The sequence below is a fragment of the Salmo trutta genome, chromosome 7 (genome assembly GCF_901001165.1).
Source record: "Salmo trutta chromosome 7, fSalTru1.1, whole genome shotgun sequence".
Lineage (NCBI taxonomy): Eukaryota > Metazoa > Chordata > Actinopteri > Salmoniformes > Salmonidae > Salmo > Salmo trutta.
In genome coordinates, this window is record NC_042963.1 from 48,393,064 (window position 1) to 48,454,011 (window position 60,948).

General features: G+C 42.2%; 1 protein-coding gene and 1 long non-coding RNA gene across 2 annotated transcripts in view; both read left to right on the top strand.

Moving 5' to 3' along the window:
• The window catches only part of rassf9 (Ras association domain family member 9), an 8,627-nt gene extending 1,143 nt beyond the window's left edge, over positions 1 to 7,484 (top strand). The window contains exon 2 of the mRNA XM_029759216.1: positions 5,512 to 7,484. Within this exon, the coding sequence (XP_029615076.1) occupies positions 5,512 to 6,856 (1,345 nt within the window). The 3' untranslated portion in view covers positions 6,857 to 7,484. The remainder of the gene's footprint in view (positions 1 to 5,511) is intronic.
• A 20,109-nt stretch (positions 7,485 to 27,593) lies between these two features.
• LOC115197572 (uncharacterized) lies at positions 27,594 to 41,644 on the top strand. The gene is made up of 2 exons (XR_003879032.1): positions 27,594 to 27,803; positions 41,557 to 41,644. It is a non-coding gene; the product is annotated as an uncharacterized LOC115197572 (long non-coding RNA).
• Positions 41,645 to 60,948: the final 19,304 nt, after the last annotated feature.

The following is a 60,948-nucleotide window of genomic DNA, read 5'->3' on the forward strand; positions in this document are numbered from 1 at the left end:
GAAAGATGGATAATATGGAATCTAATAAGAGTTGACCTGCTCTTAAGATGCAGATTAATCTGTAATTAAACCTAAGATAGTTTTTCATAAAGTGTTTCTACCTGAGAGACTGTTTAGTGGGAGAGAGCATTCCTGGTTCAAGTTTAGAGGTATCCTGTCATCGACACTTGTATAATTTGCTTGAGCAATTTCCTTAAGTGGCTCAGTTCCCTTTTGATGTTTCATGGTCCCAGATAAGCTAGACCACTGTACATTGAAAGGTATTAAAAAATGTATTTGTTGTTTAGCCGCAAGCGATGCTGTGTCAAATAAATAATTGTTTTGTTGTTAAGATACCTAAATGCAAGCATTTGATGTGGTTAATCTAAAACCACCATCTAATGCCTGCTTGCTTAATGGACATGTTGCATGTGGTCATGCTTTAGGCTAGTCCACATCTAGGATGCAGGAAAGATGCTTGTTGTTGGAACAGCTCCAATCTACTCCAGTATCTTAAAACATTTTTATAGAGAAAAATAAATAAATAGCTTTTGTTTGGCTGAATGAACTTTGTTATGGCTGACACTCTTAAGTTTGAGAAAAAATAGATGCAGTTTTATGTCGGTCGAAGTGAAGAAAAGTATGTTTTACACATTTCTTCAGGCATTCATCGCTAACCCTGATTGTGGCAGTGGCACCAGTCTGACACTAATGTATTTTCATTGCACACACAGCTGACGACAAGTGAAGTATTTATCTGTCTAGTCCGACTGTCTTTCATGACTTCAAACAGTCTCAGCTCAAGTTGCCTCAGTAGATATGTAATTTTTTCATGTTGTGTAGTAATTACCCAGCAGCTTGGCCAACTATAATTATCTCACCTTTTCAGATCTCTGTCAATTTAAGTTGTGTAGCAAGGAGATACACCAAGTTGGATTCATTCCTAAAGATTGGCTTAGATATATCCTAAAGGGGAGAAGATATTCAGCATGATATACTGTAGTTGTATTCGATGTCAGAATATGTAGATAGACAGGAAGCTTGGTTATATTCAGCTGGATCAAATGAATTTACCCTGAAGGTCAGACAATTACAATTTGACCCATTGAAACATGTTAGAATATGTAGATCACATGTCAAACTCATTCCACGGAGGAACGAATGTCTGCAGGTTTTTGCTCCTGCCTTGAAAATGTATTGATGAATTAAGGTCACTGATTGGTAAGGAACTCCCCTAACCTGGTTGTCTAGGTCTTAATTGGTCACAAATTTAAAGAAGAAACCAAAAAGGAGCAGACAATCGGCCCTCCATGGAATGAGTTTGACACCCCTGATGTAGATAGACAGGAATCATGGTTATGTTCAGCTGGATCAAAACAATTTACCCTGAGAGTCAGACAATTCAGATTTGACCCATTGAAACAGTCAGAAAACAACCATATGATACAGTAAGGACTCTTCTCCAGTGCTGCACCGGCCCGGGAGAGACGAGAATAGGGTAAGGGCGTAGATTATTTTGTCTTTTCTCCCAGATGCCTATCTAACTGGGAGTCATCCTGGAGATCAACGAACCCAGATAGAGAAGTGATGTTATTTCCTTCCAAATCCCTCATCCTCTTAAGATAAGAGCCGAGAACTGTGTGCCTCTCCAGTCTGCATCCCAAATGGAAACCTATTCCCTATTTAGTGCATTACTTTTGACCAGGGCCAATAGGGTAGGCTGCCATTTGGAAGGCAGCCCCTAGGGTGCTATTTGGAACACAGAAGACCTAGTCTCCTCCTGTTTCGTCCCATGATAGTAGCCCTCCACATAGTTAGTTGTGTTCGGAAACCGCCTCTGGGACATGGCTTTACACAAACAGTATTAACCCTACTTACTGTACAGTACAGTATTCGCTCCCATTTTCTTTGGGCCTTATTTTATTGAATGGATGGGCTTGGATTACATATGAAAGATGATGATGGTTTCTAGTATCTTTAGAAGGATTTAGATGTGAAACTGTCTGGTGCATTCACTCTACGACAACTCTTTCAAGAACCGTTCCTGTCTTGCACTTCAGGCTCTGTTACTTTTTCTACGTTCTTTGAATATGGATGTAAAGCAACATAATCGTTCCGTTTATTCCATTCCAGCGATTAATATTAGCCCTTCCTCCAATATAGCTCCTTCCAACAGTCTCCACCGATATATTGTAATCTAGTGTAGTCACTTCCCACTCAAACTAGTCTTGATAACAACAGCTCAAAAAATGTTTACGTTCGTAGTATCACAGATGGGCAACTGTCACAGAATATCAATGTATCCATGTTTCCCTGTTTGTCTAGGTGATAGTGTCACTCAGTCAACACGCTGTGACATAGAGTAGCGCTAATAATTTGGTCTCACTTGTTGGGACTTGTTCAAACTTGAAAGAAAATGCATTTGATTCTTCATTGTAAATTTGCCAAGGGTGGTTTTTAAATTGATGAGATCGTTTTTACTGTATTAAATTACTTTTTATGATATGTCTTAGGGAACAAGAAGTGCTTTAGCAATGTGAACTATGAATGCTGTGGTGTTCCAATGTAGATCACAAAAACACACAAACTGCATATCACCTGGTAGTTTAATAGAATAGAGTTTCTCCTCCACCACAGGCCTTTATGTACTTCCAACATCTACTCAGGGGTTACTGTAGATTACTCAGCATTTAGCTCCCTATTAAATTAGGAATTATTGCACGATAAAGATTTATTTGACCTTAGCAATGACATAAAGTAGTATATAAAACCTACATGTATGTAGACTTTGACTGTGTGTAGTTTGTATTTTGTTTTGTTTTTTTACGATTGGCATGCTCAAGTTCATCAGCACATTCATGTACATTTCTGTCATAAAGTACTGTATATCATTAAGTTTATCAATGTAGACCTGTAAGGGCGCCCACATACGTTCCTGCCCCAAACCATAATATATTCCCCAGCTATGCATATGAAGTGGCACACCAGTTCACAGCCCTCATGAATGTATTGGCTTTGATTGAATCAGCCCATTGGCCCATGCAGACTTTGTATTTGTCCAGGCAGGGAGCTGGCTCGAGAGGAGAGGAGACAAACAGTTCCCAGTGTTACACAGTGTGTATGTCTACTGTTTTGGCACCGACTTCACTGTTATCTTATCACCAGTTAAGTGTAAACATGGTTGTCCTCAGAGTGAGAGAGAGCAAGTTGTACCCTCCTCTTCTCCTCACTGAGACAGAACACGTTTTGACACAGGTCTCTGCTTCGGCTGCTGCCTCAAACGTAAGAAAAAGGCCAGTTAACTATGCCACTAACCATGATGTGAATATGTACCAGTACCGGATGGGAACTATTCCCAGCACAGATCACTGTTAATATGACATCCATGGAGACATACTCACACAATATACCCATATTCCTTGCTCACGTTACATTAGGTGTGCACCTCATGTTCCATATTTACACAGCTCTAGTTATGGAATTCATGTTTTCCCCCTGTCCATAGACTAGCATTCTGTCAGGAAGTAGCAGGATGTTGCCGTTGTTCCACTGATTGTGGCCCTGCAGGACAAACACAGGTGCTTCCCTTCCTCTAGTGTTCTGCCTTCCTGTGACTTCCTGCACAGCTGAGGGTTTAGGTCAGCTGGCCCACCATAACACTAATTGTATGTGTGTATGCGTGAGTGCATGCTTGTTTTCACATGTGTCTATGCAACTTTTCTGTGTTTTTTTAAATGTATTTTTCAGTTAATTTTTGGGGAAAAGGCTCCATGGGAGTGTACAGTACTATATCTACCATACTCTACTGTTCTCCTCACTGAGAAAGGAGAAGGCAGTCTTTACATTTCGAGAGAGAAGAGAGTCTCCAATTTCTCAAGTTACTGAGTGCTCCTTGGGTTTCCAAGGGAAGAGGTGGAGGAATGGTTAGGTCAAAGTCGTCATGGTGATTGTCTGTGAATGCTGGAGGCGTGTCGAGGAGATTGTTTTCCCTCTCTCTGCATAGCTCAGGTATTTGCATTCCCTTTTCATCTCCAAGGGTCTCCATAACCATTAACTAGCCTGTTGCATTGTTGCATACATATCGCATTCCTCAGGCCTCGTTCAGCTCAGAGTTTACACAATGCTCCACCTGTGTGTTTTTACGCCCGTTGGAAACCGTAACACTACGTGGTGATATCGCACTGTATATCAGCTAAACAGTTCACGGGGAGCTAAGCTGGCGCGGATTGGTTTTTCCATTGAACTCTTTTTGAATGAGGTTGTTTATTGTATATTTCTCCCATCACTGACTGTACAGTAGACATGCGCGTCAGATCGTTCTGAACAGGTAACTACTGTGGGCTATGTCATCCAGGGGCCACTCTGAAGCTTTGTTCGTGCCTGGTAGAAGGATGATTGACGTTGCCTCCAGGATGCCTGAAGAGCTTGATGTTAGCCCAACCTGGATTTTGTGGTCAGAGAAGGTTATCTCTTCACCGACAGACAGAACAGATATAGACTTAGATACCCTTTTATCCAACAGTCAGACAATGGAGTCAGTACCAGATACCAAGACTAGGACCAGGCTCACCATATCAGACCCTAACCAAAACCATGTCTGGTATGATCTATGATCTCATGGAATGAAAGAATGAAAGCCACTGTACATACAATGAGAACGATATGGATACTTTGGTACTGGAATGTTGCAGTATCTGGCCTTTGGACATATGATGCAGTTACAGGACTTATCGGACATATTAGATGTTCTTATATGAGATATTAGATTTGATTCTAAGGACATTATCCTGAAACATATTAGTCAGTCAACTACTGTTGAGCTACTGAAGACATCCAATGTTAACTGCCATGTATTAAACATTACAAAGTTCAGTGCCTTGTACTGCAACAAAATTGCCATGTCACAAAATGCTATCTGGACATTACGTTTGATTATTGCTTAACGTGATTAATTGTGTTGGTATCTGCGCTGCACTGCCTCGTTTGATCTAAACTGCCCATGGCTCTGGGGTTTTCCCATCATGGAAAGGAGACAAAGGAATGAAACATTGAGTTAAATAAAGGACATCATCAAAAGCCTATTTTGGAGGCGATTTTTTTATCAGGTTTTTATGATCCAGACAAAAAGATAATGAGGGCTTTGGAGTTAAATAGCTCAGAACGGAATCATAAAGTGATCATGTCTGATGAGTAAGAGGATGAGTAACTATTTCATAGAATCAGAATCGGAGTGCTGAGCAAATTGAGTGACTACGTTTTCTGCTCATCGACTGCCTTGATGACCACCAACCAACCATAGGATGTGCTTTTTCCCAAAGCTATTAGGCTAATGAAATGACACGTCAAAAACGAGGTTTATCCATAATTGCACATCATTACATTCTGGGACATTTCATGCTGTTCAATGGTTATTTCAATTATACCCATTGATGTCTAACACATACAATATAACCAAGTCTTACCATATCAGAACCTGTTGACTATTCAAACGCTTACCAAAATTCTTACATTTTGTATTTGTCTTTTTCCTAGAGCGAAGGACAAAGATGACAAGGAAACTGTGCCAGGAAAGGAGATCCAGGTGTCTGTGTGTGATGAGGAGAAGGTGGTGTGCGGTGTCACCAAACACACTACGTGTGCTGACATAGTGCAGGCCTTGCTGGACGACCACAAGACCATTCCTGAGAGCAAGAGAAATCTGCACGGCGACCCTAAAGACTTCTGCCTGCTGGAGCGCTGGAAAGGCTTTGAGAGGGCTTTGCCCCCATTAACCCGCATCCTCAGGCTATGGAACGCCTGGGGAGACCAGCGACCGTTCATCCAGTTCACCCTGGTCAAGGCCAGCGATTTTGTACCCCAAGCAGGATGCAAGAAGGGAGCCAAATCGAAGGGGGCTAAGGGTGCTAAGAGATGGGAGCAAGGCCCGGCCCAGTACTCCCAGTCACTGCCAGTGGAGAGGCAGAAACGGATGGTGAAGAAGGCCTTCAGGAAGCTGGAGAAGATCCATAAGGAGAAGAGGGTAGTGGGATCTTCTCCGGGCAGCGAGGAGATAGACAGGATGGTTCAGCTGCTTATCCAACAGGACCACACCATCCGGCATCAGATCCAGAGGATGAGGGAGCTGGACTGTGAGATGGAACGCTTCGAGATGGAGCTGCAGGGAGGACAACAGGATACAGAGCTTCTCCATGAGGGATTCTCCTCACTCTCTCCGATCTCCTTCCCCCACAGCCACAGCCACAACCAGAACCTGGACAGCCAGCCAGGGGTTTCAGAGCAGGAGCTGCTGCAGGAGTGCGTGTATACTAGTGACGGTGTGGCCCAGTTGGAGATGCAGCTGCTCAGGCACGAGGAGCTTATAGCCCAGCTGTCCCAGGACATCGACGTAGAACTGACGAGGGCCATGTTAGTGTTGCCGGAGGTCCCCGACAAGGATACTCAGTTACAGGGGGCAACGGCAGGGGTAACTTCTGACCCAGACCTGTCCTGGGAAGCGGCAGAACTGGAGAGACTGCAGGCCGAACTGAGGCTTAGTCTGCGCACCGGTGTGTCCCTTCACATCCAAACGGCCCAGCTGGAGAAGGAGCTGAAGGGCTATGAATCCACACTGCTCTTCAAGGACCAGAATTGCTGGCAGCTGGCTTCCCAGCTGAGCACACTGCAGGTGGTGGACAGCGTGCAGGAAACACCCAGGCTTGGGACCATGAAATGCCCGGCCCCATGCACTGTTCCACAGGCAGTGAGACTGAAACACAGCCTGTCCCCTACAGATGTTACAGACACAGACTCAGACACAGGGATCAGCTCCACACACAGTCAGGACTCACTGTCTCCCTGTCTGGACATGATCCTGCCACCGCTGGACACTGATGTCTGAGATGTCTGCCTCTCTGGATTCACCTCAGAAGGCAATAGACAATCCAGCTATACGCACTACTTGCCTGGCGCACTAATTTGATACTGTATTAATCATTGAGTTACACTGACACATTTGCTACTTCAAATGATAATAGTATTTTCTTACTATTCCTACTTTTGACATGCCCATTGCATGACACTTCATTAAGTATTAATAGATTGACCAAAACACAAAACATAAAATGATTGTTTTATATTAAAACATTCAGCAGACCTTTGTAGATGTAGAATTTTACCAGTCTGCCTTTGTTATAAACTGTAAAGCATTATCTATTCATATTTTCTTCATAACCTATAAGATATAATGTCACACAGAGATTCATCAAAATGACAAAAGAACAATGAGATGTAATGGAAAACTATATTTATTTGTGTTCTTGTTTTGGAGCATTAGGCTATTTGTTACTGTATGTTTATATACATTCCAAAAGCATATGAAGCCAAACTCTACATTTCTCAATATGTGTGCAGGTAGTCACTGTCATTCATGTAAAATGAAAGCCATTTAAGCTAAAAAAAAATATATATATATATAAATGTACATTCTTTACTGCAACAATAAAGGCAAGTTTCTTAACAATTCTTAACATTTCTCTAAAACTCCATTAGTGATTCCATCGATTCCACTGGAGATGCTCGCTAGGTAAGCACAAACTAAAGCGAGCAGTCTTCTCTTGTCAAGCTATTGCTGACAGAGGTAACATAGTGTATTCTGGGCAAACCAGGGCTGGTGGTGGAAAAGCAGGGGATATCTATTTCACACACTAATTGCCTGCTTCTCCCCCCTCTCTAAGCCTCTAAGTAGCTCTGGCAATCATGAAAGAGACTGAACATTACAATGTGGAAGGCCCTGTCACTGGTGCCTTGCCCGACTCGTTGGATGAACAAGGGGTGTAGTGCTTTAAGCAGGCAGTTTAGCCCAAATTGGAGGAAAATCAGATACCTCTGATTGTATTTTCTGATGTCTATAGAAATCCCACATCTTAAAGATGTTGGTTATGATATTGCACAACAGAATATGAGAGGAAACATTGTTAGCTACGGTATCTATTGTTCTTATGAACGACTAGTTAATGTAATGTAGGTGCACTCCGTTTCTGTGATTTGGTAACAAGCTGTGTGCTGATTACTTTCCCCGACCCTCTGTATTAACCATTAAAGGGATAGTTCACAACAAACACAACATTTACATGATTTTCCAATTATAGTACCCTGGCTGTTGTTGGCAGACAGTACATTAGTACATATTTTGCTTATTTTGGAAATTTCAGATGCCTTTGGCAAGCACAAGGACCAATGATGAAAAGAAGCCAACAGGGCACATCATAGCTTGTTCTTAAAAGAATGAAAAGGTTCTCAAAGTGTATTTTTTGCTGCACATTACTGGCCAATATCCCAGAGGGGAGAAGCAAAGAGTCAGGAGTTAGACTGGGTCCAATGAGTTTACCTGTCTACATCAGATCAGCAGGAGATAAAAGCCTCGCAAAATGACAATTACAGTACTGCTGTATTTTTTTCTTCCTGTTGTGGCAACCTCAGCGTTAGCAATTACTACAGGCCAGTTTGGACAAACAGTTATTTGTGGATTAGGATGGTCTTGGGTTGGGAACGATGCTAAAGACAGCAATGACTGAGTTACAAACTAAACATACTGAGATGTATAGTATGTTCAATATTAGAGTGCAGGTCCTTGAAATAGCTGTGGTTTAGAATGCCATGCATGTATGTGCATTCTTTAAAGCTTCTGGTGCCCTGTTTGTGAGAGAGCTGTCTGTAATGACTCGATTGCTCTTTATTCATTTCCAAATATTGATTTTATAGCTTGAAAAGTTTTAAGAACGACTACATCTGCGCTGTGGAACACTAATGTTTTTGATAAAGCCTAGCACATATTCTCTATTCACAGAGGGTGAAACACCACACAACCTAATTTACAATTAGCACCTTCTACTGCACCACAGTCCATTTAACACCACTGAGAATGGTTTCATTTAATTATCAGTGTATTATGACTAGTAATGACTAGTAAGTAGCAAACAATCAAATGTCTATGTAATATTTGTATCTCAAAAGAAGGAATATAATATTGAGATAAGTGCTCAAATTACATTGAATACATAATGCGACATGACACATGACACATTAATTGACTAAAATGTGTTAATTTTCTCATGCTGTCAGTGCTAAGTTGTTTTAAAAGAACTGAACTATTTTCAGTGGTCCTTGAACGTTCTGATCACAGGGATCAAACAATGAACTCAACTCTGTCATTGACAAAAACAGAAATAACAAGATCATAGAAAGTTTAATATTAATTATTTGATTCCAGCATTAGTCAGAGGCATTAAAGCAGAGGCTTTTGAAAAACCCCAAACCTAAACCCCAAACGATTTGTCAGTCGTCCAATTTTCTTCTCATTTTGAAGTTGATAATTGCTTGTTAATTGAACTGCTTTATGCCTCTCAGAGTTCTGTGATTTTAAAATGTTTAATTTCATGGTAAAAAGGATTATGTTGATCCATTGCTGTCTGCAATGGGGTTGATGTCTGGATAAACAGCAGTATTCAGGTTTTGTTTTGTGAGATACTGAATGTGAGATCATGTGAGATACTGAATGTGAGATCATGTGAGATACTGAACGTGAGATTATGTGAGATACTGAAGCCATTAGCGTAGTTACACAACTGGCCCTTGTATGGCATATGACATTTGTAAGACGGTATGCAAGGGATTGTAAAATCACCCTTAGGGTACAAACACACTAATCAGACGCCAAAAATATGTACACATTTTAAGTGTGTGAAAGTGACAAAATGGCACTTTACCAATGACTTGACAGGCTGTCAGACTAGAACTGTGCACACTACACCATTAATCAACCAGGTTTGATGTGATCATGAACACATACGTCCTGTCACGGAATTACCTTCATCTTAAATCAAATCAAATAGTATGTGTCACATGCGCCGAATACAACAGGTGTTGACCTTACCGTGAAATGCTTACTTACAAGCCCCTAACCAACAGTTCAAGAAATAGAGTTTAGAAAATATTTACTAAATAAACGAAAGAAAAAAAGTAAATTAAAGTAACACAATTAAATAACAATAACGAGGCTTCACACAGGGGGTACCAGTACCGAGTCAATGTGCGGGGGTACAAGTTAGTCAAGGTAATTTGTACATGTAGGTAGGGGGTAAAGTGACTATGTATAGATAATAAACAGCGAGTAGCAGCAGTGTAAAAACAAAGCGGGGTGGGAGGGGGTGTCAATGTAAATATTCTGGGTGGCTATTTGATTAATTGTTCAGCAGTCTTATGGCTTGGGGGTAGAAGCTGTTACGGATCCTTTTGGACCGAGACTTGGCGCTCCGGTACCGCTTGCCGTGTGGTAGCAGAGAGAACAGTCTATGACTAGGGTGACTGGAGTCTTTGACAATTTTTTGTGCCTTTCTTTGACACCGCCTAGTATATAGGTCCTGGATGGCAGGAAGCTTGGCCCCAGTGATGTACTGGGCCGTACACACTACCCTCTGTAGAGCCTTATGGTTGGATGGTGAGCAGTTGCCATACCAGGCGGTGATGCAATGGGTCAGGATGCTCTCGATGGTGCAGCTGTAGAACTTTTTGAGGATCTGAGGACCTCCTGAAGGGGAAAAGGCGTTGTCGTGCCCTCTTCATTACTGTCTTGGTGTGTTTAGACCATGATAGTTTGTTGGGGATGTGGACACTCTCAACCCACTCCACTACAGCCCCGTCGATGTAAATGGGGTTGGGTTCGGCCCTCCTTTTCCTGTAGTCCACAATCATCTCCTTTGTCTTGATCACATTGAGGGAGAGGTTGTTGTCCTGGCACCACACTGCCAGGTCTCTGACCTCCTCCTTATAGGCTGTCTCATCGGTCAGGCCGATCAGGCCTACCACTGTTGTGTTGTCAGCAAACTTAATGATGGTGTTGGAGTCATGTTTGGCCACGCAGTTGTGGGTGAACAGGGAGTACAGGAGGGGACTAAGCACGCACCCCTGTGGGGCCCCAGTGTTGAAGATCAGCATGGCAGATGTGCTGTTACCTACCCTCACCACCTGGGGGCGGCCTGTCAGGAAGTCCAGGATCCAGTTGCAGAGGGAGGTGTTTAGTCTCAGGGTCTCTAGCTTAGAGATAAGATTTGTGGGTACTATGGTGTTGAACACTGAGCTGTAGTCAATGAACAGCATTCTCAAATAGTTGTTCCTTTTATCCAGGTGGGAAAGGGCAGTGTGGAGTGCGATTGAGATTGCATCATCTGTGGATCTGTTGGGACGGTATGAGAATTGGAGTGGGTCTAGGGATTCTGGGATGATGGTGTTGATGTGAGCCATGACCAGCCTGAGGTTATTTACTACTTTACTCACATAATCCCACCCAAATGAACATGTGAGACTGCAGTCAATGCATCAAGAAGAGCAAGAAAACTGCCTTTCTTGCGTTTAAATCAATCCATCAAAATGTAAATTGATGAAGTGTAAACAGAGGCACGAGAACAGAAATGACCATCGCGTTATCTTAATGGCTGTGATATCACAAACCCCTCTACTAGTCCCTTATTGAGGCACTGCAGAGCTAGGTCACTCCAGTCATAGACTCTTTAGCAGTGGGCATGTCAGAACACAGCAGATCTATGTCCTGGATGCACACTGTACTAGCTAGATATAATTGCCTAAATAATCAAAGCAGAACCAAGGTACCATCCACAACAATTGTAAATCATATGATAATCAGATCAAAGAGTCAACTAACAGCCATTGTAAATCAGGTAGGAGCAAGGCATCCAGAGAAACTGATGAAGAGAAATGCAACTGAATTATCTGAGTAAATTGTGAATCTCTCATATTAGAGGTACTGTACAGCATGTGCCTGTGTGTTGGTCTGGCTGCTTGGGGAGGGGGGTGGGGGGGCCTGACTGGGAAAGGAGTTCTCTGAGGTATCCAGTGCATGAGACAGTACATGATTAACTTTGGCAGTAGATTTAAATGTTTTGATTAATTTTAGTTTAGACTTCAGTCTAATTTGGGTTTTGGAATTTATTGCTTTCATGTTACTTAGTAAAAATGGTGTCCTGATCAAGTCATTGGCATGCTGCCATGCTAACAGAGCCCGGACGCGCACACGCACGCACACACACACACACACACACACACTTCAAGTAGACTGTTTTATCTTTGCTGCCTCCTGCCTTTAATCACTCTGTAAATAAACAGGGCCACATTCTAGGGCAGACATGAATTATTTTCCTCCTTATTAGTGTTGCTGTTCAATCAGAGGCTGTTTGCTGAGCCACAGGTGTTTCTCTGATACTGCTCTCTCCTCCATCCATTACCCTTTCATTAAGGAAAAGAGGAAGAGAGACTGTGACTCCCTTCAGTAAGAAAGAGGAAAATATTGAAAAAAGAAAGAAAAAAAGAGGGAGAAGAAAATAGAGGGTAAAATAGCATATTGAAGAGAGAGGAATGGAGGAAACGAGAGAGGCAGACAGAGGGATAAAAACATGGACAAAGAGGTGTAAAGAGAGAGAAGCAGCAAGAGAAAGTGGTGAAGAGTATGGCAGTCATTTTTTAACTTCAAGCATGACCCAAGCATTAACAACTGGAGTATTTTTCTCTGGTAGGACTATGTCTGAGCATCTGGTGAAATCTACAAACATCATATAGAAATCATGTGATTCCTTTTCCACCCCCCCCCCCCCCCCCCCCCCCACACACACACACACACTGCCTTAACAACCCGCTTGACAATCACTATTAAAACCTATTAGTGCAGCAGAAGGATGACTGGTTTTTGTAGCTAGGTTTCACATTTATTCAAATGTTTCCTTTCATTTGAAAGTTTGTTTCTTATGTCCTTTGTTGTTGTTGTAATGAATTCTTTACAGTCATGTTTTTTTTCTCATCATAATTTCAATAACTTGCAAAAAATACACATTATGACACTGTCATGAAGCATTATGACCATCCTGTTTGACTTTACTTTTATTACTCTCATCTTATCGACGAACATAGACAGGGCTCTAACTCCCCTAGCTCCACAATGAGACAGGGTGCAGGCCAGGCAGCAGGCTGTTAGCCAGCCTGCCAGCTTAGTGGAGTCTGCCACTAGCACAGTCAATGTAATCAGCTCAGCTATCCCCATTGAGACTGTGGCTGTGCCTCGACCTAGGTTGGGCAAAACTAAACATGGCGGTGTTCGCCTTAGCAATCTCACTGGAATAAAGACCTCCTCCATTCCTGCCATTATTTTAAGAGATTGTGATACTTCACATCTCAAAATAGGGCTACTTAATGTTAGATCCCTCACTTCCAAGGCAGTTATAGTCAATGAACTAATCACTGATCATAATCTTGATGTGATTGGCCTGATTGAAACATGGCTTAAGCCTGATGAATTTACTGTGTTAAATAAGGCCTCACCTCTTGGTTACACTAGTGACCATATCCCCCGTGCATCCCGCAAAGGCGGAGGTGTTGCTAACGTTTATGATAGCAAATTTCAATCTTTTGAGCTTCTAGTCAAGCAATCTATGTAGCCTACTCAATCACTTTTTATAGCTGCTGTTTACAGGCCTCCTGGGCTATATACAGCGTTCCTCACTGAGTTCCCTGAATTCCTATAGGACCTTGTAGTCATGGCAGATAATATTCTAATTTTTGGTGACTTTAATATTCACATGGAAAAGTCCACAGACCCACACCAAAAGGGTTTCGGAGCCATCATTGACTCAGTGGGTTTTGTCCAACATGTCTCAGGACCTACTCACTGCCACAGTCATACTCTGGACCTAGTTTTGTCCCGTGGAATAAATGTTGTGGATCTTAATGTTTTTCCTCATAATCCTGGACTATCGGACCACCATTTTATTACGTATGCAATCGCAACAAATAATCTGCACAGACCCCAGCCAAGGATCATCAAAGGTCGTGCTATAAATTCTCGGACAACCCAAAGATTCCTAGATGCCCTTCCAGACTCCCTCCGCCTACCCAAGGACGTCAGAGTACAAAAATCAGTTAACCACCTAACTGAGGAACTCAATTTAACCTTGCGCAATACCCTAGATGCAGTCGCACCCCTAAAAACAAAAAACATTTGTCATAAGAAACTAGCTCCCTGGTATACAGAAAATACCCGAGCTCTGAAGCAAGCTTCCAGAAAATTGGAACGGAAATGGCGCCACACCAAACTGGAAGTCTTCCGACTAGCTTGGAAAGACAGTACCGTGCAGTATCGAAGAGCCCTCACTGCTGCTCGATCATCCTATTTTTCCAACTTAATTTAGGAAAATAAGACCAATCCAAAATGTATTTTTGATACTGTCGCAAAGCTAACTAAAAAGCAGCATTCCCCAAGAGAGGATGGCTTTCACTTCAGCAGTGATAAATTCATGGACTTCTTTGAGGAAAAGATCATGATCATTAGAAAGCAAATTACGGACTCCTCTTTAAATCTGCGTATTCCTCCAAAGCTCAGTTGTCCTGAGTCTGCACAACTCTGTCAGGACCTAGGATCAAGGGAGACACTCAAGTGTTTTAGTACTATGTCTCTTGACATAATGATGAAAATAATCATGGCCTCTAAACCTTCAAGCTGCATACTGGACCCTATTCCAACTAAACTACTGAAAGAGCTGCTTCCTGTGCTTGGCCCTCCTATGTTGAACATAATAAACGGCTCTCTATCCACCGGATGTGTAAAAAAACTCACTAAAAGTGGCAGTAATAAAGCCTCTCTTGAAAAAGCCAAACCTTGACCCAGAAAATATAAAAACTATCAGCCTATATCGAATCTCCCATTCATCTCAAAAATGTGAGAAAAAGCTGTTGCGCGACAACTCACTGCCTTCCTGAAGACAAACAATGTATACGAAACGCTTCAGTCTGGTTTTAGACCCCATCATAGCACTGAGACTGCACTTGTGAAGGTGGTAAATTACCTTTTAATGGCGTCAGACCGAGGCTCTGCATCTGTCCTCATGCTCCTAGACCTTAGTGCTGCTTTTGATACCATCGATCACCACATTCTTTTGGAGAGATTGGAAATCCAAATTGGTCTACACGGACAAGTTCTGGCCTGGTTTAGATCTTATCTGTCGGAATGATATCAGTTTGTCTCTGTGGATGGTTTGACCTCTGACAAATCAACTGTAAATTTCGGTGTTCCTCAAGGTTCCGTTTTGGGACCACTATTGTTTTCACAATATATTTTACCTTTTGGTGATGTCATTCGGAAACATAATGTTAACTTTCACTGATGACACACAGCTGTACATTTCGATGAAACATGGTGAAGCCCCAAAATTTCCCTTGCTGGAAGCCTGTGTTTCAGACATAAGGAAGGCTGCAAATGTTATACTTTTAAACTCGGACAAAACAGAGATGCTTGTTCTAGGTCCCAAGAAACAAAGAGATCTTCTGTTATATCTGACAATCAATCTTGATGGTTGTACAATCGTCTGTGAAGGACCTCGGCGTTACTCTGGACCCTAATCTCTCTTTTGACGAACATATCAAGACCGTTTCAAGGACAGCTTTTTTCCATCTACGTAACATTGCAAAAATCAGAAACTTTCTGTCCAAAAATGATGCAGAAAAATGTATCTATGCTTTTGCCACTTCTAGGTTAGACTACTGCAATGCTCTACTTTCTGGCTACCCGGGTAAAGCACTAAATAAATCTTCAGTTAGTGCTAAACACGACTGCTAGAATCTTGACTAGAACCAAAAAATTGGATCATATTACTCCAGTGCTAGCCTCTCTACACTGGCTTCCTGTTAAGGCAAGGGCTGATTTCAAGGTTCTACTGCTAACCTACAAAGCATTACATGGGCTTGCTCCTACCTATCTTTCTGATTTGGCCCTGCCGTACATACCTACACGTACTCTACGGTCACAAGATGCAGGCCTCCTTATTGTCAAACAGCGGGAGGCAGACTCATCTCTTCAGTAGGTCATATGATTGAGTGTAGTCTGGCCCAGGAGTGTGAAGGTGAACGGAAAGGCACTGGAGCAACAAACCACCCTTGCTGTCTCTGCCTGGCCGGTTCCCCTCTCTCCACTGGGATTCTCTGCCTCTAACCCTATTACGGGGGCTGAGTCACTGGCTTACTGGTGTTCTTCCATGCCGTCCCTAGGAGGGGTGCGTCACTTGAGTGGGTTGAGTCACTGACGTGATCTTCCTGTCTGGGTTGGCGGCCCCCCTTGGGTTGTGCCGTGGTGGCGATTTTTGTGGGTTATACTCGGCCTTGTCTCAGGATGGTAAGTTGGTGTTTGAAGATACCCCTCTAGTGGTGTGGGGGCTGTGCTTTGGCAAAGTGGGTGGGGTTATATCCTGCCTGTTTGGCCCTGTCCGGGGGTATCGTCGGATGGGGCCACAGTGTCTCCCGACCCCTCCTGTCTCAGCCTCCAGTATTATGCTGCAGTAGTTTATGTGTCGGGGGGCTAGGGTCAGTCTGTTATATCTAAACTATTTCTCCTGTCTTATCCGGCGTCCTGTGTGAATTTAAGTATGCTCTCTCTAATTCTCTCTCTCTTTTTCTCCTTTCTTTCTTTCTTTCTTTCTTTCTTTCTCTCTCTCGGAGGACCTGAGCCCTAGGACCATGCCTCAGGACTACCTTGCCTGATGACTCCTTGCTGTCCCCAGTCCACCTGGCCGTGCTGCTGCTCCAGTTTCAACTGTTCTGCCTGCGGCTATGGAACCCTGACTTGTTCACCGGATGTGCTACCTGTCCCAGACCTGCTGTTTTCAACTCTCTAGAGACAGCAGGAGCGGTAGAGATACTCTGAAAGTGATCGGCTACGAAAAACCAACTGACATTTACTCCTGAGGTGCTGACCTGTTGCACCCTTGACAACCATTGTGATTATTATTATTTGACCCTGTTAGTCATCTATGAACATTTGAACATCTTGGCCATGTTCTGTTATAATCTCCACCCGGCACAGCCAGAAGAGGACTGGCCACCCCTCATAGCCTGGTTCCTCTCTAGGTTTCTTCCTAGGTTCTGGCCTTTCTAAGTAATTTTTCCTAGCCACTGTGCTTCTACACCTGCATTGCTTGCTGTTTGGGGTTTTAGGCTGGGTTTCTGTACAGCACTTTGAGATATCAGCTGATGTAAGAAGGGCTTTATAAATACATTTGATTTGATTAAGAAAATACACTTTATAAACACTGTCAATAAGCATTATGACCATCATAATCATATATGCCAGATAGGCCTATCACGTACATGCTCTTAATTGAGTCATCAGTCAAAAAATGGTGTTTTGTCCTCCTGCTCATGAAATCTGCTCCTGCATTCATCCCAGTCATCTTCAACAGTGCATTGGGGTAGTTCGGGGGCTCCCGAGTGGCGCGGCGGTCTAAGGCACTGCATCTCAGTGCTAAAGGCATCACTACAGACCCTGGTTTGATTCCAGGCTGTATCACATCCGGCCGTGATTGGGAGTCCCATATGGTGGCGCACATTTGGCCCAGCGTCATCCGGGTTAGGGTTTGGCCGGGGTAGGCATTCATTGTAAATAAGATACGGTGCCTGGAGTCTTTGACAATTTGTAGGGCCTTCCTCTGACAGCGCCTTTCTCTGATAGCACCTGATATATTTTTACATTTACATTTTAGTCATTTAGCAGACGCTCTTATCCAGAGCAACTTACAGTAGTGAATGCATACATTTCATACATTTTTTCTCCGTACTGGTGATACATGTTGTGATACATGTCACAACAGGTCTAAATATATGTGTCATGACAGTGTTATGACCATTTTATGACAGGTTATGACAAGTTATATCAGCTGTTATGACATATTAAGACATAGTTATGATTGTGTCATATGACTGTGTCATAATGTGTTATGACGCATACAAAAATATGCACATTTTCTCACCAAAGGTGTTTCCATCAAACTGACTTGTGCAAACTGTGCGTGATGATGTAGTCCACATAAAAATCACTTATGTGGTTAAGTTCCCATGTACCAAATAAAAAACTAAAGTGAAATGGGTTTCCATCGCATTTTCAACTCTAACGATGGTTTTGTCACAAAAACTGATGCGATAAATAGAAAACTGCCCAATCTGGTTTGGCGTATGCTCTCTAGACAATCATTTGCTGATAAAGTGGACCGGGGATTATATGATGAGACGGATAAGATCATTTTATTTCATAATTGGCAGCCAAGCACCGATCATCATGTCCCCATCCTACCCTCGATATTTAGCCTATTGGAAACGTGCATGACCAGCATGTAAAATTCATCTTAACTTGTTTCATCTGCCTATGAACTGTTAATGCTTTTACACATGGTGGTGGTAGGCCTACAACGAAATATATCATTGCGTACCTTCAGGTTTATGTCCATATGATGGCTATTACATGTATATCAATATAAGACATTTCAACTGCCATTTCTTACATAATTCAATTTACAGACACAAAAAGATCCCACCATGTCAAATTAACAAATTCTCTGTCGACATTTATGAAATTGTACCGACATTTCCTGTTTCCATCAGCCCTGTCCTGACCTTTTTTTATTTATGCATCAGATAATTTATCTGCATGAAATGGTTGGATGGAAACCTGGTTGGTCTGTCTCTAAGGAGGTAGAAGGCACCAGTTACGAGCTACTCCTCGCATATCCTCTGATCCTCTGCTTCGACGTGTCGTCCTGATGAGCTACTTATGTAAACATGGAACTAGTAGCTTTGCCACCGCTCCACACATCATAGGGGCCAACAACCTCCACCCTTCTCCTCTCTTCAGGCAGATCTTCTGGGGATCCCTCCATCCCCACTCTAATTTTATGGTAGACAGGTTCTGATTAGGCGTGTTTTTACAGAAGCAGCTGTGTGTTTTTCTATTACAGCTAATCAGTGCCTGAGCCATGACCCCTATTATGTGAAAGGGTGGTTTGGGTGGTTTGTCACAAAGGGAAGGAAGTTACCACAAGAGTAGACACTCTTCAGAATGGAAGATATATTACTAAAGTATGATGACGCATGTGTGTTAGTGTGTTTCAATAGCGCGTTTGCTTGCATTTCAGTGACGGTCCCGTTTTTTTTAACTTCATTTTTCAATGACGTTAGCATCTATAAGTGTGAGATTGTCTCCATTTCAGTGACGCGCACAGCTGTGTCTTTCAGTGACATGTACTGTACCTTGAGACATTCTCAATCTTTCCTTATAAACAGTGATATATACAGTTGAAGTCGGAAGTTTACATACACTTAGGTTGGAATCATTAAAACTCGTTTTTCAACCACTCCACACATTTCTTCTTAACAAACTATAGTTTTGGCAAGTCGGTTAGGACATCTACTTTGTGCATGACACAAGTAATTTTTCCAACAATTGTTTACAGACAGATTATTTCACTTATAATTCACTGTATCACAATTCCAGTGGGTCAGAAGTGTACATAAACTAAGTTGACTGTGCCTTTAAACAGCTTGGAAAATTCCAGAAAATTATGTCATGGCTTTATAAGCTTCTGATAGGCTAATTGACATAATTTGAGTCAATTGGAGGTGTACCTGTGGATGTATGTCACGACTTCCGCCAAAGTCGGTCCCTCTCCTTGTTCGGGTGGCGTTCGGTGGTCGACGTCACCGGTCTTCTAGCCATCGCCGATCCACCTTTCATTTTCCATTTGTTTTGTCTTTGTATTCTACACACCTGGTTTCTATTCCCCAATTACATGTTCATTATTTAACCCTCTGTTTCCCACATGTTAGTGTGCGTGTTAATTGATTGTTCATGTCGGTACTTGTCGGCTGGTTATGTTTGCCGGGTTATGTATTTACGCCCGTTATTTTCGAGTGACCGGTATTTCTTCGCACCTTGAGTATTGTCTGTATACTGGTGCTGTCATGGAATTAAATACCTTGTACACTCATTTCTGCTCTCCTGATTCACTGCACCAGTTAAAAACCGCCTGACAATGTATTTCAAGGCCTACCTTCAAACTCAGTGCCTCTTTGCTTGACATCATGGGAAAATCAAAAGAAATCAGCCAAGACCTCAGAATAAAAATTGTAGACCTCAACAAGTCTGGTTCATCCTTGGGAGCAATTTCCAAATGCATGAAGGTACCACGTTCATCTGTACTAACAAAAAGTACGCAAGTACAAACACCATGGGACCACGCAGCCGTCATACCGCTCAGGAAGGAGACGCGTTCTGTCTCCTAGAGATGAACGTACTTTGGTGCGAAAAGTGCAAAACAATCACAGAACAACATCAAAGGACCTTGTTAAGATGCTGAAGTAAACAGGTACAAAAGTATCTATATCCACAGTAAAATGAGTCTTATATCGACATAACCTGAAAGGCCACTCAGCAAGGAAGAAGCCATTGCTCCAAAACCGCCCTAAAAAAAGCCAGACTACGGTTTGCAACTGCACATGGGGACAAAGATTGTACTTTTTGGAGAAATGTCCTCTGGTCTGATAAAACAAAAATAGAACTGTTCGGCCATAATCGCCATCGTTACGTTTGGAGGAAAAAGGGGGAGGCTTGCAAGCCAAAGAACACCATCCCAACCGTGAAGCACGGGGGTGGAAGCATCATGTTGTGGGGGTGCTTTGCTGCAAGAGGGACTAGTGCACTTCACTAAATAGATGGCATCATGAGGCAGGAAAATTATGTGGATATATTGAAGCAACATCTCAAGACATCAGGCAGGAAGTTGTTATAGCTTGGTCGCAAATGGGTCATCCAAATGGACAATGGGCCCAAGCATACTTCCAAAGATGTGGCAAAATGGCTTAATGACAGCAAAGTCTGTAACGCCCTGGCCATAGAGAGGGGTTTTTTGTTCTTTGTTTTGGTTAGGCCAGGGTGTTACATTGGGTGGGCGTTCTATGTTCCTTTTTCTATGTTTTTGTATTTCTTTGTTTTGGGCCGTGTGTGGCTCCCAATCAGGCACAGCTGAAGCTCGTTGTTGCTGATTGGGAGTCACACATAAGGAGCATGTTTTTCCTTTGGGTTTTGTGGGTAATTGTTTCTGTTAGTGTTTGCACCTGACAGGACTGTTGGCTGTCGGTTTTCTCTTTTTTTGTTTTTGTATAGTGTTCACGTTGTTCAATTAAATATTAAATGATGAACACTAACTCCGCTGCGTTTTGGTCCACTCTCTCTTCAGACAGCCCTTACAAAGTCAAGGTATTGGAGTGGCCATCACAAAGCCCTGACCTCAATCCTATAGAAAATTTGTGGGCAGAACTGAAAAAGTGCGTGCAAGCAAGGAGGCCTACATGTAGTCTAGTAGTTAGAGCATTGGACTAGTAACCGAAAGGTTGCAAGGTTGAATCCCTGAGCTGACAAGGTAAAAACCTGTTGTTCTGCCCCTGAACAAGGCAGGAACCCACTGTTCCTAGGCCGTCATTGAAAATAAGAATTTGTTCTTATCTGACTTGCCTAGATAAAGGTGAAAAAAAATACACAAAAAAATGACTCAGTTACACCAGCTCTGTCAGGAGGAATGGGCCAAAATTCACCCAACGTATTGTGGGAAGCTTGTGGAAGGCTACCTGAAATGTTTGACCCAAGTTAAACAATTTATAGATAGTGCTACCAAATACTAATTGAGTGTTTGTAAACTTCTGACCCACTGTGAATGTGATGAAAGAAATAAAAGCTGAAAGAAATAATTCTCTCTACTATTATTCTGACATTTCACATTCTTAAAATAAAGTTGTGATCCTAACTGACCTAAGACAGGGAATGTTTACTAGGATTAAATGTCAGGAATTGTGAAAAACTGAGTTTAAATGTATTTTGCTAAGGTGTATGTAAACTTCCGACTTCAACTTTACATTTGAAAAGTGGTGATATGTTGAAAACTACAGAACTGACAGCCTACAGACTGATTAAATGTCCCTGATTTAAAGAAGAATATAAATATGTTCCTTTGACAACAATCATCTGAAAGCAAACCCACTTGATGAAAAAAGAATCAGATGCAAAGTGCTCCACTATTGCTAGTTTTATTGTTTCCCAATTCCCCGTGTGACAGTGTTCTCTGTCACTCTGCGGGGTGTGAAGTAAGAACTACTGAAGACCGGAGTTGTGACGGCCTTAGATCCTCTGCTGGCCTCCTTTGATCGGGAGCTAAAGCCAGTGGTGATGGATACCTGTGCTGTGTGCTGTGATGAAACTAGCTGGGCAACAGCAGAGCTAACCTTCATGCACTTCCTCGGATTGTAGAGCTACGCTTTGAAGACCCAAGTCTGATTGTGAGATTTATATGATTTGGTGCTAATTTCCTGAGAGTCCCTCGCCATGCCGTCGTATCCTACCACCTCTGCCTGAGCCTCCAATCCACCCGCAACCCCCTTGTCTTTGAGATTCATGTTGTCGTGGCAACTAGATTCGTGTTTATCTGGTGTTGGCAGTTGTTTTACAGCGTCAGGGTTTGAAAAAAACCTGAGAAATCCCTTCAGGGGAAGGCGGATATCAGATCTTATCAACTCAACAGTCAGTAGTTGTCATCTGAAATGTCAAATCAAATCAAATTGTATTGGTCACATACACATGGTTAGCAGATGTTATTGCGAGTGTAGCAAAATGCTTGTGTTTCTAGTTCCGACAGTGCAGCAATATCTAAGAAGTAATATCTAACAATTCCAGAACAAAAACCTAATACACACACATCTAAGTAAATGAATGGGATAAGAATGTACACTGCTCAAAAAAATAAAGGGAACACTTAAACAACACATCCTAGATCTGAATGAAAGAAATAATCTTATTAAAAACTTTTTTCTTTACATAGTTGAATGTGCTGACAACAAAATCACACAAAAATAATCAATGGAAATCCAATTTATCAACCCATGGAGGTCTTGAATTTGGAGTCACACTCAAAATTAAAGTGGAAAACCACACTACAGGCTGATCCAACTTTGATGTAATGTCCTTAAAACAAGTCAAAATGAGGCTCAGTAGTGTGTGTGGCCTCCACGTGCCTGTATGACCTCCCTACAATGCCTGGGCATGCTCCTGATGAGGTGGCGAATGATCTCCTGAGGGATCTCCTCCCAGACCTGGACTAAAGCATCCGCCAACTCCTGGACAGTCTGTGGTGCAACGTGGCGTTGGTGGATGGAGTGAGACATGATGTCCCAGATGTGCTCAATTGGATTCAGGTCTGGGGAACGGGCGGGCCAGTCCATAGCATCAATGCCTTCCTCTTGCAGGAACTGCTGACACACTCCAGCCACATGAGGTCTAGCATTGTCTTGCATTAGGAGGAACCCAGGGCCAACCGCACCAGCATATGGTCTCACAAGGGGTCTGAGGATCTCATCTCGGTACCTAATGGCAGTCAGGCTACCTCTGGCGAGCACATGGAGGGCTGTGCGGCCCCCCAAAGAAATGCCACCCCACACCATGACTGACCCACCGCCAAACCGGTCATGCTGGAGGATGTTGCAGGCAGCAGAACGTTCTCCACGGCGTCTCCAGACTCTGTCACGTCTGTCACATGTGCTCAGTGTGAACCTGCTTTCATCTGTGAAGAGCACAGGGCGCCAGTGGCGAATTTGCCAATCTTGGTGTTCTCTGGCAAATGCCAAACGTCCTGCACGGTGTTGGGTTGTAAGCACAACCCCCACCTGTGGACGTCGGGCCCTCATACCACCCTCACGGAGTCTGTTTCTGACCGTTTGAGCAGACACATGCACATTTGTGGCCTGCTGGAGGTCATTTTGCAGGGCTCTGGCAGTGCTCCTCCTGCTCCTCCTTGCACAAAGGCGGAGGTAGCGGTCCTGCTGCTGGGTTGTTGCCCTCCTACGGCCTCCTCCACGTCTCCTGATGTACTGGCCTGTCTCCTGGTAGCGCCTCCATGCTCTGGACACTACGCTGACAGACACAGCAAACATTCTTGCCACAGCTCGCATTGATGTGCCATCCTGGATGAGCTGCACTACCTGAGCCACTTTCACTCTACCACTAGAGTGAAAGCACCACCAGCATTCAAAAGTGACCAAAACATTAGCCAGGAAGCATAGGAACTGAGAAGTGGTCTGTGGTCTCCACCTGCAGAACCACTCCTTTATTGGGGGTGTCTTGCTTATTGCCTATCATTTCCACCTGTTGTCTATTCCATTTGCACAACAGCATGTGAAATGTATTGTCAATCAGTGTTGCTTCTTAAGTGGACAGTTTGATTTCACAGAAGTGTGATTGACTTGGAGTTACATTGTGTTGTTTAAGTGTTCCCTTTATTTTTTTGAGCAGTATGTAAATATATGGATGAGCAATGTCAGAGCGGCATAGGGTAAGGTGCAATAGATAGTATAGAATACACTATATACATATGAGATGAGTAATGCAAGATATGTAAACATTGTTAAAGTGGCATTATTAAAGTGATGAGTGTTCCATTATTAAAGTGGCCAATGATTTCAAGTCTGTATATAGGCAGCAGCCTCTCTGTGCTAGTGACGGCTGTTTAACAGTCTGAGACCTTGAGATAGAAGCTGTTTTTCAGTCTCTTGGTCCCAGCTTTGATGCACCTGTACTGACCTCGCCTTCTGGATGATAACGGGGTGAAGAGGCCGTCGCTAGGGTGGTTGTTGTCCTTGATGATCTTTTTGGCCTTCCTGTGACATCGGGTGTTGTAGTTGTCCTAGAGGGCAGGTAGTTTGCCCCTGATGATACATTGTGCAGACCGCACCACCCTCTGGAGAGCCCTGCGGTTGTGGGCGGTGCAGTTGCCGTACCAGGCTGTGATACAGCCCGACAGGATGCTCTCAATTGTGCATCTGTAAACGTTTGTGAGGGTTTTAGGTGACAAGCCCAATTTCATCAGCCTGCTGAGGTTGAAGATGCGGTGTTGCGCCTTCTTCACCACACTGTCTGTGTGGGTGGACCATTTCAGTTTGTCGGTGATATGTATGCAGAGGAACTTAAAACCTGTTGAGGACAGATGTTCCGCTAGCCAATATCCAATGGAACAGCATGGCGCGAAATACTAAAACCTCAAAAATCCAGTAATTTCAATTTCTCAAACATACGACTATTTTACACCATTTTAAAGATACACTTCTCCTTAATCCAACCACATTGTCCGATTTCAAAAAGGCTTTACAGCGAAAGCAAAACATTAGATTATGTTAGGAGAGTACATAGACCAAAATAACCACACAGCCATTTTCCAAGCAAGCATATATGTCACAAAAACCCAAAACACAGCTAAATGAAGCACTAACCTTTGATGATCTTCATCAGATGACACTCCTAGGACATTATGTTACATAATACATGTATGTTTTGTTCAATCAAGTTCATATTTATATCCAAAAACAGCATTTTACATTGGCGCGTGATGTTCAGAAAATGTATTCGCACCAAAAACTTCTGGTGAATTTACAAAAATACTCATCATAAACATTGACAAAATGCATAACAGTTATTTTAACAATTATAGATACAGAACTCCTTTACGCAACCGCTGTGTCAGATTTGTGTCAGAAGCACATTTTTCAATATTCTGAGTACATAGCTCGCCATCACTATTCAGACACACGCCAAGTTCGGGCAACCTAAACTCAGAATTAGTATTAGAAATATGCGCTTACCTTTGCTGATCTTCGTCAGAATGCACTCCCAGGACTGCTACTTCCACAATAAATGTTGTTTTTGTTCGAAATAATCCATAGTTATGTCCAAATACCTCCGTTTTGTTCGTGTGTTCAGGTCACTATCCAAAGGGTAACGCGCGAGCGCAATTCGAGACACAAAAAGTCAAAATTTCCATTACCGTACTTAGAAGCATGTCAAACGCTGTTTAAAATCAATTTTTATTATATTTTTTACGTATAATTGCGATAATATTCCAACCGGACAATAGCGTATTCATTCAAGGAGAAAAAGAAAAACAGCTTGCTCGCGGGACCGCGCATATCCAATCCCTTTGTTGCCAGGCAGACCACTCAGTAACTGAGCTCCTATACTCTGTCCAGTGACAGGAGATGGCTCAAACCACTTTCTGAAGGCTTTAGACAGCCAATGGAAGCCTTAGAAAGTGCAACGTAACAGCACAGATACTGTAGTTTCGAAAGGGACTAGAAAGAAGAACTACAATTCTCAGATCCTCCACTTCCTGGTTGACTTTTTCTCAGGTTTTTGCCTGCCATATGAGTTCCGTTATACTCACAGACACCATTCAAACAGTTTTAGAAACTTCAGAGTGTTTTCTATCCAAATCTACTAATAATATGCATATTCTCGTTTCTGGGCAAGAGTAGTAATCAGTTTAAATTGGGCACGTTTTTTCATCCAGCCGTGAAAATACTGCCCCCTATCCATATCAGGTTAAAACTTTTCACCTTCTCCACTGCTGTTTCCTGAAGTCCACGATCATCTACTTTGTTTTGTTGATGTTGAGTGAGAGGCTATTTTCCTGACACCACACTCCGAGAGCCCTCACCTCCTCCCTGTAGGCTATCTCTTCGTTGTTGGTAATCAAGCCTACTACCGTTGTGTCGCCTGCAAACTTGATGATTGAGTTGGAGGCGTGCATGGCCATACAGTCATAGGTGAACAGTGAGTACAGGAGGGGGCTAAGTACACACCCTTGTGGGGCCCCATTGTTGAGGATTAGCGAAGTGGAGATGTTGTTTCCTACCTTCACCATCTGTGGGCATCCCGTCAGGAAGTCCAGGACCCAGTTGCACAGGGCGGGGTTGAGACCCAGGGCCTCAAGTTTAATGATGAGCTTGGAGGGTACTATGGTGTTGAATGCTGAACTATAGTCAATGAACAGCATTCTTACATAGGTATTCCTCTTGTCCAGATGGGATAGGGCAGTGTGCAGTGTGATGGTGATTGTATCGTCTGTGGACCTATTGGGGCCGTAAGCAAATTGAAGTGGGTCTAGGGTGGCAGGTAGGGTGGAGGTGATTTAATCCTTGACTAGTCTCTCAAAGCACTTCATGATGGCGGAAGTGAGTGCTACGGGGCGATAGCCATTTAGTTCAGTTACCTTGGCATTCTTGGGTACAGGAACAATGGTGGCCATCTTGAAGCATGTGGGGACAGCAGACTAGGATAGGGAGAGATTGAATATGTCCGTAAACACACCAGATGTCATACATAAACTTAAAAAGCTACAGTACCCTCTTAGAAAAACAGGTGCTATGTAGAACATGGGAGAACCCTTTGAATAACCCTTTTGGGTTCCATGTAGAACCCCTTGTACGGAGGGTTCTACATGGAACCCAAACGTCCCTACCTGAAACCAAAAAGGGGTCTCCTATGGGGACAGCCAAAGAACCCGTGTGGCTCAGTTGGTAGAGCATGTTACTTGCCACACCAGGGTTTTGGGTTTAATTCCCACGGTGGACCAGTATGAACAAATATGAAAATGTATGTAGTCATTTTACATTTTAGTCATTTAGCAGACACCCTTATCCAGAGTGACTTACAGTAGTGAATTAATAATTTTCATATATATATATATATATTTTGCACTGGCCCCCCCGTGAGAATCAAACCCACAACACTGGCGTTGCACACACCATGCTGGCGTTGCAAACACCATGCTCTACCAACTGAGCCACAGGGAAGCTAGTCACTCTGGATAAGAGCGTCTGCTAAATGACAACAAAATAAACCTGTACATGGTAGTAGTCTGACAAGTGTTAGTGTAGACGTCAAATTGTATTCAAACTTGAAGTGGCAATCAAATGCTGACTTGCTAGTGAAGACTTTATAATGGGGACAGCATTGACATTTTGATAGGATTTTTTATTTCTTTTTTAACAACCCAAAAAAGTTGGAAAAGACTTAACACTGGATTGGACTCTCTCTACTCTGCATGAACCGTGATCATTGGCAGGGCAGTAGAGAGTAATGTTGCCATGTAGAGGTCAGTGCATTCCTTTTGTAGAGGTCGGGATATTCCGTTGCTTCGCATGGTAGTTTAGGGTCTTTTTCCACTGTGCTTCATTTTGTGCTCTGAAGGGGAGTGGTTTCCTGTGCCGTCTACAGTTGATGTTTCCTGTCAGAACTTAGCAGTGAACTTCTGGGGCAGCAGTACGGTGGCCCTGAGGGACAAAGTAGGTTTTAGTTACAGTTGTATGGGAGAGATATGAACTTTACACTATGAATAAGTTCACAATGTAAATGTTAAATGTACTTAGAAAATACACCATTTAACTTCAATGACCTTACATGGAGACTTACAAGAAACAGAGGACATGGATATGAAGTGTTGAAAGCTGTGCACTTTGTTATTGCTGGGAACGTGAAAAACGAGTAGTACTTCTAGTCATTAAACATGATTCATTTAAATTCAAAAGACATTTACAACGCATTGCTTGGCGAGTTATGACCTGGGAACGTTGCCACTGAAACTCAATTAGCTTGACAATACATTTCAAGTTTATTGCGTTTCTACTTGTGCCAACTGAGATCTTTGCTGAGTTACATGTTCGAAACACACAATAAATCAATCATGCTGTAAATGTCCCCGTTCCATGCCACCTTCCATGTTCCATGAATGCATATTTCATTGTTATGAAAGTGTTCTGTAGCCCTCAAGAAAGCCTGATTCTTATAGTTAACTTCTCCCAAGTTGTGCTTCCTGAGGTGCTGTCAGGGTTGGCTCTGGCTGAGGGCATGTCTGCGTTAGGGCTGTAGGAGAAACAGGAAGTGTAGGAAGTGCAGTTATCTCACATGGAAAGTGCTCACTGCTCACAATGGTTTCTAGATGTATGTATCTGGGAGGAGGAGAAGATTTCAATAATATACTTTATCTTTTCAAATAAGTAACCTTGTTAAGCCTCCCATCCACTCTCCTGACGTATCAGGGTGGACATGATCTGTCTCACTATATAGAAGATTAATCAGACATATGGAAAATATACACGAGTTGCCCCTTCTGTCTCTGAGTCATTGGATCGTATTAGAGTCTGTCTCCTGCCACAGAACTCTCCAAGCCAAGGCATATGATTTCACGGAGAGGTGTACAAAACATAAAGCACACCATCCTAAGGTCGAGTTGCACCGGCTCCTTTTGCCATCAGAACAGCCTTAATTCATTGGGGCATGGACTCTACAAGGTGTCAAAAGCATTCCACAGGATGCTGGCCCATGCTGACTCCGACGCTTCCCACAGTTATGTCAAGTAGGCTGGATGTCCTTTGGGTGGTGGACCATTCTTGATACACACAGGAAACTATTGACTGAGAAATACCCTGTAGCATTGCAGTTCTTTACACAAACCAGTGCGCCTGCCTTGCATCTACTACCATACCCCGTTCAAAGGCACTTAAATCTTGTCTTGACCATTCAGCCTCTGAATGGCACACATATACAATCCATGTCTCAGTTGTCTCAAGGCTTAAAAGTCCTGATTTAACCTGTCTTCTCCCCTTCATCTACACTGATTGAAGTGGATTTAACAAGTGACATCAAAAAGGGATCATAGCTTTCACCTGGTCAGTCAATGTCAATGGAAAGAGCAGGTGTCCTTAATGTTTTGTACATTCAGTGTATATCATGCATTCTTGTTTTGTGGCAGCTGAATCTATCAAATATATTTTTAGAAAGCTGAAATAGAGTGAAATAAAATGTGTGAAACCTCCTGGATCATGTCCACTAGCTCTCCATGGGCTCTGGTCGGGGCCTTCTCCCCTGATTGCATATGAACACTTCATAACCTATGGAGAGAAAAAAAAGCATTAGCTATACAACTGAAAATGTTTTTCTCTGCCCCATGGCAATATGTGTAGAATTGCAGGAAATTTGCTTTAAAACAGCAACATATTCTCTCAACCTCATTGTAAAATGTGTAGAATAGTGTGAGATTAGCTATACAACTGCTATTTTTCTCTATGCCCCATGGCAAAATGAGTTGAATTGTAGGAAGTTCGCTGTTTTCTCAAAAATTAAATCACCTTGTGGGGGGACCCAGCCAATGTAACGTTCGTTGTTGGAATGAGACCAAGGCGCAGCGTGGGTTGGGTTCATCATACTTTAATATAAACGGTGAACCAGCAAAAACCAAAACAAGAAGCAACACAACGAACGAACAATTTCGCAGGCTTCTCACAGCAATGCAAAAACAACTTCCCACACCAGACAGGTGGAAAAAGGGCTACCTAAGTCTGGCTCCCAATCAGCGACAACGATGTGTAGCTGTCCCTGATTGAGAACCATACCAGGCCAAAACACAGAAATACAAAACATAGATAGGGAACATAGAATTCCCACCCCAACTCACGCCCTGACCAAACCAAAATAGAGACATAAAAAGGAACTCTAAGGTCAGGGCGTGACAGCCAAACTGCAGTACACCACTGATCATGTAATTTTCTCTTGATGTTTATGCTTTATCTAAGGTCTAGTATCCACTTAGCAGTGGCATTAACAATTGACTTTAGACTACTTTTAACAATTAACTGTTTTGTTTGAAAAAGTGTATTTTTAAAGCCAGTCCTCTGTGCACCTCAAGTTATTCCCTCGTTCTGATCAGATTTAAACCAATCACATGCTGTAGTACCATGGCCTCCAACTCCCAAGACTATTACCTATCACTCCTGTATTTCCTTTGACAACCAATCACTCTCAATAATCATCCCGTCACAGGATGAATCAGAAAGGATTGGGAGAAAGTCTTGGTGGATTTGAGCAACTGAGGTTTGTTGTAATGTACATCACAGTACATTTCAAAGAAGGTACGTAATTATGTTCTCAATGACAGTGGAGTATACAGTATATTGTTATTTTATGATTCAACATTTTGGCCCCCACACATAAAGATGTAGGATCTTAATTTGATCACTCCTAGGAAACGTTTGCATTTCCTGCATAGCAGGAAATGCAAACGTGTAGTGTATTTCAGTTTTAAAAAGGCTTCTAAAGTTTGTAATTTCAATGTATCACCCCATACAAAAATATCCATTAATTATAATCCACATAATAATTTGCATTTCCTGTTGCTATAGGATTATTTTCCTTCTGTAGAAAACTGACTGAAATTAAGATCCTACATCTGTTCTGATCTGTCTTTCATTGAAACTGTTATAGAGACAGAGAACAAAATAATTTTGTAGTGAAGGAAATGTATGCCTTTGTGTTAAATCTCTCATTTTATGACCACCTATTTTAGTCAGGCATTTCCTGAGACAAAGGTTGAGAATTAGCTAAACCGAACACAATGAGAAAGGCATTATTTCAAAAGGAGATAGTGGAAAAAACACCAGAGGCAAATAACTGGAAAATTCCCCTGAAAGATGTTCTGGACGCAGTGTAGATTATGTTAGGGCTGCAATAGACGTCACTAACGACATAATTAATGCAACTAAACCCCAGGTTCCCATTAGCCTGTCTGTCACATTTAGTCTCTCTATGGAGGGAGGGAAAGAAATATGCGGTAAACATCACCACAGACATTTTAATGACCTCACTGTCTGTGTACCTCCTCCCTGTGACTTCACTTTAGAACTCCTGGTGCTAAATCCCTTTCACATTCTTTTAAAGAACTCCTACGGACAGTAAACAAACCAATATGGGGTGTAGTTATGAACTGTGATTAAGAAGAAGAACACTGTGGATTATCCACTGAATCCATAGTAAATAGTCTTACGTTCTATTGACGTCCTGAGAGGGATGCGCCAAATTAGTCAAGATCTCAATGAAAGTTCACATCAGGTTAACTTCGCAGATGTAGAATTAGATGTGTGTGTTGTCTTAGAAGTGTTTAATCCTTTTGTACCATTCACTGACAGGTAAAATCACAGCCGTTAACAAGTCTAGTCACAAGTCTGTTGTCATGTGTATGACCTTGTAAAGTAGTATAGACGATTGCTGTTGAATAAACAGATCCGGAAGCCAGGAGAAACCCAACTACAATAGACGAAGCCCACTGTCCAGTAGACAAAGCCCACCCAGGACATAAGAAATTAAACAGACTTCAGATGGGAAGACTCCTGACCGCTCTTTAATATCCCAGAGATATTGCAGACTACAATATTCGAGCTGTCTCGCATTATGAGACAATAAAAGGGTTGCGTTCCAAGCCTACTATCTAAAAAAATATATATATGTATTATTATTAGACAATATGTTATGAACACAACCTTTTTTCTTGTCCTAAAATCTCATAAAACCCCAAACTGGGTATGTCATCCAGACACAGTACATAATTAGGGGTCAGGGTAGCCATCTTTATTGAGGCTTTAAGAAATAGTCCTCCAAGACTGGAAAGCTTTGTCATTGTTTGGGATATGTAATCGTAGTCATACAATAGTCATACCATAGGCATACCATAGTCATATCATAGTCATACGATAGTCATATCATAGTCATACTATAGTCATACCATAGTCATCATACCATAGTCATATCATAGTCATACCATAGTCATATCATAATCATATCATAGTCATACTATAGTCATACCATAGTCATCATACCATAGTCATATCATAGTCATACTATAGTCATACCATAGTCATCATACCATAGTCATATCATAGTCATACTACAGTCATACCATAGTCATCATACCATAGTCATCATACCATAGTGATATCATAGTCATACCATATTCATCATACCATAGTCATATCATAAGTACTACATTGGGAAAAAATGTCTTCCATCTGTTTTTCCTGGTGTATAATAATAACTGCCTATCATATTGTTTCTCCTCTGCTGTCTTTGGCTGGAGTGGAGTGGAGCATGACGTCTTTCTGCTGTGGGATATGATGACATCAGGACGGAAGTAGGGAACTATAACACCTGTGGATCTACGCAGGGAGAAGGAGGCGGAGATGATGGGGTCATAACCCCTCCCTCATGTGGGAGCAGTGTAATGGGAGGGATAGGGGTTTACACATCTGGACCGGAACAGTTGGAATATTACAGCACACATATGCAGATACACTGTACAGATACACATGTATAGATCAATAATATGTGTGTGTATATGCATGTACTGTAGTTATGCTTATCCTCCTGAGACTCAGCAATTCATTTGTTTTTGGTCAATATCTCTAAGGCCATACATGCCACTGTGTTAGGTCCTGTTGTAGCTTTGAGAGGACATTCTGGGCTCACGTGTTCTTTCTGTTTTCTGATTCTTCAAATTGGCTGTGTAATTTTGTAATCATATTTTTTTGTGAGTTTGATATTCAAATAGTTTCTAATAGGTAAATATCTAATGAATAGTTGAATGAGTTTTCAGAGCAGTGTATAAGAGCTTGCTAATAAATGTCCTCCTGTAGTGGACATCACTATGCACTAATTATGTTTTTTACCTACTCTCTCTATTTTTTCTTATTTACAATCAACCGAGTCCTAATGGCCACTACATTACACACACAAAAAAACAAAAAAAATACATATTTTTTCACATTTCTTTCTTTGTAACATGTTCTTTTCACCCTAGACACATATTCATATTTACAAAAAAATAATAATAATAAATGCTGGTTCTCAAGAGGCTATATATGATATACATGTACAGTATATAGTACAAAAAGGCACAAACCCACACATACACACCCTCCATAATCAGAGGAAGCTGGGTTGGATGGTGGCAGCTTTGATTTGAACAGGAAACTCCCTCTATTGTTCTTCCCCAGTAACCCACACCCTCTGTGGTTTCAGAAATGTCCAGTACTTTACCCAACATCAGGCCTCCTGGCATGTATTGCTCCTCTACTATGGGCACTTGTTGCTATGGGTTTCTCTTAAATCAAATAAAATTGTATTCGTCACATGCGCCGAATACAACCGGAGTGGACTTTACCGTGACATGCTTACTTGCAAGTACTTTCCAAACAATGCAGTGTTAAAAGACATTTAGCAAATAAAAATACAAAGTAGTAAAACAATAAATTACAATAACAGTACCGAGTCAATGTGCGGGGGGGTATGAGGTAGTTGAGGTAATATGTACATGTAAGTGTTTGTCCTCTTAGAAAAAAACCTTGTCTGTATTCAGGTGGTGAAATGCCTGTCGTAGTTTATACATCTCTTTGAATTTGGAAATCAGATAAGAGTGTTGTTTCTGCTGCTGAATAACAGGGATTGCCGTTAATTAGCAGTTAGTTACTTTCTGTCATGAAAACGGAGCAGGCTAACGCTAGAAGTGCTAGCCCACCGGTGTTCTTATCCACGGCTGGACACAAATGCTTTAGGTGTGAGATGATTTCCACACAATCACAAGATGAAGATAAGGTGGAACTGAACAATGGACAGGGATTTGTCTGCCCTAAATGGACCACCATCAAACACTTAGATCCTTTGTCTGCTGCCCTAAATGGACCACCATCAAGCAGCTTAGATCCTCCGGCTGCACGCTCGGCTGCGAGAAAAGGATAACCTGCTTTCTAAGTACACCAACATTGCTGTAGCCCAGGCAAACCGAATCTCAGCTATAAATGCCTCCTATAGCAAAGCTTGATCTGTCCCAATCCAACAGACAGATGTTAAGCTCAACTCCGTGGTCGATGGGAGACTGGACACTTACAAGGCGTAGGAGATGGGGAAGGCAGACTGGCCACCCTTCATCTATCCGAGAAGATCGGATCCAGCTATCAAACAGCTTTGGCCCGCTTGAGATGGACCTATCAGCCCCTGGAGTCAGCACAGATCCTGGGAGCATACCATCAGCCGGAGGCCGCCGAGTGGCACACTCCCCCACGGCCACCACAGTTCAGCAGGTCGATGACTCAAGACTGAAGGGTCTCAGACCATCTTCCACCTTCCTCGGGTTTCCGACGCCATCCGCTGTTGCTGGTGCAAAGAGTCAGGTTAGCCTGGATCAAAGCCTCCATCTCCCTTCCATGAGGCAGTCCCATCCTGCTCCACATCTTCCTTCCCCATCGGATTACATCACAACCACCATCATTGCGGGCAGCTCGATAGTGAGAGATCTTGGTCTGCCTACGATCTGTAGACCGACCAAGGTCCACTGTCACAAAGCAGCCTGTGTCCATGACATCAACTCCCTCCTGCCCAAGGTTCTGGCCAACTACTCCAATATTGACACCATCGTCACTCACATAGATTTTAACGACCTTCGCTTTAGGTAATCTGTTTGTTAACTTGGCTTTCGAAGAACTCAGAAAGGCAGGGTAGGATGGATATAGGTCTGTAGCAGTTTGGGTCTAGAGTATCTCCCCCTTTGAAGAGGGGAATGACCGCTGCAGCTTTCCAATCTTTGTGAATCTCAGACGATACGAAAGAGAGGTTGAACAGGCTAATAATAGGGGTGCAACAATTTCGGCAGATAATTTTGGAGAGGGTCCAAATTGTCTAGCCCGGCTGATTTGTAGGGGTCCAGATTTTGCAGCTCTTTCAGAACATCAGCTATCTGGATTTGGGTGAAGGAGAAATGGGGAGGCTTGGGCGAGTTGCTGTGGGGGGTACAGGGTTGTTGACCGGGGTAGGGGTAGCCAGGTGGAAAGCATGGTCAGCAGAAGAAAAATGCTTATTGAAATACTCAATTATAGTGGCATTATCGGTGGTGACAGTGTTTCCTAGTTTCAGTGCAGTGGGCAGCTGGGAGGAGGTGCTCTTACTCTCCATTGACTTTACAGTGTCCCAGAACATTTTGGAGTTTGTGCTACAGGATGAGAATTTCTGCTTGAAAAAGCTAGCCTTAGATTTCCTAACAGGCTGTGTATATTGGTTCCTAACTTCCCTAAAAAGTTGCATATCACGGGGCTATTCGATGCTAATGCAGTACGCCACAGGATGTTTTTGTGCTGGTCCAGGGCAGTCAGGTCTGGAGAGATCCAAGGGCTATATCTGTTCCTGGTTCTACATTTTTTGAAAGGGGCATGCTTATTGAAGATGGTGAGGAAGGCACTTTAAAGAATAGCCAGGCATCCTCTACTGACGGGATGAGGTCAATATCCTTCCAGGATACCCGGGCCAGGTCGATTAGAAAGGCCTGCTCGCTGAAGTGTTTTAGGGAGCGTTTGACAGTGATGAGGGGTGGTCATTTGACCGCAGACCCATTACGTATGCAGGCAATGAGGCAGTGATCGCTGAGATCTTGGTTGAAAACAGCAGAGGTGTTTTTGGAGGGCAAGTTGGTTAGGATGATATCTATGAGGGTGCCCGTGTTTACAGATTTGGGGTTGTACCTGGTAGGTTCATTGATCATTTTTTGTGAGATTGATGTCGTCAAGCTTAGATTCTTGGATGCCCAGGGTGTTAAGCATGTCCCAGTTTAGGTCACCTAGCAGCACAAGCTTTGAAGATAGATGGGGGGCATACCATACCATACACATCATACGAAAAGTAACATATCATACTAAATGAAGTGTCTCGGATGTAAGTACAGAATAATACGGGCCCACCCATAATCATACTCTGGACCTGGTTATTACCAGGGGGCTTTCTCATGACATATCCTCTATTGTTAATGTTTCTTTATCTGATCATCACTATGTATTTTTTACTACCTTGTTGCCCATAGCACATGGTAATACTGAGCTCATTATTAAGAAACACTGTCTTATTTTTTTATCTTTATTTAACTAGGCAAGTCAGTTAAGAATAAATTATTATTTTCAATGATGGCCTAGGAACAGTGGGTTAATTGCCTTGTTCGGGGGCAGAGCGACAGATTATTACCTTGTCAGCTCAGGGATTCAATCTTGCAACCTTTCAGTTACTAGTCCAACACTCTAACCACTAGGCTACCTGCCACCCCTCTCTGAAGTGGCTACAGATTGTATTGAGTGTATGAACAATACACCACCACCTATTCTGCCTACCTGTTGTGATGACTTAGTTGATAACTTTAATTGCAAATTAAGGGCAACCATTGATACCATAGCTCCAGTATGGTTGAAAAAGGCCACATCCAAACAGAGAGCCCCTTGGATGAGTGAAGAAACAAATCAATTAAAGAGAAATTGCAGAAAGGCAGAGCGGAAGTGGAAAAACTCAAAGTTGCAGGTCCGTTATGATATTCTGAGAAAATAACAATTAGAAATTCCAGACAGGCTAATTTTTCAAGCTTGATCACTAATAATCAAATAATTCAAGAATGCTCTTCTTGACCATTGATGGCCTGATAAATCCTACCCCCGCAAACCTATGTGAACTTTCCTCCACATCTAATGTGATGAGTTTGCGGCATATTTCAGAGATAAGATAACAAACGTTAGAATGGGTATCAGTCAAGAACCTGATTGGTTAGCCACCTGTAGATTTATGCAGGGTAGTAATGTTTTGAGTTGGGATTATGGTTCATTGTTCACCTAGCTAGCTAGCTACATGTCTTAGCAAATGACTCCACTATGCAAGTAACCATTTCAATAGAATGTCACTGCGACAACTGTTGATAGACGTAGCTGGTAAATTCACTCTGGCTGTCTACTTCGATTTCAGAGGACTCTCATCTGATTGTGCCACAGCGCAGAATAACTGACACATTTACAAACACTCAACACCCGTTGAATATGGCCGGTGTCAGTAAACGTTGGCAAAAAAACATACATTGTTGCCAGCAGCACAGTTGCAGTCACCAACTCTCTGGATAACATAAAAGCAGCCTAACCAGCTCTGCTAGGGCGAGTAACATTAGCCAGTTAGCTTGGGTGCTTGACTGCTGTTGTTAGGACAGAACACTCGGATCAACCCTTAAAGAGATGGGTGTGGCTAAAGCTTAAGAGGGTGTGAACGATGCTAAGTGACACGAGCCTACTTCCTGACATCCAGGACCTATATACTAGGCGGTGTCAGAGGAAGGCCCAAAGAATTGCCATAGACTGTTCTCTCTGCTACCGAATGGCAAGCGGTACCAGAGCACCAAGTCTAGGACCAAAAGGCTCCTCCTTCTGGCCCAAGCTATAAGACTGCTGAACAATTAATCAAACGGCCACCCAGACCATTTACATTGACCCCCCCCCCCATTGTTTTTACACTGCTGCTACTCACTGTTTATTTTCTATGCATAGTCACTTTACAAATTACCTCAACCAACCTGTACTCCCGCACACTGACTTCCAGTACCACCTGTATATAGCTTCGTTATTGTTGTGTAATTTCCTTGTGTTACATTTTGATTTAATTTTTTTACTTTGGTTTATTTAGTAAGTACTTTCTTAACTATATTTCTTGAACTGCATTGTTGGTTAAGGGCTTCTAGGTAAGCATTTCACAGTAAGGTGTAACCTGTTGTATTCGGCACATGTGACAAAAACAATTTCATTTGACTTGATCTGACACCAGTTTTAAAGCGTCTGCAGTGGCTGCCTCTGAGTTTTAGAATACATTTTAAGATTCTTATATTGGTATTTAAATCAATCCATGATTGTGCACCCCAATACATGTCAGACATGCTTTTAAGTTATGTACCCAGTAGGTCCCTCAGGTCCTCTGGCACTGGCCTTTTAACTATCCCAAGCCTAGGACCAAGAGGCATGGAGAGGCAGCCTTTAGTTATTATGCCCACAGCCTCTGGAATAGCCTGCCAGAGATCCTGAGGGGGGCGATACAGTGGACACATTTAAAAGCGATCTTAAAACACACCTTTTTAGCTTTGCTTTTCCTTAGCATGCTTTTTTAGTCTTTCAGTTTTTATTGTTATTCTTTTGTTTTTTATCCTCTTATGTTTGTAGTAAATATTCCTGTTTTTATTTTCATTGTTTTTTATTCGTTTTTTCCTGTGAAGCACATTGCATTGCATTCCTGTCTGAAATGTGCTATATAAATAAAGCTTGACTTGATTCTCTTCACATAGCATGGCAGGGAAGATTCATTAGCAAGCACAACACATCCAATAGGTATCCAATAGATACAGAGCTATGCAAAATTGATTTGCGTGCCAACACAGACTTCTGGTTTGTTTACACCACTTTACCTTACTCTTTCCCTCAGCTGACTTCCTTCAATTACATTACCAAACTCTTCCTCCCGCTCTAACTAAATCTACACCCGGCCCAATCCCAACCCTATGCTTCATCCAAAGGTGGGATGCACTTTGGCAACAATATGACTCATCAATTGCAGAATGCAAGACATTATCTCCACCGGATACTGTTCAGGTTCCAATACAAGCGAAGGAAACACATCAATTTAAAAAGGCAAAAATAAACAAAACAAAACAAAACCCAATCCACCCGAGCCCCCCATAGTGTGTACTCTGTAAACCCACTTTGATGATAGTTGTGTCTAGAGCAAGCTCTGTTCCTAATCTCATCTACTCTGAAGAGTCTCTGGTGTCTGGTTCAAGGCCGCGGAGCCTAGGGGTGAAATGGGAGGTCTTGTTTTGACACTGTGAGAAGGCTGACTTTGTTCTTACTTATCTCCCTTTTCATTAGAAGTCAACCCCCATACTGCTACAGCTATTACTGCTTCTGCTGCTACTACTGCTACTACTACTACTGATTCTACTACTACTGCTGCTACTACTACTACTGATGCTACTACTACTGCTACTACTACTACTGATACTACTAGTACTGCTAAAACTGCTAATTAAATTGTTGCTAGTGGTTGTACTAAATTATCCTCTAAATTAATCCTTCACAAGCTGATTTTGTTTCCATTGTGAACCATTGCGAAAGTATTTACCCTCCCCCCCTCCCCCCTCCCTGGCATTTTTCCTATTTTGTTGCCTTACAACCTGGAATTAAAATATATTTTTGGGGGGACTGTATCATTTGATTTACACAACATGTCTACCACTTTGAAGATGCAAAATATTTTTTTCTTGTGAATCAAACAACAAATAAGACAAAGAAAACCTGAAAACTTGAGCGTACATAACTATTCACCCCCCCCAAAGTCAATACTTTGTAGAGCCACCTTTTGCAGCAATTACAGCTGTAAGTCTCATGGGGTAAGCTTGGCATGGGGTAAGCTTGGCAAGCTTGGCACATCTAGCCCCTGGGATCTTTTCCTTTCTTCAAGGCAAAACTGCTCCAGCTCCTTCAAGTTGGATGGGTTCCGCTGGTGTACAGCAATCTAAGTCATACCACAGATTCTCAATTGGATTGAGGTCTGGGCTTTGACTAGGCCATTCCAAGACATTTAAATGTTTCCCCTTAAACCACTCGAGTGTTGCTTTAGCAGTATGCTTAGGGTCATTGTCCTGCTGGAAGGTGCACCTCTGTCCCAGTCTCAAATCTCTGGAAGACTGAAACAGGTTTCCCTCAAGAATTTCCCTGTATTTAGCACCATCCATCATTCCTTCAATTCTGACCAGTTTCCCAGTCCTTGCCGCTGAAAAACATCCCCCACAGCATGATGCTGCCACCACCATGCTTCACTGGGGGATGGTGTTCTCGGGGTGATGAGAGTTGTTGATTTTGCACCAGATATAGCGTTTTCCTTGACAGTCTCATCTGACCAGAGTACCTTCTCCCATATGTTTTGGGAGTCTCCCACATGCCTTTTGGCGAACACCAAACATGTTTGCTTTTTTTTTCTTTAAGCAATGGCTTTTTTCTGGCCACTCTTCCGTAAAGCCCAGCTCTGTGGCGTGTATGGCTTAAACTGGTCCTATGGAAAAAATACTCCAATCTCCGCTGTGGAGCTTTGCAGCTCCTCCAGAGTTATCTTTGGTATCTTTGTTGCCTCTCTGATTAATACCCTCCTTGCCTGGTCCATGAGTTTTGGTGGGCAGCCCTCTCTTGGCAGGTTTGTGTGGTGCCATATTCTTTCCATTTTTTAATAATGGATTTAATGGCGCTTCGTGGGATGTTCAAAGTTTCGGATATTTATTTATAACCCAACTCTGATCTGTACTTCTCCACAACTTTGTCCCTGACCTGTTTGGAGAGCTCCTTGGTCTTCATGGTGCCGCTTGCTTGGTGGTGCCCCTTGCTTAGTGGTGTTGCAGACTCTGGGGCCTTTCAGAACAGGTGTACAAATACTGAGATCATGTGACAAGTCATGTGGCACTTAGATTACACAAAGGTGGACTTTATTTAACAAATTATGTGACTTCTGAAGGTAATTGGTTGCACCGGATCTTATTTAGGGGCTTCATAGCAAAGGGGGTGAATGCATATGCACTTATCACTTTCCATAAATGTTTTATTTTTTATTTTTTGAAACATGTTATTTTTTCCATTTCATTTCACCAATTTGGACAATTTTGTGTATGTCCATTACATGAAATCCAAATAAAAATCTATTTAAATTACAGGTTGTAATGCAACAAAATAGGAAAAATGCACTGTAGCTAGCTAGCTAGTGGTAGTAGCGTATTGCTTCTGCAATCACTGCAGTTACTGCACTTTTACTGCAGTTTCAAAATTGATATATTTTTTTGTAAGGATACTACAACTGCTACTGCTTCTACTTCTGCTTATGCTGCTATTGCTGACTACACTACAGTGTCTGTGTGAAACTGTTGCTGATTGAAAGACATTTACATAAAATCACTGTCTTTTTCCCAAAAAATATTTTCAAAGATTTGTATCCATTAGCATTTTAGAAACAGTCGCTAAAATTGAATGTTAGCATACTAGGAGTCATGGACGACAGAGTCCGTTTAACGTGTGCTCTCGCGAGAATTTGTAAAGTAATGATGTGCAGTAGGCTATTTAGCCTGCTTTCTATTGCTTAACCTCATGCTTTACAATGGCCATGGCTTGGATCGTCTGTCTCATTGGTTTGTCTTCTTCTTTTTTCCCCAGATGACTTTCAATACAAGAAGAGTAGCTGCTGCTTTCGCAACAACTAATGGGTATCCTAACATAATACCCCCAAAAACAAAAAAATAAATACACTGTGAAAAGATAAGAAACCCTGTTTTCCTGATCCCTCCTATACTGTATCTGAATCCAAGGCCATCCATGTGATTTGCTGTGCGAAGCTGAAGATTACATTTCAGCCCCAGGCTTTAGAGTGGCCAGCCACATGTCTTGGGAGAATGAGAATTGACTTAGTGGGGAATGGTCTAACAAGTACCCCAGACCAGTTTTCATTGTAATCCTTTTGAATGGCGGTAAGAGGTCAGAAACCGTAGAGCACATGAAAAGAGGGAAGTATCAGCTTAAGGCTACACGCAGCAGGCATGTGGATCCAACACAAACCCAAACCTCTCGCACACTGAATGTAACTAGAGTGAATATCCTATTGATTTGTACAGTTGTTTCTAATGCACATTTGTTTCTAGTCCTTTTTAATGATTTTTTTATTTGGTATTAACCTGAATGTAACTAGAGTGAATATCCTATTGATTTGTACAGTTGTTTCTAATGCACATTTGTTTCTAATGCTTTTTAAAACAAAAAAAGAAACTTTTATTTACCAGACATATTGAGCATTAAAACACCTACACGTTGCAGCTAGCTCCTTTTTTCAGGGTTTTTGTGCTGTCCACTTTATGTTAGAAGTAATAAAAACAGTACGTCACTACTCTGTGTGTGCTTTACCCCTCTCTGAATACTTCAATCAAAGTCAATCAACAAGAGGGATCTTCAGGTTCAGGATTAAACATCTGTACTGAATACCACTTAGAAAACCATCTTCCCACTAAAATGTCCTTTCATGCATGAATCAAACATTGCTTTGCACTTACTTAACATAGAACGTGGTTTCCCACCCATATTAGATGACTGTGAGATCCCTTTTTAAATTGCTTATGCGCCCCAAGCAAAGTTTGTTTGTTGACAGCTACAACAGCTACCACTGTAATGTGAAAGCCTGATGCAATGTGTCTTTATAACGCACGACTGGCATGCTAAAGTGGTATCCAGGAGCTTATTACTTCCATCTTATTAGTGAACCCAGAAAGCGCATGTAGTTCCTTTAGACCGGGTAAATTCATCTCAAGCAGTGGGATTAGTTAGCTCAGTGTTAAGGTGGTGACAAAACTGTTTTGTTCACTTACTATATTTACCTCCTTCTTCCTCTCTTTTAGAATTGAGGAAGTCTAAGCCAAGAAGCGTAAAATAGAATTGAAATTGTTCTGTGGAACATGAGCTGAATGGCTTCACAGAATGCGCTGTACAATACAAGTATGTTGATGTATCAGTGGTGGAGTAGTTAACTCCAAACCAAACAGACACAGCTGGCATACATGTCTGGACGTATTTTAAGGTGTATTAATCAGCTGAATTTAATGTCTCTCATTTAGAACTAATGACTGAGACCTTTAACTACACAAAGCATTGATTGAGTTACTGCTGTTGTCTCGTTGTCTGTTCTACCAAGAATGCTGCTATCTGAATCAATAGCGCAGCTTTACTATCTGTATGGCTGAAGTTCTGGAAGGAGTGCACATACCTGCACAACAAGAAGTTAGCGTTTTGATCCTCCTACACTCCCAGTAGGTATCCTATTAAATGTTGGTTTGTGTAAAACATTCTCACACGGGGCACTATTTGTGCTTCTTGATGCATCAAAAGTTTAAACACATTTTCTGAAAGACAGCAGCATGCAACCTTAGACCCTCCCTATGTTCCTGCAATCCTATTTTTCTAATTGAAAACCATTGAGTTGACTGCGTTGTTTTACAAATACATTTTTCCAGTTTGGAAGCACTCTGTTTGATCACCCCATTAGGTTTCCAGACCATTACACTCAAATCATACATCGACATCAAAGTTGCATTCATTCAGCTAAACGTAAAAGCGTATTATCCATACACAAGCCAAAACATCTCCAATGCCCACTTTCCTTGCTGCTCTTATAGGTTTAAACAAACAACAAAAATATTCAAAGGGGAAAAATACACAGATATATATTATATATCAGTCTACAGATATATATTAACCTAGCTATCAGGCAGAATATTTGTCATATTTTGGTCTGATAAACAAAATTATAGTATAACAATAAGTTTAATGTTTTATCTCACGGTAGTTAGCAGATTCGTTTTACAGTCAAAGTCACAGCAATGAGCAGCAATCAGTGTATGCATCCTTATTGAACAGTATCTCTCTAGACCTGTCCTTATATGAGTAAATTTGTTTGGGGGACAGAGTTAGAGCAGATGGTGTCTCTATGATTTTATTAGTCGGCTTTGGATGTGATCCTCTCAATGCTCTCAGTTCCTCTTTGATTTAATGAGCACTAAATGTGAGTGACTACCAGCAATAGTACCCTACTACCAGCCAATCAATAAGCACTGTCACCTGTGAGAAATAACGCTGATCAACATTCTGACTAGTAAACTTAAACCATTTGTTCAAGTTCAGTGACAGATAATGGCTATGCATGATTGCACATCTCTCTGAATTAGAATGGAGGACATTTTAGGGGATGAATCACTTTTGTTGTGGGATGCAGTAAACGGATGTAGGAAGTGAGCTGATAAAACGTGGAGATGTGGAGAGAAAGATGTGGAGAGCAAGACTGTTGTGGGCATAAAACAAATGGGTTAGATGAAAACAAAGAACCTAATTAGATGTAGGATGTATGATCTTAATTTGATCACACACAGCAGGAAATGCAAACTCGTAGTGCACAGGTGTCAAACTCATTCCACAGAAGGCCGAGTAGCTGTGGGTTTTTGCTCCTCCCTTGTACTTGATTGATTAATTAAGGTCACTAATTAGTCAAAAAAACCTGCAGACCCTAGGCCCTCCATGGAATGAGTTTTGCACCCGTTGCACCCGTGGTGTTTTCATGGTTTAAAAAAGCTTCTGAAGTTTGTAATTTACATAAAAATATGTCAGACTTGATTTGCCTTAACTAAAAATGTATCAACCCCTACAGAATTGCCCATTAATTAATTATACAGTATAATCCACACATGAATTCAAATTTCCTGTTGCTGCAGGATTATTTTCCTGCTGTAAGTAACTGGACAAATTAAGATCCTATGCCTGTAGCAGACAGAAGTTGTTGTAAACACAAAATATGCTATCTAGAACCTAAAAGGGTTATTTGGCAGTCCCCATAGGAGAACCCTTTGAAGAACCCTTTTCACAGAGGGTTCTACGTGGAACCCAAAGGGTTTTACCTGGAACCAAAGTGTTAGTGAAAATAGGCTTCTACTTTTTATATTTTACATTTTGGTCATTTAGCAGACGCTCTTATCCAGAGCGACTTACAGTAGTGAATACATACATTTCATACATTTTTTCCCCCCGTACTGGTCCCCCGTGGGAAACGAACCCACAACCCTGGCGTTGCAAACACCATGCTCGACCAACTGAGCTTCCCTTTGACTTCGCATTTGGAAAATTACCCAAATGATACACAAGTGGCTCGTAAATTATCTCTATAAATCGTTTGTAATTGTGGGCCTTTTATATCACAAGAGGTCATACTGTAGGGTTTGAGTCTTTAGGTAATGCTGTTATTGGGATAAGGCATATAGAGAACAACTTGTATAAATGACTCTCTCTGTCTGTGACGTGTAACATGATGACACAGTAAAAGGTCATCACCGGTACAATGGCCACCATTAAATCTGAGGATAGTGCGTCGTGTCATCACCACCAGTAGTTGACGCACCTCTAACCCCCCTTGTAACCTCTCCACGGCAACAATAGTGTCCGTGACAACCTCTCACTGAGATTCAGGTGTATAATCATCCACTTGCAGAGGTCCTGAGGGCAACACAGCACAATCACTGGAGGCAGATGGATGACCTGGGTTTCACTGTGATGAGGGTGATGGACTCATGGATGACTTTTCACTATACAGTGAGTGGTTATATAGAATCACGCAAAAAAAGAACGGTTGCTGTGCTGAACCATCTGAAGGTATCAACAACCAGACAAAGAACCATTAAAGTTAGAGATAGATAGAAACGTTAAAGACAGAAGCTTCAATTTAGTTTAGTGTATTGGTAACTCAGCATTAAGACACATTGAATAAATCTGATATAAGACCTTGGAATAAACAACCACAACCTCGCGGACATACTAACAACCACAACGTCCTGGACATACTAACAACCACAGCGTCCCGGACATACTAACAACCACAACCTCGCGGACATACTAACAACCACAGCGTCCCGGACATACTAACAACCTCCTCATAGACATACTAACAACCACAGCGTCCTGGACATACTAACAACCTCCTCATAGACATACTAACAACCACAGCGTCCTGGACATACTAACAACCTCCTCATAGACATACTAACAACCACAGCGTCCTGGACATACTAACAACCTCCTCATAGACATACTAACAACCACAGCGTCCTAGACATACTAACAACCTCCTCATAGACATACTAACAACCACAGCGTCCTGGACATACTAACAACCTCCTCATAGACATACTAACAACCTCCTCATAGACATACTAACAACCACAGCGTCCTGGAAATACTAACAACCTCCTCATAGACATACTAACAACCACAGCCTCCCGGACATACTAACAACCTCCTCTTAGACATACTAACAACCACAGCGTCCCGGACATACTAACAACCACAGCGTCCTGGACATACTAACAACCTCCTCATAGACATACTAACAACCTCCTCGTAGACATACTAACAACCACAGCCTCCTGGACATACTAACAACCCCCTCGTAGACATATCAACAACCTCCTCTTAGACATACTAACAACCCCCTCATAGACATATTAACAACCCCCTCGTAGACATACTAACAACCTCCTCATAGACATACTAACAACCTCCTCGTAGACATACTAACAACCTCCTCATAGACATACTAACAACCTCCTCATAGACATACTAACAACCCCCTCGTAGACATACTAACAACCCCCTCGTAGACATACTAACAACCCCCTCGTAGACATACTAACAATCCCCTCATAGACATACTAACAACCCCCTCGTAGACATACTAACAATCCCCTCATAGACATACTAACAACCCCCTCGTAGACATACTAACAACCCCCCTGTGGACATACTAACAACCCCCTCATAGACATACTAACAACCCCCCCATGGACATATTAACAACCTCCTCATAGACATACTAACAACCCCCCCGTGGACAAATGATGTTGAAAATTAAATGGAGGAAGATCATACTTTATTCTACCAATTAATCTACTCTATGCAGGACATTTTATTTTGAATTCAACAGGCGCTCATTATGACATGTGGTTGAAGTCGTGGAACTAATAAAACCTGGGATTAAATTCTAGACCAACGGACCGGAAAAGCCAACAGATACAGACTGTAGGTAATACATTAGGTTATAATGACAATCTATGTCTTATTTCGATCATCAAGTTGACTATATTGAATTTTCAGTCAACAGCTGCTCATGAGTGGAGGTCATTGGAAATGTATCTCAGCGAGACACTGTATCCTACTGTCACTGTTATTAATTATTATCTACACAAACCTGGTTAACCCAGGTCAACGCACCAGTTCTAAGCGCAATGGTTTCAGGAACCTCTGAAAACAAACCCACAGGTCTTGCAATAAAGAGGCTTCCTTCCGCACATATGGATGTACATTTCAGATTTATTGAGCTACGCTAAGACTTAAGTCAGAATAATACCAATACCCACATGTATTACAGTAGTTGCATTGTTTGTGATCCCAAGGAGTGTCCCACTGCGCAAAACTGGTGGCAATTATGTTATTGTGACGTCATTTATCACGTCAGGTTGTACAGTGCATTCGGAAAGTTTTCAGACCCCTTGACATTTTCCACATTTTGTTACTTTACAGTCTTATTCTAAAATGTATTCAATTATATTTTCTCCTCATCAATCTACACAAAATACCCCATAATGACAAAGTGAATACAGAAATACCTTATTTACATAAGTATTCAGACCCTTTGTTATGAGACTTGAAATTGAGCTCAGGTGCATCCTGTTTCCCTTAATGATCCTTGAGATGTTTCTACAACTTGACTGGAGTCCACTTGTGATAAATTCAAATGATTGGACATGATTTGGAAAGGCACACACCTGTCTATATAAGGTCCCACAGTTGACAGTGCATGTCCGAGCAAAAACCAAGCCATGAGGTCAAAGTAATTGTCCTTAGAGCGCCGAGACAGGATTGTGTCAAGGCACAGATCTGGGGAAGGGCACCAAAAATGTCTGCAGCATTGAAGGTCCCCAAGAACAGTGGCCTCCATCAATCTTAAATGAAATAAGTTTGGAAGCACCAAGACTCTTCCTAGAGCTGGACACCCTGCCAAACTGATCAATCCTGGAAGAAGGGCCTTGGTCAGGAAAGTGACCAAGAACCCGATGGTCACTCTGACAGTCCTCCAGAGTTCCTCTATGGAGATGGGAGAACCTTCCAGAAAGACAACCATCTCTGCAGCACTCCACCAATCAGTCCTTTATGGTAGAGTTTCCAGACGGAAGCCACTCCTCAGTAAAAGACACATGACAGCCCTCTTGGCGTTTGCCAAAAGACACCTAAAGGACTCAGGCCATGTTAAAAACAAGATTCTCTGGTCTGATGAAACAAAGATTGAACTACTGGACTGAATGCCAAGCATCACATTTGGAGGAAACCTGGCACCATCCCTACAGTGAAGCATAGTGGTGGCAGCATCATGCTGTGGAGATATTTTTCAGCGGCAGGGACTGGGAGACTAGTCAGGTTTGAGGCACAGATGAACAGTGCAAAATACAGAGAGATCCTTGATGAAAACCTGCTCCAGAGCGCTCAGGACCTCAGACTGGTGCGAAGGTTCACCTTCCAACAGGACAATGACCCTAAGCACACAACCAAGACAACTTAGGAGTGGCTTGTAGTTGATTTGAAGTTTAGAAAGGCTTCTGAATTCACAAATATCCTGTTGCTGCAGGATTATTTTCCTGCTGTAGCAAACTGGCTCAAATTAAGAACCTACACCTTTACTTTGACAAAATCTGCACAAGGGGAGACAAGCTGCCTGGAAACAACAATGGTTTGGCAAAGGAACAACAACAGCCATGTCTCTAGGCTTGAGGTTGAACTAGTGGAAGAGGGAGGCCTGCCGCAATAATCAAAGACTAATTTCCTACGTAGTTGTGTTGGTGCAATTCAACCTTTACCAAGGTGTTTACAGCACTAGGCCCTTAAAATGATCTATTTTGCTAGCGAAAGACTGTCCATTTCTAGGGGAGAGCTGCAGCTAGGTTGCAATAATAATTAGGGACCTGTGCAGCTAGAGATATTGGGTTAATCAAACGACACAGCTGTGTGTTAGGCAGAACGTTTTCGCTAATTCCTATGATTATTTGCAGAGAACTAAATGCAGGGAAGGAAACACTTTGCATGATTAAGCCTTAATTTTCAGAGTGTGTGAAGACTAAACAGACATTAATACACACATCTGTCACTACCTCAGTTCTGCCTTTCCACACCTGTCTGTGTGTGCATCCATGGAACCTTCTCTCCATGTCCTATACCATAAGATCTTTGCTCCTATGTTCTAATGTACATGATGTATGTTTGGTTGTCTTGACCAAATAAAGAGTTGCGGGCACTAAAAAGCTGTAACAATTGTCTTTAATGCATGCGCAACACGGCACTCTAGCATCTAACAATAGTTTGCCACAAAAACTGTACTGAGTTTCAGGGTTTTTAAAAAACAAATGACTTTTTAGTGCCCGCTAATGTACCAATGTTTTGGCTAAGCAAATCATGCTTTCTCAGGTAGTGGCTGTCTCAGTGTCTCATGCAGACAGGGCATATTCATTGGCATTAGTTAATCTAACATAGAAAACTCAGGTCTGGATAAATACATTTTAGTCATTTAGCAGACACTCTTATCCAGAGCGACTTACAGTAGTGAGTGCATGCGTTTCATTTGTACTGGTCCCCCCGTGGGAATCAAACCCACAGCCCTGGCGTTGCAAGTGCCATGCTCTACCAACTTGGTTTCATTTATGATCCTCTGAGATGCATAAAACAATGTGGTGATAATATGAAGGTCAGCCAAAGTGTTAGTGAAAATAGGCTTCCACTATTTATATTTTCTTCCCTTTGATTTCGCATTTGGAAAATTACCCGAATGATTCTCAAGTGGCTCGTAAATTATCTCCATAAATCGTTCATCAGGTCGAGACGTAGGTAGGTAGCGCAACTAGGAGTACCTGCAATGACATTTGCCCTCCAGCAAATCTCAAACCTCCCTGCCATAATGGTGGCATGGAAAACATTCCTCTGCACATTGCGCTTTAAAATAGAGTGATGGCACATGCCATTATTGCACCTGTCAATCTTCTCACAGCCTCAAATGCATGTACTATGTGTCTCTACACTGGTCTTCCCTTAACAATTCAATAATTACTTTGAAACCACAACCATTTCCAGGTAGAGGCAAGCAACCACTGCTAGGTAGAGTAAAACATTTTTTGGAAGTATCTTGTCAATTCAGTGGCTCACCCACCCTTATTGACATGTGCACAGTTTATGCTAATACAATTAATTCCGTTGGCTGGTCACAAGCAGCAACTTGTTCTGTGAAGAGGCTTCTTCAGGCGTGATTTGGGAAGGCTGAATGGTAACTACAAAGCCATGCAGAATGAGGATTTACAGCCAGGTAATTGCTGGATACTTTGAGGGCCCTTTTCTGCCTATTGGGCCTGTGTCGATTCTAACTATTGTGCCTGTGTGGATTCTGCCTATTGGGCCTGTGTGGATTCTGCCTATTGGGCCTGTGTGGATTCTGCCTACTGGGCCTGTGTGGATTATGCCTATTGGGCCTGTGTGGATTCTAACTATTGGGACTGTGTGGATTATGCCTATTGGGCCTGTGTAGATTCTAACTATTGGGACTGTGTGGATTATGCCTATTGGGCCTGTGTAGATTCTGCTTATTGGGACTGTGTGGATTCTGCCTATTGGGCCTGTGTGGATTCTGTCTATTGGGACTGTGTGGATTCTGCCTATTGGGCCTGTGTAGATTATGCCTATTGGGCCTGTGTAGATTTATTTTAACAATCTGCTTAAAACATATTATGTATTCGTCCTGTGATTTAGCAGTTGGTTGTTGGCTATGTTAGGTGGTAAACGAGAGAGGGTGAACTTCAAGGAAAGGACATCTAATCTTTGACTGCCCAGTTTCATTCTAGTTTTCCGTCACAACATCTCCACACTCCAGCCTGGAACTCCTGCATTCCAGACAATCCCAAAGGTTTGTCAGCCTGAAGTGTTTGCTTATGCCTAATTAAGGTGTTAAATATGACCCTGTTTCGGTTATCTGGACTGTTTGTTGTGTAGATCAGCAGTAGGGTCTTGGATATGCACTGGTTACACTGGGTGCCATGCACCTTTGTTGTAATGCACTTTGTTTTTAGTATTGTATGTTTTATAATTGCTATTTTTACTCTGTATGTGTCCTTGGGTATCTTGAAAGGCGCAAATCAAATGTATTATTATTATTATTATTATTACTATGTCTACCAGGAGTAACAAGTAAACACTTGGTTGTTGCCTATATGTAATTCTGTACCCAATGCTTTTAGAGACTTAGATTCTTACTTAACTATCACCACAACAAGAACATTTCAAGACCATTTTATTATTTTGTTTGTTGCATAGAAATCCTGAAATTGGACCAGAGCTGCACTCCTGCTGTATCTTTTGTTAACTGAAGGGTACATGCTAATTGATTCGTTTTTGGAGAAAAAAAATGAAACCTCCCCTCCTTTTCGTTCATTTTTCCGCTCAGAACATGAGAAAAGAGAAGGGGCTCCAGCTGCAATGGGAGTAATTCAAGTGTTTGTACCCACACATACTCCGCGACGAGGGGTCTCCAGTTTCAAGAATAAATCTCTATTTGAAAAGATTGATCAAACGAAGACGCAGGCGGAGTTCTGCATAGGCCCGGCCCAATCAGCCAGCCAGGGCTAGGCCTGCTATCTGAATAAAATATCAGAGGAGACGTTGGATACGTTTGACCTTTAGCGAGGCGTGCAGTGGCAGAGGGAGGCCTGCCTCCTGCTCTCTCCGGGGCATTAACCTTATCTTAGAGATGAATAATAGGCTATTGACTGGCTGCCTTTAGTTGTCCTGTAGGGCTGGGACTGAGGTTGGAGATATGGCTGGGGCTGCATGGGGCTGGGATTGGGGTTGGAGATATGGCTGGGCCTGCATGGGGCTGGGATTGGGGTTGGAGATATGGCTGGGCCTGCATGGGGCTGGGATTGGGGTTGGAGATATGGCTGGGGCTGCATGGGGTTGGGTCAGGTGAGTCCCCTGTGTTCACTGTCTGCTGAAGCACTATTCTTCGCAGGCCCATGTCTTCCATTCTCTGGAGTCAGACTCCATAGGTTTGACCCTTTATGGACTAACTCTTTTGACTCATCACATATGCTGCTGTTACTGTTTATTATCTATCCCGTTGCCAAGTCACTTTATCCCTACCTGTATGTACAGTACATATCTACCTCAATTACCTCCTACACCTGCACATCAACTCAGTACTGGTACCTGTGTATATAGTCAAGTTATAGATACTCATTGTGTATTTATTTCTTGTGTTATTATTTTTCTACTATTTCTCTTTGTTTCTCTCTGCATTGTTAGGAAGTAAGTAAGCATTTCACTGTTAGTAAAACATTTTATTTTATTTTATTCTCTTTCTCTCATCCCATTGGATTACTGTCAGGTTTCCAAAGAATTGAGTGACCTGTCAGAGAGATATTTTTTTTTAATTCAGACTTGACGAAGCTGCCAATTCCAATGCTATGCATGTGGCAATGTTAACTAACAAATGGTTGGATGAAAGGTAACAATTCACTGGCAAATACTGGCTGAATCAACATTGTTTCAATTTCATTTCAACCCAAAAAATCTATGTGATGAAGTTGAATCAACGTGGAAAACTGATTGGAGTTGCACAACTTCATCAACGCAAGGGCATTTAGTCTTTTTTTACCCATGGTGAAATGTTTTGTTGATTTTACGTTGAATTCACATTTGTTGAGAACTCAACCAAATGTAAATTCAAACTAGACATTGAACTGACGTCTGTGCCCAGTGGGAACTGAAAAAACCTGTATCGCGTCACTGGTGACAATGTTGCTAAAGCAACACCCTTTGTACTTTGGCTGTACATCAAACAAAGCAGATTTTTTTTTAAGAGCTGTGATTAGCATCTCGTTTGGACCCCAAAAAATCCTGTTAGTTCAGTTGGCATTATTATTGGACACTCCCTTTGGTGGTAAGTACCAGAAATGTAAAAAATATATATTTTTAAACAATACTTTTTTAAAGTACTTGAAGTCAAAATGGCCATTCTAGATAGTTTAGTACTCAAACCAGTTACCAGTTACCTGGTTAAACAAACAGCTATAAATAGGGTTAGCACAATTATCGTATAATCGTGTTACCTGCAATTATGTACAATAACCATGAGCTTAAAAAAATAACTGTCATAATCATCTTAATAAATTAATTTTAGAAAAAGGGGGAATTGAACTTTATATTCAATTAGATATAGTTTACCCAATAGCCATTTCTCATTTTTAAAACCAAGTGAGGGATTGGAAGTGATGCAGACAATTACATTGATGGAAGCTACATTCTACAATATTAAAGCTGATCTACCCCCCCAAAAAATGTAAAATTAAAAAAATAATAATAATCTATACCCACTCATATTGCAAACTACTTTAAGTTTTTTTTTCATTGGCAAGATTAGCAAATTTAGGCATGACATGCCATTAACAAACTCTGAACCTACACATCCATGCATAACTGGCCAAATTATGAAAGACGAGCACTGTCATTTTGAATTCCATAAAGTGAGTGTCGACAATGTGAAAAAATTATCAACAATGACACATCACCTGGGACTGACAATTTGGATAGAGAATTACTTAGAAAATCTAAGCCTACAGGAAAGTATTTGCCCTTAGGCCTGAAAGGAAGCAAATGTCATTCTGCTACCTAGGAATGGCAATCACCTGACCAATCAGCCTGCTACCAACCTTTATTAAACGTTTGGGAAAAAATGTGTTTGACCAGATACAATGCTATTTCACAGAAAACAAATTAACAACTGACTTTCAGCACCCTTATTGGGAAGGGCACTCAACATGTGCAACACTCAACACTTAAACAAATGACTGATGATTGGCTGAAAGAAATTGATAATGAGATTGTGGGGGCTGTTTTGTTAGACTTCAGTGCAGCTTTTGACATTATCGATCATAGGCTGCTGCTGAATTTTTTTTACAGTGCATTCGAAAAGTATTCAGACCCCTCGACTTTGCCACATTTTGTTACGTTATAGCCTTATTCTAAAATGTGTTAAATAAAAGAAGTACTCAGCAATCTATACACAATACCTCATAATGATCAAGCGGAATTTTTTGCAAATGTATACAAAATAAAAAACAGAAATACCTTATTTACATAAGTATTCAGACCCTTTGCTATGAGACTTGAAATTGAGCTCAGGTGCATCCTGTTTCAATTGATCATCCTTGAGATGTTTCTACAAGTTGATTGAAGTCCTGTGGTAAATTCAATTGATTGGACATGATTTGGAAAGGCACACACCTGTCTATATAAGGTCCCACAGTTGACAGTGCATGTCCGAGCAAAACCCAAGACGTGATGTCGAAGGAATTGTCCGTAGAGCTCCGAGACAGGATTGTGTCAAATCAAATCAAATGTATTTATATAGCCCTTCTTACATCAGCTGATATCTCAAAGTGCTGTACAGAAACCCAGCCTAAAACCCCAAACAGCAAGCAATGCAGGTGTAGAAGCACAGTGGCTAGGAAAAACTCCCTAGAAAGGCCAAAACCTAGGACGAAACCTAGAGAGGAACCAGGCTATGAGGGGTGGCCAGTCCTCTTCTGGCTGTGCCGGGTGGAGATTATAACAGCACATGGCCAAGATGTTCAAATGTTCATAAATGACCAGCATGGTCAAATAATAATAATCATAGTAGTTGTCGAGGGTGCAACAAGTCAGTGACACAAGAGTAAGTGTCACATTGGCTTTTTCATAGCAGTTGGCTTTTTCATAGCCGATCTTTGAGAGTATCTCTACCGCTCCTGCTGTCTCTAGAGAGTTGAAAACAGCAGGTATTGGACAGGTAGCACGTCCGGTGAACAGGTCAGGGTTCCAGCAGGTCTGGGACAGCAGGTCTGGGACAGGTAGCATGTCCGGTGAACAGGTCAGGGTTCCATAGCTGCAGGCAGAACAGTTGGAACTGGAGCAGCAGCACGGCCAGGTGAACTGGGGACAGCAAGGAGTCATCAAGCCAGATAGTCCTGAGGCATGGTCCTAGGGCTCAGGTCCTCCGAGAGAGAGAAAGAAAGAAAGAAAGAGAGAGAGAAAGAGAGAATTAGAGAGAGCATATTTAAATTCACACAGGACACCAGAAAATACAAGAGAAATACTCCAGATGTGACAGACTGACCCTAGCCCCCCGACACAAACTACTGCAGCATAATACTGGAGGCTGAGACAGGAGGGGTCAGGAAACACTGTGGCCCCATCTGATGAAACCCCCGGACAGGGCCAAACAGGTAGGATATAACCCCACCCACTTTGCCAAAGCACAGCCCCCACACCACTGGAGGGATATCTCCAACCACCAACATACCATCCCGGGACAAGGCCGAGTATAGCCCACAAAGATCTCCGCCACGGCACAACCCAAGGGGGGGGCGCCAACCCAGACAGGAAGACCACGTCAGTGACTCAACCCACTCAAATTGTTGAGGCACAGATCTGGGGAAGGGTAACAAAAAATGGCTGCAGCATTGAAGGTCCCCAAGAACACAGTGGCCTCCATCATTCTTAAATGGAGTAAGTTTAGAACCACCAATACTCTTCCTAGAGCTGGCCGCCCGGCCAAACTGAGTAATCAGGGGAGAAGGACCTTGGTCAGGGAGGTGACCAAGAACCTGATGGTCACTCTGACATAGCTAGAGTTCCTCTGTGGAAATGGGAGAACCTTCCAGAAGGACAACCATCTCTGCAGCACTCCACCAATCAGGCCTTTATGGCAGAGCGGCCAAACAGAAGCCACTCCTCAAAAATGTCTAAAAACGTTGTTTATTTTTTTTTATCATTATGGGGTATTGTGTTTAGATTGATGAGGGAAAAAAACTATTTAAAACATTTTAGAAAAGGCTGTAACCTAACAAAATGTGGAAAAAGTCAAGGGGTCTGAATACTTTCCGAAGGCACTGTACATTAACAAATTAACAGTAAACATGTCATCCCCCACGAATGACGCAGCCCCCCCTGGGCCAATTGACATGTTGTGTGTGACTAACAAATTTCTATGAATTACTGTAGCTCCCACCTTAGGCCAATCAGTGTAATTATGTAAATGCCGGATCTCTATGGCAAGACGCATCATTCACCCATGTTCAGTCAAAATCGGCCCAGTGATGTCTGAGATATCGCGTGTGACTAGCGTACGAACAAACGGACGGAAGGAGACAGATCCAGTCTCCTTTCCGATTGCATCATGGGGACAATGAAATGAAAAGATGAATGGCTATATCACCATTCATTCATGTATTTGTCAGCTGCAAACAACAAGCAACTCTGCATTGCTAATGACCATTTATGTGTTGACGTTATTGGATGATCTGCCAGGTCCAGAGATTATAGTGCTGTTGAAGAATCATGATTAGTTGATTTCTGAAGCAATAGACCTACGTAAAAGGAGATCCCCAGAGACTGGGCTCTCCACCTGCCGCTCTGCAATATGGGTAGCATCCCAAATGCCACCCTATTCCCTAAGTAGTGCACTACTTTTGACCATAGCCATATGTGTGTGTGTGTGTGTGTGTGTGTGTGTGTGTGTGTGTGTGTGTGTGTGTGTGTGTGTGTGTGTGTGTGTGTGTGTGTGTGTGTGTGTGTGTGTGAATGCATGCATGCATGCGGAGTACAAAAGGTCTGCAACGTATTGTGTTATCTACACTATAGCAGGGAAGTCTGGCTTATGGCTACTCCATCATTGTCAATTGAAAAGAAAAGCATATTGTATGATATAGCAATAAAGAACTACAGTTGAAGTCGGAAGTTTACATACACTTAGGTTGGAGTCAGTGAAAGTCGTTTTTCAACCACGCCACAAATTTCTTGTTAACAAACTATAGTTTTGACAAGTCGGTTAGGACATCCACTTTGTGTATGACACAAGTCATTTTTCCAACAATTGTTTACAGACAGATTGTTTCACTTTTAACTCACTGTATCACAATTCCAGTGGATCAGAAGTTTACATACACTAAGTTGACTGTGCTTTAAAATAGCTCGAAGAATTCCAGAAAATGATGTCATGGCTTTAGAAGCTTCTCAATTGGAGGTGTACCTGTGGATATATTTCAAGGCCTATATACAAACGCAGTGCCTCTTTGCTTAACATCATGGGAAAATCAAAAGAATTCAGCCAAGACCTCAGAAAAAAAAATTGTAGACCTCCACAAGTCTGGTTCATCCTTGGGAGCAATTTCCAAATGCCTGAAGGTGCCACGTTCATCTGTACAAACAATAGTACGCAAGTATAAACACCATGGGACCACGCAGCCGTCATACCGCATAGGAAGGAGACTCCTTCTGTCTCTTAGAGATGAACGTACTTTGATGCGAAAAGTGCAAATCAATCCCAGAACAACATCAAAGGACCTTGTGAAGATGCTGAAGGAAACAGGTACAAAAGTATCTACATCCACAGTAAAATGAGTCCTATATCGACATAACCTGAAAGGCCGCTGAGCAAGGAAGAAGCCACTGCTCCAAAACTGCCATAAAAAAGCCAGACTACGGTTTGCAACTGCACATGGGGACAAAGATTGTACTTTTTGGAGAAATGTCCTCTGGTCTAATGAAACAAAAATAGAACTGTTTGGCCATAATAACCATCGTTATGTTTAGAGGAAAAGGGGGGAGGCTTGCAAGCCAAAGAACACCATCCCAACCGTGAAGCACGGGGGTGGCAGCATCATGTTGTGGGGGTGCTTTGCTGCAGGAGGGATTGGTGCACTTCACAAAATAGATTGCATGATGAGGAAGGAAAATTATGTGGATATATTGAAGCAACATCTCAAGACATCAGTCAGGAAGTTAAAGCTTGGTCACAAATGGGTCTTCCAAATGGACAATGACCCCAAGCACACTTCCAAAGTTGTGGTAAAATGGCTTAAGGACAACAAAGTCAAGGTATTGGAGTGGCCATCACAAAACCCTGACCTCAATCCTATAGAAAATTTGTGGGCAGAACAGAAAAATCATGTGCGAGCAAGGAGGCCTACAAACCTGACTCAGTTACACCAGCTCTGTCAGGAGGAATGGGCCAAAATTCACCCAACTTATTGTGGGAAGCTTGTGGAAGGCTACCCAAAACATTTAACCCAAGTTTAACAATTTAAAGGCAACGCTACTAAATACTAATTGACTGTATGTCAACGTCTGACCCACTGGGAATGTGATGAAAGAAATAAAAGCTGAAATAAATAATTCTCTCTACTATTATTCTGATATTTCACATTCTTGAAATATAGTGGTGATCCTAACTGACCTAAGACGGGGATTTTTTACTAGGATTAAATGTCAGGAATTGTGAAAAACTGAGTTTAAATATATTTGGCTAAGGTGTATGTAAACTTCTGACTTCAACTGTATATGGCCCTTCTACTCCACTGTCATGACAGTCTTCCTCCCCCTCTGTCACACACTATGACAGTCCAAGAACACACAAGTGCTAGAGAGTGGGACCGTTCAGGTTGGAGTGTTTAGACTGCATCACAGCTGGAATAACATTAAATAGGAAGTAAAGATGCGTCTAGAAAACCACTGAGGCTATTCTCAAAGTGTCTCTGACCATAAAAGGCCAAAGACTCTGCAACTCTATCCGGTAACATACCACACTTGCTTAGCACACAACATAACATAGGCTTAAAATAGCAAATACTATATAAGCCTCCCTGAAAATGTGTCCAAACGTATGTAGTTGAAATGACTGTTGATTTGGTCCATTGTTTAGAATGGGTTAAATCCTTTATGTCCTGTTGCACTGACATTGTGTCTAATGGTGTTGCAGTAACTTTAGCACCCACCTCCACCTGTACCTGTAACCACGCAATGAGTAAGTTACACCTTTATGTTATAATTTACAATACTAATGTACTGTAGGAGGATTTCACAAAGAGGGAGTGTTAGAAAAATACTCTTGCTTTTAGTGTCGTCCACCACCCAAATGTTGCAAGTGTTATGTGTAGTTTAATTGACTTGTACATACTTGCCTGTTTGTTCTGAGCTTATTTTAGGAGTAGTTTTAGTGCTATATGACTAGTATGATACTTTATAAGAATTTAAAGAATAGTACCACAACCTTGTCTGAGATTTCTTTGTTGTTGCCTATAAAACTTATGTTTTCTCTTCAGAGTTTTCTATGACACTGACATCTGCTGGTGAAACACATAACTTCATCTAGGTTATCTTCTTAAAAGTATGTGGACACCTGCTCGTCGAACATCTCATTCCAAAATCACGGGTGTTAATATGGAGTTGGTCCCCCCTTTGCTGCTATAACAGCCTCCACTCTTCTCAGATGGCTTTCCACTAGATGTTGGAACATTGCTGTGGGGACTTCCAACGATTCAGCCACAAGAGCATTAGTGAGATCGGGCGCTGATATTGGGTGATTAGGCCTGGCTCGCAGTCGGCGTTCCAATTCATCCTAAAGGTGTTCGATGGGGTTGAGGTCAGAACTCTGTGCAGGCTAGTCAAGTTCTTCCACACCGATCTCGACAAACCATTTCTGTATGGACCTCGCATTGTGCACGGTTGCATTGTCATGCTGAGACAACAAAGGGCCTTCCTCAAAATGTTGCAATAAAGTTGGAAGCATGGAATCGTCTAGAATGTCATTATATGCTGAGTGTTAAGATTTCCATTCACTGGAAATAAGGGGCTTATTCCGAACCATGAAAATCAGCCCCAGAACATTATTCCTCCTCCATTAAACTTTACAGTTGGCACTATGCATCCGGGCAGGAAGTGTTCTCCTGGCATCCGCCAAAGCCAGATTCGTTCATCGGACTGCCAGATGGTGAAGTGTGATTCATCACTCCAAGGAACACGTTTCCACTGCTCCAGAGTCCAATGGCGGTGAGCTTTAAACCACTCCAGCCGACGCTTGACATTGCGAATGGTGATCTTAGGCTTGTGTGCGGCTGCTCGGCCATGGAAACCCATTTCATGAAGCTCCCGACGAACAGTTATTGTGCTGACATTGCTTCCAGAGACAGTTTGGAACTCAGTAGTGAGTGTTGCAACTGAGGACAGACGATTTTTACATGCTACGTGCTTCAGCACTCAGCGGTCCCGTTCTGTGAGCTTGTGCGGTCTATCACTTCGCAGCTGAGACGTTGTTGCTCCTAGACGTTTCCACTTCACAATAGCAGCACTTACAGTTGACCCGGGAAGCTCTAGCTGGGCAGGAATTTGACGTACTGACTTGTTGGAAAGGTGGCATTCTATGACGGTGCCATGTTGAAAGCCACTGAGCTCTTCAGTAAGGCCATTCTACTGCCAATGTTTGTTTATTGAGATTGCATGGCTGTGTGCTCTATTTTATACACCTGTCAGCAACGGGTGTGGCTGAAATAGCCAAATCCACTCATTTGAAGGGGTGTCCACATACTTTTGTAAATATAAAATCAGCAAAAAAAGAAACGTACCTTTTTCAGGACCCTGTCTTTCAAAGATCATTCGTAAAAATCCTAATAACTTCACAGATCTTCATTGTAAATGGTTTAAACACTGTTTCCCATGTTTGTTCAATGGTCCATACACAATTAATGAACATGCACCTGTGGAATGGTCATTTAGACACTAACAGCTTACAGACGGCAGGCAATTAAGGTCACAGTTATGAAAACTTAGGACACTAAAGATGCCTTTCTACTGAAAAACACCAAAAGAAAGATGCCCAGGGTCCCTGCTCATCTGCATGAACGTGCCTTAGGCATGCTGCAAGGAGGCATGAGGACTGCAGATGTGGCCAGGGCAATAAATTGCAATGTCCGTACTGTGAGACGCCTAAGACAGTGCTACAGGGAGACAGGATGGACAGCTGATCGTCCTCGCAGTGGCAGACCACGTGTGACAGCACCTGCACAGGATCGGTACATTCGAACATCACACCTGCGGGACAGGTACAGGATGGCAACAACAACT